A 66,136-nucleotide genomic window follows, 5' to 3' on the forward strand; every position below is an offset into this window, starting at 1 on the left:
AGGTTTTCCTGTGGTAAACTCAGCCAGGTGAGATCTCAGGAGGAACAGTAACCAGAAAGTGATTCCTGTGATGTTTAGACTTGCAGTTTGCTGTTTTGAAATGTGCCACATAAACTGACTGACAGAAATGTTCATTTTCAATTAGGTGTCACTGATGGAGCATCTGTACTTCTTTGAGAGGGTGCAGTGCACTCCAGTCCTGCATTGTTATGTTCTGCCACCGTTAATTCAGAAGTCAGTGCTGATTTCTGCTTCATTCTCCTATGGCAGCCTTAAATGTCTTTAATTTGCCATGACACAAGACAGGTATCAGTCTATTTTCTTTCCTTTCTCACTGTATCCCAACTTGAACTGAGCTTTTGGTGGGCTCACCCCATGCTTCCCTTATTATCACATTTAAGGCATCCAGGTGGGGAGACAGAATGGCATAAGACACCAGCCCTCCATCTGTTAAAAAACAAGAAAAAAAAGAGAAATTAAATAAAAGGTTTTATTGTTCTTTAAGTAAGAACAGATACAGTCCGTATGTCAAGGCCAAACTATATGCTACTAAATCTATCCTTTGAAGTCTTCCATTGGGCTGACCAAGGATAGATGGTAAACTGTTATCATTTGATATGGGATTAGGTCAAGTCAAAGTTCAAGTTTGAAGGTAACAGTGAGAGTCTCAGCTCAGCTGTCAAATGTATTAGTTTATATAATGAATAGCACATAGTCAGCATCTTTGCTACTGTTCTGCTAGTGGGGAGATTCATTTAGCCACAGATCTCCACACTCTTTAGAAGTCTAAAATGGCAACACGTATCTGTTCTAACTTAGTATCTGAATATCAATACAATCTTTATTCTTTTGGAGAAGAAAAGAATTTAGGTCTAGGATGTACTGGCCTAAAATAGAAGACAATTATTTTTTGATGCGTTTTCATCAATTGCCTCTGTGTTTCTGTTTTCTTTGCATATTTGCCAAACGCCTATCACATGAATTTATCAGGACATTTAAGCTTTTGAAGATACTTCAAGGACAAAATGCTTAAAAGTTTTTATGATGGCTGGATGAAAAGTGGGATGATGCAAAAAAGAAGGGTTCCTTTTGTCACTTTTCACTAAGCTTGTAGAATGTAAGTTATACAGAGATATTATAAAATGGCGCATATGCATAGCGTCTTAGCCATAATGGAAAATGTGTGTCAAGGTAACACAGTAGATTTGTAACACATCTGTAGCGAGAATGATGTTGCTGTCTGCTGGGAGAGGGGGGGGAAGAGAGTAAGACATTCTGCCCCTCTACCCCTTGCCCTTAACATATTCTTATCATGTCTGAGACATATATATATTTTTTTAACCTAGGAATAAGGAGATTGAGGTCAAATCTCTATTCTGTGTGCTGCTTTTTAAATCCCCAGAGAATCTGTCCTTTTTTGAGTAAAACGGTGAGTCTAGCCTATAGCAGGTCAGGGAAAGGCTGCTGAGTACTTCCTTCCCTTCAGTTTCTCCTGCCCTTTTCGACTGTGGCACTGAAGGCCGCTGCTGCTTGGGAGCCCCCATCTCTAATACAACAGCCCAACATTCTTGTTGAAGCTGAGTAAGCTTGGTTTTGGCTGGCTAACGACTATGAAGTTGTTCTCCTGAAGTAAGAAGTGGAGTCATAGTATACTACCATGTGTGGGCGAGTGTCCCGTAATCCAGGGGAAAAGTGTGTCTGAGCTCCAGCAACAGCAAACTAGTTGTCTGATATAACAGTTGAAGGGCAAGTCTCGCGTTTCCCCTGTCCAGCCCTGCAGTCCTGCTACTTCCTTTGCTATTTGGTGAGCACAAGGACCACTGAGCTGACTGGACTGACCAAATAGTGAGTCTCCCCTCGAAAAAGACCGTTACTGTAGTCATAGAGCAAACACCCTAAAAATCATTCTTCTTGTTTAAGTTTTATAAGAAATATATATATATATATAAAAAAAAATATAAAGAAATATTTAAAGAACTGTATAGATCTGTGCTAGAAAACCTAGGACATCTACTTACAGGAAGTACAGTAGAACTCTTTCTTAGTGATTCAAAACAATCCATCCAAAACACAAGTTGAGGAAAAACTTGTGTTGTTTTTGACTCAGTTACTGTACTCTGTCAGCAGCACATTGCTGGAGACAGAAGAGAAGAATTAATGTCTTCTGGAAGAATACAGTGTCCAAAAGAAACGCAAACCCAGCATCACTAAATTTGCACCCCAATCTAGAATGTTAACTGTGTCCTCAGCAGCACCAAAACAGGTTTGCAAATGCATGAAATTTATAACTATTACATGTATTGTTGCGATGACATAACAAAAATAAAAGGCATACCCGGTGACTAATGTTCATTCTGATTGAATACTTATTTCCATTGAATTTTAAACTCGCTGGGGTAAAAACTTGGGAAAACAACTTCTTTCCGGAAAGGATCCCTTTAGCAAGTGTTGTGACCACTCCTTAAATGGTTTTCAGTTCATTGGTCCCCCTAAAGAGTTCTCCAGTTAAGCTCATTCTATTATGCACGTGTGAAATAGGGTTTTTTTCTAGCCTGAAGTTTTCTTTTAACCTAAACGTAGCTAGCTTAAATTGATATCACCTAGGCTCTTTTACCTTTATGCTACTCTGTTCCAATAGCCATGATGCTTTGTTTGCCTGTCAGATGGGCGAAGTGTGTGGTTGCAGAATAGTAGTGCCTTTTTGTCTGTGGGGCACGAAAACAAGGGCGTATTGCAACCCTGCAGTTACAGGTCTGAAAGTTAAAGCTTGATCTGTTCAGGCATTCCTGCTTGGCAGCATTTAATCCTGGCACAGAAAGGCAATTCTGAAGTCCCTGCATAGGTGATAGTTCCGTTGAGTAGCTTAGCAGCAGGCTACTTCTAGATCTAACAAAAAAGAGTGAACAGAATAGTGATTTCAATTTGAAAAAAAAAGGGGCGGACACACACCAGAATACAGTAATATTATCCAGAAATCCTGTGTCTTTGCATCTCACGTACATTCTCATTGTTTCTTCACTCCTTTCCTGTTTGCATAGGTGAAATGGACCAGCACTTCATCTGGCAAGTTGTTTTTCATCCCTTCCTCCTGAAGGGGAGGCAACTCCCTGAAACTCCTGGAGAGCAGACAGAGATAAGGAGCATTAGATGCAGGAGCTGGAGCAGTATCAGAAGACTGAGGCCTATGAAGTCTTTAGCAGGAGAGCACAAGACAGACAAAAAGGCAAATCACACAGACAAGGTATTGAATGGGACAAAAAGATGGGCCTGGAACAACACAAGATTCCCAGCTGGTTGTGCAGACTGACGCTCGTTTACAGCCTTTGATGTAAAGGCTTGTTAAAACGTGGATGCTCATCTCAGGGAGCTCATCTGTGGACATGCAACAGAACATTTTTCTTCCGGCAGACCCAGGTTTCATAAACATGACATATAGCAATATACACTAGAAACAGCAATTGTCATCAGCAGCAACCAAACCCTTGTTAATTGTTCTCCATTGTTATGTTATTGCTTGTTAAAGAAAATGTGTTTTGAATTCAGAAATTTAAAGTGCTAAAGCAGCTAAGTGGCAGAACCAGGCCTCGTCCCTAGTGTAGCCCTAATCCAAGGCTGGTTTAACACCCAGTCCAGTTAATCAGTGGGAGAACAGAGAAACAACAGATGATCACCTTGTGCACACAGGTGCTCGCAGAAATGCAGGTGTTTCTAGAGAAATCAGTAGATGCGAATAGGAATTGCTTGTTCAAAGACTGAGTGTGCTTGAGGGAGTGTGTGAGTTAAAGCTGGCAGAGATCACGATCCGAGGAGAAGCCTGGAACCGAGGCAGAGACTGGAACCGAATAGATCAATCAGCTGGGACAGGGTCAGGTGATGGATTTGTAGAACTGACAAGACCAAAGGAAACTTCTAAAAACTTCATATTGACTAATGATTTGATAAGTGTATCTAAGCCGTGCTGTATCCCTTTGCTCTCTGCCACTCGCTGGGGTGGTGGCCCAGCTCTGAGTGGCGATTAAAGCAAACCAATTATAACAAAGTTGTGATTATACCAAACCAATGCTGCCAGCAACTAGGTGAGATCACCTGATGAGACTTGGACATGGGTAATTCCAGACACAGAGCTGAAAGTGCTCTTGCGTTTAAATTTAAAAAATCGCATACTGGTGAGGAAGATAATGAATTCGATAAGAATGGAAAGTACACCCAGCAGTGAAAGGGAGGCACCCCTTGCTGAGGTTTTAGAGAACTGGGAAAAGATACCCCTGGCACAGGCTTTGCTGAAATGAAAATTCATTATTTTGTGCCAGGAGGAATGGCCATTCCTGACTCGTACTAGAGGAGGACCCATGGATGTGTGGCCTCCTAGAGGAACTTCTAAGCCTCATAAACCAAAAAATTTGAGAATAATTTTAGAAGACTTTGGCAGCCAGGATATTGATTATTGGTATATAGGGTATAATTGGGCACAGCAAAGATGTAAATCACCTAGAAGAAGGGTCCTAGCTAATGCAACTGCAAATTATTTTTTTTTATTTGTTAGTTGTTTAACTTAATTCTCACCCTCACATACCCTTCCCCTGAGTTGTTTGCCTCAGTATCATGTTTGGAGAGATTCTGTGGATTAGTTAATAAATGTTAACTAGTTATTTTGCCCCTTCCAAATCTTTCATCTTTGTGCATTACGTGCCCAAAATGTGGGTGAAAGGACAGGATAGAGACTTTTCTATTCTAATGTACTTTATAGGCTTTCTTTCCAACTAATCACCACCAACAGAGAGAGGAACAAACTCCAAAGCAGGGAACATCTTGAGATTTGCCTGTGGCACACTGTGAGCTCACAGGAATAACTTAATCGCCACTCATCCTCTTGGCTTCACACTACTACTACAGCAGTCTCTGGAGAACACTGTTTTCTTATGGTACATACGCACAGCTGTTCCAGTGCTTCTCTCTCCCCAGATCAGCATGTCCCTGACATCAAGTTAGTTTCAGTTTCCCTTCTGGAATTTGACTACTATTAATTAAACAAGGACCTCACAGATGAAGACAGACTACAAGAAGGAGTGTCAAATGCATCTATCAAAAAAAAAAAAACCCCAAGCCACTTTCTTGTAGAACTTTAGTCCCGTCATGTTTTAGTCACCAGGAATCAGTGTGGGATGGCACACGACGTATAGTCTAAAGCAGTAAGCATAATGCCTTCAAAGACACCATGTACTCCCAGAGGAGTACAATGTCACTTTCCTGACTCACACGGGAGAAAATGAATTGTGGCTGCTGAACATCCAGCCTTCAGAAAAAGACGGAATGCAGCACCAGCCTGCGGACGGGGCTGGCTGACTGGAGGGACGCGTGCTGCTCTCTGTACACGAGGCCAGCCAGCTCTCCCCAGCCAGCTGCGTGCAGCTGTGCAACACAGGAGAAAACCAGAAGCACTCCAGAGATGAAAACAGCAAATGGATGAAAATTTGTGATCCTATCCCAAAAAATCTGAGTAGGTAAGGCATACTTCAAGGACAAAACTCCATGCTTTTGCTTCGTTGAGAACTCACTGTTCCTTCATCTCCCCTCCTCGGGCTTCTGCTCAGCGTTTCCAGCAGGATCAGAGGGCTCATTCTGCAGCTGCCGAACCTGGGACAGCTCCTCCGCCCAACGTGGGTTATTCACTGACTGTCAAGTTCCCCCACCGAACGAGCTCATCTGACAAAGCCCGAACAGCAAAACCCTTGAACCGTCGATGCCCTGCCTGGCAGCCACCCTGACAGCGGCAGCTGCATTTTACCCGAAAGAAGCCTCCTGCAGCATGTGCGCTCCCGTGAGGGGCCCGTTCTCTCTAATCTCCCCCGGAGCAGATTCCCCCGTGCCCGGCCGACCCCCCCCTGCCGCGGGGGCTCCGCAGGCGCCGCTCCCTGCCCGCACCGGGGCTACCGGCACCCGCGCCAAGGCAGCGCCCGGCGCACCGGGCCCGGCTGAGCCGTCACGGCAGGGCCGGGGGCGGGGGGCGCTGCGGGCCCGGCTGCGGAGGAGGGGCTGGGGCGGGGGGCGGCTGCGCGGGGCGAGCGGGGCCGCGGCAGGCTCGGGGGGGCTCTGGGGAGGCGCCAGCCGCCGCCCCCCCGGCTCTCGGGACCCCCGGGCCGCCCCCCCGGGGGCGCGGCGGAAGGAGCCCCCCCTCGGCCCGCTCGCCCCCCGCGCCGCGCCGGCAGCCCGGGCCCCGCCGCTCCGGCCCGCAGCGCCGCCAGCCCCCGGCACGGCCCGGGCAGCGCGGCCGCAGCCGAGTGCCGGCAGCCGGCACCGCCCGGCGCTCCCGGCACAGCGCGGCCGCCCCCCGGCAGCGCAGCCCCGCGCCCCCCCCGCGCGGCTCCGGCCCCCCCGGCCCAGCTCCCCGGCCCGGCCCGGGCCCCGCCGCCCCCCCGGCGCTCTCCCCCGCGCCCGCCGCTCGCCGCCCCGGCCCCCGCTCACCTGCCCCGGCGCGGCCGCTCCGCTCCCCGCCCCGGCCCCGCCGCCGGCAGCCGCCCCGCTACAGGGAGGGGCCGCCGCCGCCGGCCCCGCTGCCCGCCCCGGGGTCCCCCCGCCCCGGCCCTCAGCCGGAGCCCCGCGGGGAAAGGGGCCCTGGCCCGACCCCTCCCCCGGGCTCCTCGCAGCCCCTCGCCCGGCGCCGGGGGGGGGCGGCGGGGGGTTACTCGGCGCACGGGGAGCGAGCCCCGGGAGCGAGCCCGCTGCGGGGCTGGGGGCCCCCGCGCCCCCCCTGCCCCGGGACGCCTCGGCCGGCGTTCCCCGAGCCGCGCTCGCCGTTCCGGGGGGCTCTGCGACGCTCCGCTCCGTGCCCGCGCCGGGACGGGCTCCCCAGGGCACGGACGCCCCCGGCCCCAGACCCGCCCCCCCCCGGCATGTGGGCACATGAAGGAGACCCCAGCGGGGCGCGGAGGGGCTGGGGCGGGTGCGGGGCAGGGGGCAGCTCAGCTGAAGGGGGAACCGGGAGCCAGGTGAACTCCTGAAATCCCCGTGGGGCCGCGGGACAAGGCGGCACCGTCATCGCAATCCAGGCTCACCGACCCCAAAAGGGGGGTCCTAATACCTGCTGGTCATGCAGGAGGTATTGAGGATGCCTTTTCAGGGTGGCCCGAAGCACGCCCTTGCCGAACCAACAAAGCTAAAGAAGTAACCAAAGTACTATTACAAGAAAGAGTACAGAGATTTGGGGTTCCAGCAGTAATCTCATCAGACTGGGGGCCACACTTCATTGAAAAAGTCATTCTGCAAGTTATTAAATTTTTAGGAATAGACTGGCAGTTACACCCCCCATATAATCCACAAGCAAGTGGTCAAGTGGAAAATGAACCACCTAATTAAGCCGCAAATTGTAAAACCTGGACAGGAGGCTGGTTTATCTTGGCCTCAGTCATTGCCTCTGACGCGCCTGAGAATTAGAACCAAGCCCAGAGCTAAAGAAGGGCTAAGTCCTTTTGAGATATTGTATAGGAGACCTTATAGTATACAAACAGGAGCAGAGCGTCAGCCCGAGTTGAGAATGAAGTACTTACTGATTATGGAAGAAGCATGCAGAAACAGCTTCGAGATGTAGTTTTAGGAACTGGAGCTCCAGGTCTTGATGGACCTGCGCATAACATGGAGCCAGGAGATTATGTATGTGTCAGACCTCTTTCAGGTTCACCTCTGGAACAGAAGTGGGAAGGTCCTTTCCAAATACTGCTTACATCCCATACCACAGTCAGAGTTAAGGAGCAAGCATCCTGGATCCGCCACACCAGAGCGAAGGCAGCCCCTAAGTCACGATGGGAATCAACACCTACCAGACCTCTGCGGCTTCGGATCCAACGGAAAGACCATTGATTGTTTGTATGTTAACAATGTTCTGTACAGTAGGAACTCATTCTTGGCACCAGAATCTGTTTGTACAGTTAACCCATAATGTAACGAATGCTTTGAATCTGGCAGATTGCTGGGTATGTTCAGCGTTTTCCAGAGGTAGTACAGAACTTCCATTATACGGTGTAATGGTATCACAGGCAAATTGGAGCTGGCCATTTAATCATAAAGGATTTGGTTGTTACAAATCTCCAAATAGTACAGCAGGACCCTGATATGAAGTACAGAAATCAGGAAATTCTACGATAATTAGAGGGAATGATGGGAATGAATGCTCCACTGACAGGATGGCTCAGTTTAAACTATACTGCTCTGAATTGGAGTGTATGTGGCCCGCCAATTCTAACACCAACTAATACAAAAGGAAAATATAGTATTAACCCGAAATGTGGGAAAGTGCATCTAGATATGCTCGCTAATCAGACCTATAGTTGCTTACATCAAGGATTATGGTGGTTATGTGGAGATGGCAGGGCCAGGAAAAGACTACCTAAGTGACGGCAAGGTGAATCTGGGGTAGGATACCCAGTTCCCCAAGGCAGGATATTTAATCATTCGCATCCTCCACTGGGTGTTTTGAGATCCCCATGGAAATTGGTTAAATGAGGAACTAATAACCCCCTGATGACCCAAAAGCCCCTCAGTATTCCATAGTTTTGCGAGATGGCATCTTCTTTCATTAGGGGTGAGTTAGAAAAAGCAATAATAAATATTTCTGCCACAATAGAACAAATGGAAAAACTCACCATAGGCGCTGTACAGGGAGTCCTACAAAATTTCTTCATTAAGAAATGTAGTACTTCAAAACTGAATGGGTCTGAAGAGACTTTTAGCAAAAGAAAGAGGATTGTGTATGGTTATTAATCAAACTTGCTGTGTCTATGTTAACCAAGAAAAACGTATTGAAAAGGATTTGCAACAAATTTGGATAACCCCCAAAATACTACATCAAGTATCCCTAGATGACACTTCCTTTGGATTTTCTGACCTCTGGGAAAAGTTTACTTCTTGCCTGCCTCATTTTATGTGGCTGAAGCAGCCCTTTGTTGTAGTTATCATAATTATTTTATTAGAATTATTGATTTGTATTACGTTACGATGCTTTCTGTGCATGTGAAAAAAAAATGATAGCAGTTATGAAGAATGGAAGAAACAAGGGCTAAGACAAAGCCTAGAAGATGGGAAATATTTTACCAGAATCCATACTAAGAATGGTATTGTTTAAGCAAAAGAATTTGCTAAGGGAAAAGAAAAGGGGGGAACTCGATGCGAGTCAGCGCGGTGCCCCCCGAAAGCCGGGCTGCAGGCAGGAGCCGCCCCGGGGCCAGCAGCCGTCGGCAGGCGGGCAGGAGCCTCCCTGCCTGCAGAGAAGGGCTGGGGCTCGGCCCGCTCAGCGCCTCGGGGGGCAGCCAGGGCAGGGGGAGCTGAGCCCACCGGCGTGGGAATACGGAGCCTGCTGCAGGGGCCTGCGAGCTGCTGAAAGAAAACAGGCTGCTTAAGGGGTAAGGCTCAAGGACACCGGGGTACAATCACTGTGGTAGGGGGAGATCCCGACCTCCTACTCAAATGGGCCCCCCGAAGAGGGTGAATCCCCCGCCCGGGGAGCACAGGGAGTAAATTTTAAATGAACTCTACCTTTAAATTGAAGCGAGAATGCAACTAACCAATAATTAGCTCGTAGGTGTAGACTTTGGGCAGAACTAACCAACTTCACTGTGTAAATATGTATTGTGAGTAAAACTACGTGTGCAAGTCAGGAGGAGCGACCCCCCTTGCACCCGGCACCGCAATAAACACACCTGCTTTATAACTTACCCTGAGTTACAGAGTTTAATTCCGCACGTCAGACAGAATAAGCAGCCTTTTCACTAAGCAATTAGTTCTTCACCTACCATTTCCCCAGCCACTCTCTCACCTGAATGCACTCAAACATCGACCTGCAGTAAAACTCTTCTGCAGAGCCTTTGTGCCTGCTCTGCAGCCTCAGGATTTCAGGCAGGGAGAGCAGTTCGCTGCTGCTCCTCTCCTGCCCCTCCAGATGCCTTTGCTCCTGCTGCTCCCTGCCTGCTGCCCGGGGGGGGGGATGGGGGCGGGGGGGTGATGGCTCACTCCCACCCATTGCCCTGCAGGACAGAGAAATCCACCGCATTACAGCCCGGCGAGTCTCTGCCTCCTCTGTACATTGCTTTCCGGATCCTGCTTCCCACCTCAGCCGTAGGGCCACGAGGCACCAGCCTGGAGCAGGGGTACCCAGCCAGGCCTGGGGGAAGGGGTGCATCTCAGAGGCAGAGGGGCTCTAATTTCCCCGTTTGCAGTGAGGAAGTAGCTTGTGCAAGTGAGTCCACATCACAGAGCAAAATCCTGCCACAGGACCTGGGCTACCCAGGAGCACACAGCTAAAATGTACGGAGAGTGGGATACTGCACTGCCTGGTCCTGCTCCCACCTCACACAGTGCCCGCCTCAGGAGCCCTCAGTGGGGAATTCCCCTGTTTTCTCGCAATACCCGGTATCCCCATCATCACCTCCACTCCAGCCAGTTCACAGCCCCATGCCCCTTCGATGGGTGTGCAATTGCACCCGCAGCCCAGCAGCAGCACAGTGAAGCGGTGCAGTACCCAGGTGGGTGGATGCCCCCTCCGTGGGGCAGATCCGTCACACAGCTACAGCACGAGGTAGAGCACAGCACTCCCACTGTGCCCGGTGAACAGGCGTGTCAGTACTCATTTCTGAATTTGCTGACCTTTTTAATGCGCTCTGTAGCCCAAGGCCTTATTTATCACCCATGCTATCCTCTGCACTGACAGCAGTGTGGATCTTCCTCGCAGGCTGTTGTTTTCTCATCTCACCCCTGACATCAGAGTGCATCAGAAATAACAATTTTTGTCCTCTGTGGCCTCTTAATGTGAGGGCAGTTCCCTGGCATCCCTGTCTAACAGCTAGGCACTGAGGCACGGGGAAATTACAAACATCCCTTAGATCCTGGGCCAGGTGAGCCGTGGGTTTTGCTGGCAGACCCGAAGTGCACAGTGCAGTGAGTATCTGGCTCTGCAGCCACAGCAGCGGAGCGCTGAGCACCAAGAGGTGCTGTGCCAGTGGAAAATGAGGGACGCACCCTGGCACGGCGGTGGAGAGACTGGATGAAATGATCTTCCTATAGGCCCTGTGTAGCCTCCGCCAGTAACATTCAGTTACCCAGAGTGATTTAAAGAGTCAGTCACCAATATTCGAGTGAGCGGAGGAGGTTATCTTTATTCGCCAGCGCTGGGTGCATAGGGGATCGCTCCACCAAAGTCATGCACACCGAGGGGATTTTTCAGTCCCCTCTTTATACAAGCAACTCAGACCTATTCATTAACTTTCCAGGAAATCGTTTACATATTCATTACAATGCCAGGAACTCATTTACATATCTCACTAAACTAGTGACCATGATTTAAGTCCTTGGCTTTGCCACCTTTCATAAACAACAGGAACTTAGGACCAGACAGCCTTTTTAAAGATGACAAATCCAAGGACTTCGCAATTAGTACATCCGTCATGTTAGCAATAAGGGTCCTTGCATGTTTCCCAACTTTTAGATAAACATAAGTACATTATCCTATAGATAAGTGGTGCATCATTCATCATTCAGTACTTCGTTGTCAATGCAGTTTCATCTGCGCATCCCATAACAAGTCTGTGTCGTGGTAAAACACACAGATTTACATTGGTTGTAGAACTACTACACAGTGCGTTTTATTTCAGTTTTTATGCCAATATCCCCCACAGCCCTGCTGACCAAGGGATATTGTTTTACCTGAACTAGGCAGGCCTCCTGCTTATCATTTTTACTGTAACAGGTAAAGCATTTTTTGCCTTACCTGGAATTTACTCCCGGATATACCTGGTTAAAGATTTCTTTTGCTTTAGGGAGATCCTCTTTTCCACTTTTCTGTTGAATTAAAGATAAGCTCAAGATTTCAATTAATTGATTATTTTTAAATTTTGGTTTCATTTCTCCTTCTTTAAACATCTAGATGTTCTAATAAATCTCATCCCAACAAAGATTTTGGTGAATTTGGCATTCTTATTTGTTTTCTTAGTTTGTACTTTAAAGGTTTCAGGATGTTTTCCTGGTGGCCAGCAGCTCCCACAACTGTAACAAATTCTGTTCACTGAAGTTTAACGCCAAGTAAGTTGGTTTTGTATTCACTAAAAATTCCACCTCATTTTTCCTAGTCCCTAGTTCACCAGAACCCCTTGCTGGTTCTTTAGCTTAGGGCAATCTCGCTTCCAGTGTCCACTTTCCCTACAACATGCACAGTGATCCGATCCCATAGGAGAGGGATTCACTTTTCACTTCTGCCTGACATTCCTCCTGTCTCTGCCTCGTCTCCTCTACCAGTTCAGCACGACCCAGCTCTTCTCTTACCTTCTGTACACGTTCCCTGTTCCTTCTATCAACTTTTCTACATCACAATTACCTAATAACAATCAACTCGAACCTTTACCTAGTCCTCTTAGATCATCCTGATAAGTCTTTCACAACCAACTTTCAAACATCTAAATTTCCCCATCAAAGACTCACCTTTACTCTCCTCAGACCCGCTGCCTGCCCTAGAGGGGCCGTTACCGGTCCCGTTGTACTGCAAATGCTGCAGCAATTGGGGTGACATTGTCAGGTCCTTCTGCTCAATCATCAGCAACAGCAACCCCCTCCTCCTCACCATCAGAAGGGTTCGGGGCAGGAGATGCTCTTCCTGCTCTGCAGGTTACACAAGCCTGCCTCTGCAGCAGCACTTCTGTTTTAACTCTTTCTGACCCTGAATGCAAATCTGCTCCTTGTTGCTTTAAGTCTGCGTTCTTACATACCACGCCTTCGCAGGCAAACAGCAAACGCCCTGCCATGCGTCCAGCATGCACCTTCGAGGGGGTACAGGGGTTTGTACAAACTCACCCCAATACTTTAACACTTTCACAGGGTCTTTGACTCTCCACACCCCGCTTTAGGTCTTACACGTTAGTGCAAGTTTTTACCTTACAACGTGCTTCATTCTGGTTGCTCCACAGAAGGAACCACAACCTGAGCTCTTCTCTCTCTTTCCCCCCCCCCCTCCCCCCAAAAAATTTCAACAAGAACATCTTTCTAGTTTAGGTCTCAGTTTTTCCCTTATCCTTTTCTAGAGCCACAATCAAAGATCAGGTGGTGTTAATTCCACTTTTGTTCTCTATGAAGAAACAGCATAAGGTGTAAAATTGTGTTGTAATATAAGACTTCCTTCGAGTGGCCATCTTTCACCATCACCTAATGTATACAAAGGCCACCAATTCTGACAATACTTTAAATATGTCTTTTTGTTCAAATTTCCACTGGGAATTCTGCCAAATTCTTTCCAATGCTTCAAAATACATCCCAGGGGTGTTTTGGTATTTATTTATTGGCTCGGTCTGCCCCCCATCGTCCTAATAAGTCTGGCATTTGTCTACAATGTGTTAGTTATTACTGGAGGTACCATACTTATCTCAGAACACACACCACAGTTCCAGACCTCTATTTAGCCTTATTTCTTGGTCTCATTATTTTTCTTATTACTATTATTATTGGGGTTTTTTTGCGAGGAGATAATATATCTTAGACACTTGCAACCTTTTGCTCTAGTATACAGACAGCACCTACGACACTAAGGGCAGAGGCTAGTTCGTGCTTTTTCCAATGATGTTAGTTCTAATGTTTTGTCCACAGTCTCCCGCTCTAATTTCTAATTATGCATTCCAACACTTCATAAATTGATTTTTCAATCGCTCCGTCTGTCACTGGCCGGCCCCTCGCGGGGAACACGGACACACAGATCGGGGCTCCCCACTCGCTTCGCAGTGACACCGCGTCTCTCACACACATCACACTCTCCGGGCAGCCCTCAGTCACACAGGCAGTATGTTACACGGTACCCTGCACTTCCATACAACTCTAGGAACGCTGACAGTTCACGTTATCACACAAAGTACACATTTCAATGAACAATTGCCAAAAAACAGATTCTCATTTTTTTCTGGCCTTAAGCAGAGTGTTAAGTTTTCAGTTATTTGCCTAGAATTACCAGAATATTTTTTTTTCAACATACATTTCATAACTCCAATTTTGAACATGTAACAAGACAATACATAGAACAAACAAGACACAGAGCGCTATTTCAGTTGTTATATTCTAGGAATTCCTCAAATCTTAAGACAACCTAAAGGTAGTTTTTAGCTTCCCAAATCTTAAGATAATCAAATAGGGCTATTACCCTTTTCAGAAGGCGTCCCTTCTTCTCAACCCTGCAAGACGGCGCCCTGTCTTTTTTCTTATGGGGTAAAAACAAATCTTAAGACAATCAAATATTCAAAACAAAGAATAAATATAAATACCTTTTATGTTGTGCAGAAGTCCTTGTCCACCTGTGTGAGAAGCCGAGAGGTAGGGGAGTCTTGCCGACAGAAGATGCAGTCGGGGGCCCTGAGGGTCCCCAGGCCCCTGGATTCCAGCACTGGTGGAGAGCTCTCCTGGCTGGCTCGCCAAATCAATGCCAAAACAGCACAGAGTAACTGCTCAGAGACAAATTTTGTCTTTAAGCAGCAACTCCCACCATATACTCACTAATTCTTTACACTATATGCGCTTTAAAACATATAGAGGTTTACACTCACCCCTCGGATGTTCAAGACAATAACCACATGTCAACATTCATAATATACCTAATACAGAAATGTTCTCGCATTTCCAGCATAAAATGAGTATAACAATTATTATTAGTAACCCTATAATTATTAATCCTATATACACAGATTGACTTCAAATCATCAAACGTGTCAGTCTTCCAACCAAAACAGAATCAGAGTTCCAATATTACCTCAATATCAGAACAAATACCAGAACAGAATCAGAGTTCCGATATTACCTTAATACCGGAACGAATACCAGAACAGAACCAGGTGTATACCTGCGGTGCTAGCTAACCGGCACACGCCATCCTGCATAAGAATACAATGATCTTACACCTTACGGACAGCTTTACAGATGGAGTGTTCCCAGAACAGAAATATCCGAAACAGTACTGTTCAAAATATAATATTAATATAATATCTACAATTAATATAGTATTTGAATAAAGATAGTACCTTTGCTCCGCAAGATGGAGTCCTTGTCTGCTCCTGCGGTGATCCAGATGAGACAAGGAGCCCCTCCGGGAAAATCCCCGGGGGTACCCTAGGGAGTCCCCGCTCGCTCTCAATGGGTCCCGCAGCCGAGCAGAGGAGGTCCCGTCTGGGTCGCCAAATTGATTTAAAGAGTCAGTCACCAATATTCGAGTGAGCGGAGGAGGTTATCTTTATTCGCCAGCGCTGGGTGCATAGGGGATCGCTCCACCAAAGTCATGCACACCGAGGGGATTTTTCAGTCCCCTCTTTATACAAGCAACTCAGACCTATTCATTAACTTTCCAGGAAATCGTTTACATATTCATTACAATGCCAGGAACTCATTTACATATCTCACTAAACTAGTGACCATGATTTAAGTCCTTGGCTTTGCCACCTTTCATAAACAACAGGAACTTAGGACCAGACAGCCTTTTTAAAGATGACAAATCCAAGGACTTCGCAATTAGTACATCCGTCATGTTAGCAATAAGGGTCCTTGCATGTTTCCCAACTTTTAGATAAACATAAGTACATTATCCTATAGATAAGTGGTGCATCATTCATCATTCAAGAGCATGAGGAGGGGAAAGATATTCAGCTGCTTTAAGGTTTCTATTCTACAGCACCTTATCTTCTCACTGCCTGTCATCTAGCACCCACAGCAAATAAGCAGGGGACCCGCAGAAGGCACCTTCCTTCAGTTTACAAACCCTGACCCATTCCTTGGGCAGATCGAGCATGAATGAGTGTCCCTGAGTCCCAGAGCAGCTGCATTATAGAGCCTTCACTGCAATGCTTGCAAGGAAAGGAGCACCTCTCAATTCTTACTGCACTGTTTTACCATAACTAGTTGTCCCCAGCACCAAATCTTGTGCGTTTCTACTTGAAAAGCAGTTTAGAAAGCCCTAAATGATGACAAAGTTTCTTTCTAATTTTTTGCTCCCAAGTAAACAAAGTGTTTTGTTTGTCTTGCAATAAAATGTTTTTGATTCATATCCCAAAACTGTCAGGGCTTGGTGAATACAAAATGGATTTCTTCCAGGATACGGAATGAAAAGATTGAGTTGTTCTCACTGCTCTGGTCTCCAGGAGGAGCAAAGAAAAGACCGAACTTGCTCCGTACAGGAAATCTAGCCCAGCTGTAATAATGATGAGGGAGAAGTGAAGCGGCACTTTCCTAACAGCTATTCTTGGGCTAAATTCTAATATATTTTGCAAATACTGGGAAAGTAGTACCCCTGAAAGCCAGAAGGTCAGTCTTTCTGATGAGTGCTGGCTTCTTACCACTGTGCCACCACCAGGCACAAACAATACATATATTTCTCCTAAACTAACTCTCAGAGGCAGCTGTGGAAATAAACCATTGTCAGCCCAGCCTGAGATGAGCACTTGAAATGTTATCCCAAATTACTGTTTCGGAGGCAATGGTGGGAAGCGCCAAGTGACTTGGAACTAGTGCAACCAGTTCTGCCTCTTACACAAGAGATCATTAGCATTTGAACAAGGTAGTGACATGACACTTCACAGGCAGAAACCTTGCTTTGAAGAATACACAAAAGCACACACATCTCTCAGTTATTTGAATAGGGGAAAAGGTTTCTCTTGTCCATCCCAGATTTTCCAGGACACCGCTATGTGTGTTTACTTGTCTGGAAGATGTGCCTTGTATACCCACCCAAAAGTAACTCACACTCCAGTGTGGAGACAAAACACACACGGGTTACTGGTGACAGGTCTGGAAAGACTGGGAACAGTGTTGGTAGACACAAACTGTTGGGATGCTGTCAGGTACTGCAGTGCTGCTTGCTGCAACTGAGAGACGGGACGCAGCTTGATGCAAGCAAACGTCACTTTAATTAGCTGAATATCATGATTATATACACACAAGCAATTGTTACATCTAATTCTGATCGGTTCAAAAACTTGCTTATTCAATAACTATGTGGCAACTCCCGCGAGGACCTCACACTAGCTATTTAGCAATTCAGCAATAAAGACAACAATGTCTGCAGCTCTTGCACCACGTCTTTGAGCAAGCTGACAAACCGACCGCCTTATTCCTTGTATAGTCTCAACTTGATGATTAGTCCCTGTTTCTATACCCTTCAGTAATTTCTCATGTCCCTTTCACCAGGGCTTGTGACCCACAAGCTCGAGCACATTCCTTTCAACTAACTGATTGTTACTTGTGGTCCTGCTTCCCAGGCCCCCTCCTGCACCTGCTCTCGTCCAGCGCATCTGTGTGGTTCCTCCATTCCCAGCTGATCTGCTTGCGCCCACATGCCAGGACCTGTCCAGAGCAGTTTTTCCCCTGTGATAGAAAGTGCAGCACAAGGCTGTGCCGCAAGTCTGGAAACCCCTCCATGCCCCAGCAGAGTATGGGACAGACTACCACAGCACAGCCCCTTCCCTTACCTCCTCCCACCCTTGGGGTCTGCAGCTCGGAAACGATCCCTTCCCCTCACGTGCCCTGCAGCTCTGGAGTCCTCATTTGAAATTTCAGGGGCAGAACTTATGAGCGGGGCTCCAACAGTCCAGCTGCCTGGGCATGCGGGACTGGCAGAAAGGCATCAGTCCAGTTTCCAGGGCCTTGGTGCAGTTTGGTGCCTCACAGCACAAGGGTTGTATCGACATGATGAACATCCGACGTTAGGGGCAAACTCCATCTGCTCCTCTTCAGGAGAAGTTTAAAGTGGTTCCCAAAGTCAATAGGAGTCATGTGTGCATATCTGAGGGTCTTCACTAATCCATCTGCTAATTAAATAATAATTAAAAGCCATGCTGTCCACATGCACTGCAATCATTACTTTTCATAATTAGCTAAACGTGTAAGTCAGAGCCACTGCTTCAATTTTTTTTTTGTCCGCTGCCTCAGCCATCGCTTGCTTTGACTGCCTAGGCTCTTCACCAAGGCAGAAAATTGGTTTAGCTGCATTTAATGGGTCTGTGCTAAGTACCACTACATGCTGTGAACTCCTTGATGCCTATTTAATGACCCTTGCCTATTACAACTGAGAAAAAGAGATGATTTCAGGATGACGTTCAGCAGTGGTCTGGAACAGCAATTGAACAAATCCAACGAAACCCAAAGAAAATGGTCATGCCGCCTTAAGGTTGCTACAGCAGGTGCTTACAATTAGAAAGCACTCAAAGAAACCCTGGGTGTGGGCCAACACTGTTTACTACGTATTGACATGCTCTTTCTTCAGCTAAACACGTCTGTTGGACCACTTGCATTGATGCTTTCCCCAGCTTTGGAGAGAGAACAGAAACGGTGTGAGCAAGGCAAGAGAGCCACGGGCACAGGGAGGCTCCCACTTGTGTGCAAAACACTGGCCCTTGGGTTGCTTTTAAGACTCAGCCCAGTCCTCACTGCCTGGAGCACGTTTTCCAACAGAATTCAACTCCAGTTCAGATAAAAGCCTATGTTTTGGGCGTTATTTTGATGTGGTGTAAGGAGAGAGAGACACACACACTAAAATTAGGCTATGGCTGGTTATCAGCCCAAAGAGGCTCCCTAGCACCAAAGTAGGGTTGGGTCCTCTGCTAAGCAGAGCAGAACTGCCAGTTGGACAACTCAAGCTCAAACTTCTCTGGAATAAGGCCCCACCTTTTTCCTGAATGAGTATTATTCCCTTGCCAAACTGCAGTTCTGCTCAGACCTCAACATTCTGCCTGCAGGCTTCTCGGGAACAAACGTAAGTATTATTTTTATAATGGGGAAAGTTTCTTTTTTCATGCTGCCCTAACTCAAAGCCAGCCAATGCAATTTTGCTCAAGCATTCAAACAATAATGCCATCTCAGAAAATGTCTACAGATTGTATTTTTGAATGACTCCAAAACCTGGAAGCCTGTGTCTACGTTGCAGGAGAACAGACTGCCCAGTTACACGATTGCTTGAATACTCCCAGATCATCCCATCACATGTAGGCTCTCAGCTTCAGCATTGAATTTAAAAGTGCAGCAGCTTTAGGCATCCCTGGAGGCCACAGTACAGGCAGGTACCTCAAGCAGAAATTCAGATCTTTGGTGCTGAAAACGGTCTCCTGGAAGTGCTCACCTGCCTCCATTCCCTAAAACTGGAGCCTAAAGCAACCATACTCCTAATGCAGGTACCACACCTAAGTGGCTAATGGGTAACTGTTGGGCTCACGCTGACAGTGCAGCTCACCACCCGGGGAAGCCGGGGGTCTCTTTGCCTGGGAGGAGTCCGTGTTACATGGCTCCCAGCAGCGAGCGGCAAGATACAGGTGTCTGGCACTGCAGTGAATGATGATGTGCACATATATATCTCCAGGGCAACCAGGCAAGCCCAGAAGAAACTGACGCTCAGGCTGAACACAGGTAAATGAGCCCAGCGGTGGATCTGGAAAAAATCTACACCTAATCCTGCCCAAGCCGGAAGGTGCTTAAATTCCATAAGTATATTCTTTTTCACCTGCAAGAGCCCCGGGCATTCAGAGGAGTCTCACTGCAAACCCCCAGCCGGCCTGGTGGTGCAGGGGAGCTGGAAACACGAGGCACAGCTACGCCCGGCAGGACTTGGAGAGGACTCTGTTAAATAAAGTCCCCTGAGGTGTTCAGTTCAGTAGGCATTCTCAGGACAGATCTAACATGCGCCAACTGGATGAGAGTCATCTGAAAGCTCAGCTGCAGCAGCCGTTCTCACTGAAAACGTATCCAGAGGAGACACAGGAGGTATGCCCAAGCTTCCAGAATTCCTTCAGCAAGTTGTGAATGAGGCATGAGATGAAAAATCTCTCCCCAGCGGACAACACACAGACAAAGCTCAGCATACACTGCCCTTCCCTTTTTTGTTTCCCTCTGCTTTAATCAAGGATACTCCACAGTCAGCTCGAATGAAAAAAAAAAAGCCCTTTACAAATGCCCATCAAGCCCAAAAGTGTCAAGACTATAGAAAAATGGATGGGGAAAACCCCTTGAGAAGGTATTTAAAATATTCAGTACATATTAAAAAAATTTCCCTTTTTTTAAGTTCACTGAAGCTCCCCCTAGCAAGATCAGCTCCTGCTTAGGGAAAAGTATGAACTGTGGTTATTTGTGCAAAGGTAACCTTTCCCACTAATATAAAAAAAAAAATAACTGAACCAAGTATTTCAGAAGTTGTAAAGACTGTTTGAATCTGTGCTTCGGGTTTTGTTGGTTTCTTTCATCCTGGTTAACACTGAAAGTTTACTCTTGCCTCTTCCAGAAGTAGCCAAACAGGCAATCAGGGATATTCTCCAGACCTTGGGTCCCACTGCTGGTGACTGTCTGCCTGTTTTACAAAGTACTTGGAACACCAGGTTAACCCGGGACGGTACAAAACACATGGGCATCAGGTGAACCTGGTCTGGACCTCAGAGCCCAGCTGGATTTCCCAGATCAGTAAATGGCTTTTGAAACAAGCACTACCTACAAGTCCTTCAGGGTTGTCTTAAAATTTGCTCATTTTGTCTCAGGTTTAGTGAATAAATAAGCTTCTCTAATTAGTGGCAACATTTCCTTTAATGTTCTCTATACCTGCTGAATGTAATCTAAATGCTAAGATAATGTTATTCTAACGTCTTCAGGAACTGGCACCTCTGTAACAGGGACACTGACTGATCTGTGGTGAACAGCAGGAGTAGGTAAGCACTGTGAGAAAGCAAATCTCTTCCTTCATCCAACACCTTTGGTTGACTAAATGCATGGATTGTTTTTGCATTTGGTCACAAGTATCAAGATCTCAGCTATACTTTCCATTCCAGCTGTAGCAGTCAGGGACTTGTACTTCTAAGTTTGTGCATCTGCTTTACTCCTAAAAACATCCTGAAACCCCTCCATGAGAAATACTTCAGTCACAATTCTTCCTCTTCCAAGTTCCTGAACCTTGATTTTCAAATACATGGCATCAAATTACGATTCCCTCATCATAATAACTGTTGCAAAGAAATTACATGCTTTTCTCCCAAGAGCAAAGTTTTAACAACTGTGGAATAAATCTGGGCAAGTGGCTGGTGTAAAGGCAAAGTATCTTTCCAATGGTAGAAAATACTCATCGCACCTACCTGCCTGAAAAAGTGCTGTGTTGTTATAACAAAGACATCAAAGCCGCAGCTGGCCCTTTTAAGGTCACCTTGAATATTGCTTAATTGCTGGGACTGCTCATCACCCTCTTCCTTCAGTCTCTGAATGAACTGCTTTTCAGCATCTCGACTCTCTCCCGGTTTGGGGGAGAATACCCTCTTTGGGGTGGTTGGCCTTTGCTTGGGATGTCCTACAAAGGAGAGAAGAAAAGACCATCAGGGTCCCTTTATATGTATGGATATGACCTTCCTGTGTTTCTAAGGCCCTTGGGACTCAGCCCTATAAAAGAAAAAAAGGTCTGTAGCATTCACACAGATCTGTAATGACTTTCAAAAAAAGCAAGAGCACAGCGCAATATGTTTCTGTAGGGGCCAAAGTTCAAACCTTTGTAACCGTCATCTCACCTCAGGCTCTGAGCCTGAAGGTCTGCTATGAGCCGGGGAGAGCTCTCCCAAGAACGTCTTACTGAGAACTGAGGTTGTTAGAGGAAGGTTCCCTCTCACCTATGTTAGACATCGACAACAACAGAGGTCTGCATCTTGATGCGTGATGCTGGACCCCCTTGGATAACAGTGAGAGAAATGGGCACGTCCGGACTGAGATTCAGCTTATCCCCTTGTGGATGTGGGAAACAGTAAGATGATGTCTACATGGTACACATGATTTCTTTGGCCACCTCAACCCCAAGTCTGGTGACTTGACAGAGGTCCCAGATGGCCTTTGTAGATTTCCTTTTGCCTCCAAATAGGACAATGTGGGACTGGAGTTGTCCTTCCCTGAATGCAAACACAGCATGGGTTGCTTGCTATTGGGATTCGCCACTTCTTTTTCTCAGCAATACTGCAGTCTACCTTGCCAGTCCCCCTTGCTCTGCCCTTTGTAACACTTCTAAAGTTGCAGCACAAAACAGATCTGTACAGAAATGCCACCAGGTGCCACACGGTGCTGACTGTTACACCACTGACCCTGCATGGCTGCTCTCTCTGCACCATCGGTCACAGCAGCAGCGCTGTACGGTTTGCCCGCAGAAATGGGCCCCGACCGACTCTGGCTCCTCTGACGTGCTCCAGGTTGGCTTGAAGCAAGTCTGATCCTGTATAAAGATGTGGAACCACTGGTGTAGCTTGTGTTCAGGATATCAGCTCAAACACGGTGTCATATTCACGTGAATGGCTCAGGAGCTAAAGCTCGCTCATGATAAGCCCCTTCGGGGAAGTGAGGCCTTTATCCTAATTTAAGTTCATTTCCTGCCTGGGTCAGCTACTCCTTTCTCTGGAGATACTCGGGAGGATGAAGCAAGAAAGGGCAGTGTTCTGGTAGTGCCAGGTTGCTCAAGCCACTGCTTGGACCATCTGTTTTGTCTTTATCTTCTCAGCTTCCTGAGAACTCTCTGCAAACATCAGGCTGGGGCAACACCTTTGATTTAACGGTTCTTGTTGCTACCCTTGTGTCTCCTCAGTTGTTGCTTTCTAGCTCATTCCTGAATACTGGCCAGGAATTCCTGGTTCACTTCTTGAGCTCCTCCCACTAGTATCAAGCTTTTAGCCGAGGAGCTCGAGTCAGTAAGAAAGGGGCAGAAAACAGCCAGACACCTTGTTCCCATGCGTTACTAGAAATGGAGGACATTGGTCTGGATAGATGAAAAACGAACACTGCTGTGCTGGCAGCAAGGGTTGGGTACAGAAGAATCTGGGAAAAAAGAAAAGGAAGAAAAAAAAAAAAAAGAGTATCTTGTGGTCTTACAGTCTTGTAGCACGGATTTCCCGCAAAACAACACAGGAACAATGTCTCCAACTAGTTGTCAGCAATGAAGGTAACAGGGGACAGTCTTCCACTGTGGATGCTACCTACCCCTTTCCCAAACCCCAGAAGAATCTTTCCACAGAGATGCATCTAACGGTATGAGTTAGAACCAATTTTGTTAGATGTGCTTTAGATATTTTAGATTTTTAAGACTGTGGCCTGGGTGTGCAAACAGACCCTTAGGGCAATTTTACTACATCAGGCAGGGAAGCAGCATAGCTTTTCCAGAACAATACACCAGGAGCATATTCCTGCTTTTTTAGATCCCAGACTTGCGTGGAGCCACTGGGAGCATGTCTTCCAATTTGCTGGACTGTGTCCTGGCTCCAGGCTAAGCTTACAGGGAACTAGCTCCAGAGATGCTCCCTCATGACCCCAAGTATCTCGTGCTGCAACCGCAGAGAGCCACGAGTGCAAAACAGCCTTTGACACAATTTGTGCCCATGACTGGCATTTGTAAGGAGGAATACCAGGTTTCCCAACATGTCAAAACTAACTTTACGATGTTGCAAGTCCTAAATACTACAATGCGGGATGAGAGAGAGAGGACTTTCTGTCATCAAGAGAGTTCAACCAGCACAGCCATTGCCCTCCATCCATTTTCATGTCAGTTTAAGCCTGTACGCCTTTTTACTCAGGAATGCTATTTTCTTACAGATTCTTCCATTCATGTAAAGGGGCTCTCAGCTGGGCAGTAGGCAGTAGGTATTATCACAAAATAAGAGATTCATAGGAGCAACGGCCACAAATATCTGTCTTTCTAGTGTAAAAATCTTGGGTTGTTGAGGCAGCGTGGTGATGTTACAACAAAAGGCATAGGGAGAAGTGTAAAGGGAAGCTCTTGAAATCAGTCCAGTTTTAATGAAAACAGAAACCCATCAGGTTGCTTTGTCTTATGTCTTTCTAGCTTTCCTGTTCACTGGAACACTTGAAGCACACGTCTCTGTGTTGTCCTCGTCAGTGTTATAAGCTGTCCTTGCAAATGAAATTGTGCTATTCTCCTCAGGGGTGAATCTGAACTTCTCAGTTCATTTGGGTCTGAAAAGCAGCTTACTAAGCTTACTCTGCCATTCGTGTCTCCCTTCTGTTGCTCTGCACAAAACAGGGTATGTATTAATGATGCTGGCCCTGATCCTGAATGTCCTTTTTGCTGATGGTGGGACCAGGGGGGAGACCTCGTGTATGCTGAAATAATCACCAAACCCCTTTGATCCACTTCAAAACTCGCAGGTCTTTTTTATCTACTTGTGTTTGAACTAGGAGACATGACAAGTATATACTCACAATTAACACAGTCCCTGAGGATTTAGATGGGGAATGCAATTTATTTGCCCTTTAACCGTCCAATTTTGGACATTTTCATAAGGAAAAAGAGAAAATTACTTTCAGAGGACTGATAACAAGCAATTTGTAGAGTGACAGATGTCAGAAACAGACGGCACCATCCTAAAATGGAGTGGATGCAGAGCACCTGCATCTATGTACACCTGTTCCTATACACATATTTCAGGAACGGGATTGCATCAATAGATAAAATAGGTATCGCTATGAGACTCTGCATCTCAAACCTCCTTGCAAGTCTGCAGGAGGACTGACCAAAAGTCTAAAGATCAGATTCAAGGCTAAAAAAAATTTGCATGACAGTCAAAGACCAGCACTGATTTAAAAGAATTGTACGTGAGGAGGCCAGTAACAGAGGGAACACAACCTAAAGACACCACTCTAAAGTTTTACAGCCTGTTTCATGGCCACATGTAGGTGTGGCAGTTACCTGGAGGACACCTGCTCTCCTATCACAAAGAGTAAATGCCTCACAAGTTTGTGATCCTGATGGAGGAAAGGCTGTGCTACTGCCCCTTAGCCCCAGCTACACTCACGCCTTGTCCTGTTTAGTGGCTGCTTTGATTGTTTTTTGGAATTGTTAAATAGGTGAAAACATTGTCTGTTTGTTATTTCTGTTATTGCTGTTGTCATTGCATAGAATGCTAAAGGCTACTCTCAAAAAATAAAGATGAGGTTTACCTTCCTATTTGATCCTTACAGTGATAAACAATTTTAGGTTGTCATAATTTCAGACAACCAAGCTTAAGAAATCCTAAATCAGTCTGTGCAGTGGGAGAGAGGGCACTTACTCAACCTGTCATGACAATGAAGCAACATTTGAGGACTTACGAATTGGATATGCCAAAAATTTCAGCCTTGAAAGCCATTAAGTGACCTGTGGAAATGCAGGCCTCCTTAGGACAACAGAAATACGCAGTACAAATACGCCTATGTTTCATTTTGCTTTCCAGTTCTAGTGGAAGCAAATCAGCTGTTCTGTAACGTGCTGCTACCACCACAATCAGTTCTGGTGCTTAAACTGGAGTCCCACCGTTATAAATGCTGGTGAGCTGCTGGTCAGGCACTCTGCACAACAAATTTTTCTTTGGATCTCTCTTGGTGATCTCACCAGTTGCAAAACAGCCTAAAAATTGTATGATTCAGAAGACAGCGGTAAGTTCATGTTTTTACCCTAGTAGCTTCGTGAGGAGAATTCTGAAACCTGTTGGTGCCTGGGAAGATTAAATTTAACCTCCCATTTTCTGGATTTTTTTGGGCGTGAAGGAGGAAGAAGAGTTTGAGTTTAGTAAACATGAAGAGACCCTTGATGAATGTTCTAGAAGCCAAAGAGCTGTTCTACATTTTTTTACTTTACCATCAAATGAAGAAACATGGGGTTCTGCCCCCCATAATAGTAACAACTCAAGCATCATATAGCTGTAGAGATGACATTTGAAGTGTTTAAGTAGAGTCTAAAAAATGAGGCAACAGAACAGGAGATAAACTGCAAGCACAGAGAAATCATTGGGACCATGCCCATGCATTTCAGAAGCGTTATCAGCCAAAGGCCAGCCTTAGAAAAGCCTTTAGGTACCTTATACATCTGTTGATGTACACTTAGGAAACATAAATAGAAAGAAATTCCCTTCATTTTAGTAAATAAGCCAAGGTATTCTTCAGAAATGCTAAAACCATGTGTTTGTACGCAATGTTGAGGGCTAAGCTGACAATGCCCCAACAGCACTCCGAAGGTTATTTCTATAGATAACCCCTTTTCCAGTCATGCACGGAAACAGCCCAGGAAATTCAGCGCCTCTGCAAACAGTGAGAGTAGATCCCAGGCAATATACAGTATACTCTCATTCCAGGTAGCTGAGGTGTCTTTTATTTCACTATACCTATCTGTTCTCTTGTTAGAAAAGAAAATTGTAATGATAAACATAAACGTTCCCGTGACCTTAAAGATGTAATAGCAACAACTCTTTGTTTTGACGGAGAGATGACTTCGCGGTTGTAACAAAGAAAACAAAAGTCTGTTCAGCTCATGCGTTGGTATGATAAAGCCTGCTGTACTCAGAGTCAGCTTAATGAACCTTGGACACAATCAGTCCTCACTTAATAGCAGGTCTCCGTTTAGTGTGTTGACAAGAGATGCAGTCAACAAGTTTAAATCTTCCCTGAGCAGTGGGTTTTGGTTCATAATTACCTGGTGAATGGAGCCTGGTGGCTGTTACCGCTGACCTCTTAGGGGATGAGACAACAGGCCTGTTAGCATCCTGATCTTTTTGTACTTCTTTCTTCACACCTTTAGGGAAAAAAAAAAAAAAAAAAAAAAAAAGAAAAAGGTAGAAAGAAACCCGTTTTATAATTCTGTTTGCAACTGTGCAGAACTATGTCACTAAGATACATACCAGAATGGCAAAATACCAGTATTTAACCCATGGGCTTTGCTCAGAATGATACTACACAGTACTTCTGTGTTGGATGTCAACCTGCCCCTTCTGCAAGCATGACTGTGTGCATGTGGCTGAGCTGACACGCACAGCACTAAAGAAGGTCAGAAGGTGCCTTACACACCATCTGGGTTCTCCAGCCACCTGCACGGTGGCAAATGCCATTAAGGCACAAACAGCTACATAGGTAGCCCATCCTATCTGTTCTGAGCTCTGTGTTCTCTCTCTTTACCTTGCTGTGCATCCTCACCCTGGGCTGGAGGAGAAGCTGAGTAGGACTATGCAAAGCTGACTGAAGTTACCTGCAGGGCCCTGCTCTATCAGCTTCTTCCCCAGGTTAGGAAACGGCCTTTTCTGGTGGCCAGCTTCCCAAGAGGGTCTCACACAGGCAAGAGACGGGCTTCTGCAGAACCAGAAGCAGGCAGGCTGTGTCGGGGTTGTGCTGGATGTGGCGTGCCAGACAGGAGAGGGGGTCTCTGCCTGTGCACTAACTCAGCCAGGGCCAGAGAGGTGCAGCACAGGCAACGCACAAAACCGACAACACGCTGTGCAGGATACAACAGGGCCACATCATTTTCTTGATGTCCACAAGGCCGAACCAAAACCTGGTTCATGCTCATCTATGACCCAGGCACGTTCCAGGCTGTCTGCCCTCCCTCCTCTCCGCTCTGTGTGTGTAGCTCTCCACATTACTCTTGACCTCTGCATTTATCCTTTTTTTCTGCAGCCACTAATTCTTCCCACTGACAGCAGGATGCCCCAGAGCTCTTGGATTATGACCTCCAGAAACTTTGCGCTAGCCTTTCCTCTTCCTTTAGTTTTCCAGAGGGAGGCAACTGGGCGTCTGTTATTATCCCTCCCATGGCTGGAGCTCTCTGGTGAGGGGCTCAGGGTGGTCTGTCAGTTGTCCAGGCTCTGCAGCCGCCGACTGCCTCTTGTACCAGGGAGATCCAGCTTCATCTGGAAGCCAGAGCGGCCACCCAAGCTCAGTTCACCCCTCTCGCCCACCCACAACTCTCATCAATATAGCTTTGGGGACCATGCTGAGTGCAGGAACGCGAAAGACCGGCCCTGCTTGTTTGCCCATGGTGTGACAGTCAAGCCACGGGATTTCATGTGGAAAACACCGAGGAAGTAAGAAGAAAGAGCAAGGAAAAGCAAATCTCTGAGACAGTAAGGTATTTTTCTGTTTGCTTTCCTTTTTTATCGTTAGTGTTTGTGGGGGTTGCATTTCAGTCTGCAGGACTGTGTCACAGCCCCCGGACACACAGGAGAAACAGACACTTAAGGCAAACAATGTTTGCCTCATTAACTTGCCCTTCTCTTGAGTAAGTTCACAGACGGCTTGTAAGAAAATGTCAACGTCCCACAGAATCTGTAGTATCTGAAGCAGGAAAACAAACTCCTCTTTTCTTGCTGGTGCTTAAAGACAGTGACAGTCCAAATACTAATGCTGTCTTCCATTTGGCTTAATGCAAACCGTTCCCGTTCTGCTGAGCTCAGCAGCCACAGGGAAATCTTAGCTGCTTCCAAAGCTTTCAGTGAGCAGGAGCGTGCTGCGGCTGGACTAAAGCTTCCAAACAGAAATGACCTTACGTGTTTAAAACCTGTGTCTCAGCCTGAACTTTCTTGGCCTCAATATACAGCTGATGGGTCTTTTTGTAACTTTGCTGACTGGGATATCATCAGTTAGGCACAACATCTGCTGTCGCTTAAGAAGAGAAGCTGTTCCAAGTGTCCTGAGGGGAGCAGACCATAAGAAATGGCTGCACGGTGTCTAACCCTGTGTCCTGTTGCCAGTCGTGGCCACCAGCAGGTGCCTGGGGATGCAAAGCCTCCAGTGACACCTCCTGGTATGCACTCTTGCCACGAATGTGCAGCTTATGGACCTCCCCAGAGGGATTCAGGAAAATCTTTGCATTTAATGGCTCAACAGGATTTCCTGTCCAGGCTTTTACACAGTGTCCTCTTGAGATCGTGTAAATGGCCATCATTCATAGCATCCTACAGCAAGGCTTTCCACCAGTTTAACTACATATTGTATAAAGATTCACCCGGTTTTGTTCAGTGTGAACTTGCCTCCTGCGAGCTTCATTGGCTGAACCCTAATTGTCCCACAGGGAAAGAAAATAAACAATAAACTTCTCTGGCTATTTATGGTTTTATATGCCTCTGTCACATATTGCAGCTTTTCTGGGCTGAAGAGTCCTGGTCTGCACAGTCTTCCTTCACATGGAAGATACTCCATACCCGTGATCTTTGCTGTTCTCCTATGAGCTTATTCCCACTCTGTCTTTATGAGATGAGGCAAATAAAGCAACACATTTAATAACTGGGTGCAAAATACATCTAAACAGTTTCTCAGTTTTGTTAGCAGCTTCTGCAGTCCTTGACAGTTGCTCCATCCTGAATAACTTCATATTATTTGTAAAGATTGATACCTCATCTGTCATTGATACCTACTCCTAAGTTGCTTGTGAAGGCGAAAAACGGCCTTCTGACCATTTACTGAACATTTACCCTTATCTTCTGTTCCCTGTCTTTTACCCAGTTATTTAACCATGCAACTGCCTTCCTCCTTATAATGTCTGAATTTCCTTAAGAGCCTTTGGTGAAGGATCTTGCCAAAAGCCTTCTGGAAAACCAGCAGTCAAGCCCGTATCAATATGCTTGTCAACTCCTAGAACCTGCAGGTTGGTGAGTCAGGACTGCTCATCACAAAAGCCACACGACTCTGGCTCAGTATCTGATATAATGGTCCAAACCCGCATTAGATACAAATTAAACTTCTAATATAACACCAAAAAATCCCAGACATTTGATGTGCGGAAGGAAGAAGACAGAAACAGGGCAGTCAGTAATACTATTGGAGAAGTGCTTCAGCAGAGATGGTGAAAAATTATGGAGGATTAAGAAATATTTCAGAGGGAAATAGAAGTAGCAGTGATGAAATTTAACTTGGAGTAAGTAAACACACATTAGCCTAAAATAATCCCATACTTCAATTACTGAGCACAATTACTGTGCTCTGAGTAGGCAGAACCTCTCCGTAGGAGCAAACATAAATAGCAATATCGATTTCTGCCCAGCCTCCATCAGAAATTACAGAAAATACAGATAACACATTTTTTAAATGAGCAGAGGAAAATCAAACATATGACATCTTTATATTCTTCAATGCTACTGTTGTATTTGAAATGCTTTGCTAACGCAAAGATTTTAAGACACAGGGACTAGCTGAAATGGTAGCAGGAAAAATAAGCTTTAGAGTTCCTTTTACTGTAACATTTGGCAGTGTGAATGGAGAGAAAGAAAAGGAAAGAAGCGGCATGTTTTACAATTATTGGGAAATATATTTAACATGTGTAAGTAAACTGTGGGATTCACTGCTGCAGGAGGCAAAATGTCTGTGATGACCTTGAATGATTAAATGATACATCCCAAAATATGATGAAGGAAATCATATGGGCAAGGCCACAAACAGGAGTCAGAAAAAGATATTCCACATTAATCTGTAATATTAGAGAACTGACTAACAACAATAGGAATTATTGGTCCTTGAGGAACTTTTCACTGGATGGATCAGAACATGGGGTGTGGGGGGGTGATTTTCAGCTTGAAGATTGCAAAGTAATAAATATGAAATGTAAAAAAGTTTCTATTTTTCAAATGCTAACTTAACCCCCCCTAAATTATAGAAGCAGCTAAACCAAGCAATGTGTGATCAGCCAGCTAGCTGTCTGCAGTATTTATGGGTGTCATGGGAATAACAGTAAATGTCAGAACTGAATGTATGCTGTCATGGCCACTAATGCAAAGCCACAGCAACTTAATTCTTCCGGTCTTCTTGTTAGTGATACAAGGCTTAAAATGGTTTTAAATGCATTTAGAGAGTTCTTTGTTAAAAACCTTATGAATGTCCAAATGCTGGCATGTTTAAAAGATTTTTGGAATAACGTATTATGCTAAACTGTCTGAGAATGGCTACGCATCATTGTAAGTATCAGCCTGGCTTATTCATCTCCCAGACACTGTGAATTTGGACAATGAAGCCAAATCCAGAATTCTCGTTTTGTTGTACCTGCCCTGACTTCAGTGGAGGACCTTCCTGAGCATGATCACAGGATTAACTGAATACAGGAACTTAAGAGCACATTCTGCGCGACACACCCCCACCCCCACCCCACATCCCTCAAAATAGAAAATCAGACAAAATTCCTGACAATGTGTGCAGAAGTCCAGATTTGGTCATTCTACAACCTCGGCGAAGAGTGAGCTACCAGCTCTTCCTTGAAGATGATCATACTCTGATCTTACAGTCATTGATACATGAGAGTTCCAAAGATGTGTGAAGAGAGCAATGAATTTCACTGCAACAATGATGTAGCCAGGAGATAGCTTTTAAGGACCAGATTATGAGAGTATGTAACAAAGCCACTGACTTCCCTATTGTCATATTTTGTTTGTCATTTTACATATTGTCATATTAAAAGAATGGTAATTTTTCATTTCTGTGATTGGTTTGTGAGGAACAAAACTTTGGGTTTATCTTGCCTGAGGTAGTTCAGATATTTACCCACCTGGATCTGAAATATCTATGCTCTTACGATCCAGCCACTTGTCCTACATCTTGGGAACACCTCAAAATTTTTCCAAAATTGTCAAAATGTCAAAAAAGATGATCTGTGTGAATGAATAATTACAAGAAACAGTCATGTAAGGCTTGTCCTACCCTTAAAACTTTTTGTATCAGAAGATGCTTATCTAGCCAAATTGCTTTGCAACTCTGGCTGACCAGAACACACCTGTTGCTGCTGTAGCTCAGCTGACAGATAGTACTTTATTAAGATGCATTAGCTGGGTGGATTAGGACCACCGACTAAATTCCTGCGCTCTGCACCCCAAAACCACGATAGTAGTACGTGAATTTTTGGGAGCATGAATTTATAGAGCACTCATCTTGATAAACATCAAAGTCATCAACCCTCTTTCCTCCACAGACAATGGAGCAGAGCCCTATGCTGGGAGCCCTCACCAGCATCTTCTGGTTCTCAAATGCTGACTTAGGGGGGCTGCCTGTCCTTGGAGCGAGTGTGCCCTGGGCTTGGGGGTGTCACCTCGGTACCCTTCCTGCCCCCCACCCCCCCCCCCCCCCCCCCGCAGACTGCTCACCCATCAGACCCCAATTCACAGCACAGAAGGGTGCTGTCTGCATCCTGCTGACCCCACACCAGGGAACAGCAGGGAGTGAAGTGAAACCGGTTTTATAGAGGGTGCAATTAAAGGAAGAAAGAAGTTCATCATCCCCCTTTAACAGGTGGTGAGTTTAGGTAAGCTGCTCTGATGACAGAACTGCTGTGCAGTTGGATAGCCACAGACTTCTGAACTTTGTGGAAGATAGGTCTTTGGTTTACATTTTGGTCACAAAGGACTTTTCTTCCCACTGAAAAAACACCCCAGTAACTTATAATAGTATTTAAATGCAGTCGTTTTAGTGCTGGTGAACACTCCGCAACAGACTGACAGCATGATAGTCTTAACAGGTCTATCTTGTAGAAATCTTTCTAATTTCTCAGAATATATTTTACAGTATTTCTTAGTGTAATAATATTATCTTCAACCTCAGCTTTTAAAAAGGTTTTGGGGAAAAAAAATCCTGCAACAAAATTAGAAAATTCTAACATGTTTTATGGCAACAGTTTTAAATGAAACTGTTTCAGCATTGAAAATCCATTAGAAGTGGGACAAAACCTCCCAGCATAAAGACAGCTGTCTAGGGATTCAATTACTGAAACTCCTTGCAATCAACTTATTTCAGTGGAATATTCTTTTTTCAAGCTTACAAGAAAAAAACATTCTTGAAATGAATCAGAGAAATCAACAGCAAAGTTTCTCTACATCACAAAGCAATAAGGCAATTTAATACGGTATTAACACATGAAACAGAGGTTAGCTATGCTTCTCAAAGATCACTTAAAACAGAACTGAGAAAAATGGGCTGATGATATGTTCTTAGGCTTCTGTTCTAAAATTGTCATGTTCCATAGTTTCAGATGAGTCCCCTGAGTAGGAAAGTTGGTTGTCTTGTACTGTGCTTGTGCTTCCGGACCTAATCCCATCCGTAATTAAAAATAGAGATTATTTGCCAAAATTTGTCAGATCTGAAAACAGTTTTGAGTTTAGTCTTATCTGACTTATTAGCAAAGCATCTAGGTCCTTCTTTCCTTCCTAACTAAGATGAAATGGATAGAAATACTCAATGTCTACTTATGTTGATTCAGAACAAATTAAAATGTAGTAGTATGAGACTCTGTCTTAGCTGCGTTACAAGAGGTCTGGAGCTCAAAGATTTGTACTGCTATACATTCAATAAGAAAATAATACCCATCCTTCTGTACTAGCTAATTATTTCTTTAGCTAGAAAAAAAATGTAAGAAAAATCACTTTTCTTCCAAAATGTTAATTCTCTAGGGAATGTTTCTCAACGGTTCTTTGTTATCTTCCTAACAAAACTGAAAATAATTACAGCAACACTTCTTACCACTCACAAATCTAACATGCATATAATCATGGTAAGAACAGTTATTTTCCAGCTTTGTATTATATATGTACATTCCTCTTATGCATTTAGAGGTGGACATTTTCAGCCCAGGAAGGGTGACTGTACGTAGCGTGTCTGGCCTTCTGCAAATTACAGGCTTGATAACGTAAACTGGTCACTTCCTCAACTAACTGGTAGCTGAACAAAAGCACACATTGATTTACATTTTCCAAGTGATGAAAAATCCTCCACATAACCTTGTAAAACCTTCCAGGGATTAAGTGCTGCCTTTACTAACAGTAGTATGTCCTTGGATGGTAGTCAGGGTCAGCACACCGCATGGAAATGCAGCTGTCCTTGCCCTGACATACAGTAGACAAGCTAACAATACCATTTTTGTTCAGCTCTGCAGAATCAGTTTGCAAAATGTGTAATTTACATCGTTCAGTTGGTAGGGGTTTTTACTATATATATATGTATAAGCAAGGGAAATGTAGAAAACTAGGAGGTTACTACAAAAGGTTGGAATGGAGGTTAAGCACTGGCAGAAGAGGATTATGAATTTCTGGCAAAGGCCCACCTTCTCATCTGTACAATGGACACATCGCTGGTGTCCCGCAGCAGGGAAGGAGGAAGAAAGCTAGCTGCAGAGAAAGGCACAGCTGTGAGAGAGGCACACACCAGAGAGTAACTGCCATGGTACATGGCAAACAGGGGCGTGCGGGCTAACAGCAATTTGAGTTCACATGGGTGAAAAAGAAGGAAAGCACTGAGTTCATATGTCAATGACACAAATTAGTAATAAGCTATTTCTTCTTGCAGCTCCCATCACCTTTGGCTAATAACAATCTTTGACAGCAAAGTAACGATTAAAGTCCTCAGCACCAAATTTAACCCACTGACCAAGAAGTGGCAAATGAGCCCACTCTTGTGGCTGAAGTCAAGAATGGCCAGTGGTACGAAAGGGACCGATGTTTCTGTGTGTTAGTTTTAGGGAATCATGCTCTGCATTTCAGTTACGGACTACGTATTGCTGGCTCTGCCCTGAGTTACGGATGATACACTAAAAACCTCACCTGTCCCACCATCAGGTAGTCATGGTCTTCTGGCACTCTTGCTGCACAGGGAGAAAGAAACCCAAATTCATTTCACTGCAGTAATGCAAAAGACAACCTCAGGAATGCCGAGAAGAATTTTTTTGTGGACATTTTTCTGGATTTTTCAGATTTGCTTTACTTAAGTTTTGGCTGTTTACACTGAGCAACGTAATTCTGAATAAATTATTACAGAGGGGACAAAAAATGCAAAGCCTCTTGAGAAGATGACAGCATGAGCTTACTAGAATCGTAGGCCATTAATTCCTTGGGTAAAGCAGCATCCTTCTGTGGTGCTGGATTTCAGCTTTGATGACAACATTGACAAAATTTCTGCTTCTGGTTTAATTTGAAGTGTGAAACACTGTTAGCAACCCCGCCCAAACATCATTTTCCTCACTTCAGCTATGCAGAAGAGCAGAGGGATATTACTTTCAGTTTAAAAAGAGGAACAGTTTCCCATCAGTTTATTCAATTTTGCCCCCTTTCTGGTACTTACTGCGCTTTTACTTGCCTTGGTGGTTAGGGGCTGTGCTGTAAACCAAAGCAATAAGGACGACTTTAGTTAAGGAAGAGGTTTGGGTTTGTACCTTCTTGCTAAGAAATCTTACAACAACTCCAAGATAATGTATTTGAGGTCACGAAACACACAGGTGCTCAGTCTTCTCACTACTGCCTTGCTTTGAGGGCAGCCAAGACAGAGGAATGTCATTTTCTTCTGCCACTGCTGGTGACCTGTAGGCAAGATGCAAGCAGAGAGAGATCACCGCACTCTTCCTTCCCTGGCTCCCTGCTCTTCTTTGCCTGTTGGTTCGTAGCAGATTCCTGTTCTGCAGCGGTAAGGATGGTTCTGCTGGTTCCTGCAGTCTGCCTGCAGTCACAGCTGGCAGCACAAGGCTGAGGAGAGGGCAGATCTGCACCAGTGCAGCTCAGGCACCGCCTCAGAGCTGTGCCAGCGCACAGTGCAAGCACTCGCAGTGACAAAGGTGCCGCTTTAAGAGTTCTGGTCTTTGTGAATGTAGCTAATCTTGTTCTTTTTTCCTCTCTCTTTTCTTCACACGCACGCACCCCCCCAACACCCTCCCTTAGCCAAGTAACATTATGGAACCCAACACATCCTGTGGCAATCAGTTCCCCGGTTTCCCTGTGATTTGATTTCTCCTATTTGAAATCCTCCATTAGCACGACGCTTGCCTCCTTTACACTAACTACAACTTTACTACCTATCTTTTTATACAATAACCGCCCCTCTGAAGATTCCTTCTTCAGTATTTCGTTCCGCTGAAGCTAGTTCTTATCCTCGCTGCTGATTTTCTCTGCCCCATTTTAACTCCACCTGATCTGTTCTGGCATGGGGATCAGAGCTGCACAGGTCTGGGCTGGGTTTAGGGCAAATGTGACACAATTCCCGATTTGTTCCGCGTTCCTCTGCACTCTTTATAAATTGGCTTTTCCTTTTGTGAACTGCCAGAGGTTTTTAAGCCGACACTTTGCAACACCTGCTCTGCCGGCTGCATTCCTCCCGGCGGGGTACGCGCCAGCCGGGGGTGCCCCCGGCACACGGAGCAGCTCCCCAGCCCCCGCCGCCCGCGCCCCGCTCTGTCCCCTCCGTCCCCGCCGCCCGCACCCCGCGACAGCGCAGCGGCCCGGCCAGGTCCGGCTGCTCAGCAGAACCCGCCCCCGCCCCGCCCCGCCCCTCCCGAGATCGCCCCGCCCCTCCCGAGATCGCCCCGCCCTGGGATGCGATGTGTCACGTGGCCCTGCGGCCCCGCCCCCTTTCCCGCGCGCGGTCCCGGTGCGGCGGGCAGCCATGGCGGGGCGCGGGGCTGCGGAACGCGTGCTCCCCGCTCTGCCCCCCCTGCAGCCGCTTTCCACGGCCCGGCGCCCACCCGCGCCGTGGTTCAAGGACCTCCAGGCTGCCGCCGGGACGGCTCCGGGCTGGCGGCGGGGCCGCCCCGAGCGGCAGCTTTCGGCCCCGGGCCTCAGCCGCCCGGTCGCTCACAGAAGCTACGGGAGATGCTGGTGGGAGCGGAGCTGAGGGGCCGGCGGGGTGAGGGGACCGGCGGGGCGGAGGGGGTGGCCGAGGGGACCGGCGGGGCCGAGGGGGATGGGGAGGCTGAGGGACATGGCCCGGCTGAGGGGACTTGGGGAGCTGAATGGACGGGGGAGCTGAGGGGGGTGGCGGGGCTGAGGGGGAGCTGAGGGGGGTGGCGGGGCTGAGGGGGGTGGCGGGGCTGAGGGGGAGCTGAGGGGGGTGGCGGGGCTGAGGGGGAGCTGAGGGGGGTGGCGGGGCTGAGGGGGAGCTGAGGCGGAGCTGAGGGGTTGGCCGGGCTGAGGGGATGGCGGAGCTGAGGGGTTGGCCGGGCTGAGGGGGGTGGCGGGGCTGAGGGGGAGCTGAGGGGTTGGCCGGGCTGAGGGGGGTGGCGGGGCTGAGGGGGGTGGCGGGGCTGAGGGGGAGCTGAGGGGTTGGCCGGGCTGAGGGGATGGCGGGGCTGAGGGGGGGCCGGGCTGCGGCCGTGCCGTGCCGAGGGACCGGCGCGCTGCGCGGACCAGCGCCGCGGCGGGGCTGAGGGCCGGGGGCCGCGGGGGAAGCGGAGGCCGCGCGGGCGGCGGTTGAGCGCGGCGTTGGCGCCACCTACCGACACGGACGCGTCGCAGCAGCCCGGCCCCGTCAGTGCCGACACCTTCCCCGCCAGGCTGCGGCGGCTGGTCAACAGCCCGCGCTGCCGCTCCGTTCGCTGGGGCGCCTCCGGCCGGGGGCTGGTCATCAACCAGCCGCGCTGTGAGTGCGAGCTGCTGGGCGCCGGGCCGGCCGTCGCCGCGCAGCCGGGTGGCCGTGGGGCAGCGGCAGCCGCCGGTTTCTTCAAGACCACGAACTTCAGCAGCTTCATGCGACAGCTCAGTCTCTATGGCTTCCGCAAGGTGGGGATGTTGCCGGGGAGCAGTGTGTTGGGGCCGGGCCCAGAGGGTGGACAAGGCAACGGTGGCAACGGCACCGGGCCCCTGCATCGCTTCCGCAGCCCCCACTTTCGCCGCGACCGCCCCGACCTCCTCGTCCACCTGAAGCGCCTGACGAAAGGCAACAAGGCGAAGATGGCAGCGGGCCTGGATGTGACCAGCCGCCCACCCAACCGCTTCCAGCGCTTGCTCGGCACGCCACTGAACGGGCAGCCGCTGCCTCCGCCCTCGACGCTCAGCAGGCCTGGTGAGTCGGAGTGGGCCATGTGGGGCCTTGGTGGGTTTTTGAGAAGCGCTGGGTGGCATGGGATTTGGAAATCAGCACTCCCCTGAGGGAGAAGGGTTACCTGTCCTTGCCGGTGGCATCTCAGTTCACCTGGTGTAGGGAAGCTGTTGTTGTTTATGCAGGTAGATCTGCTGCCAGTAAGCATGAGTAGCATGGTTCACATGTATTTCAGGCTGCCTGTAGACTACAGTACAGTCTCCATTGCGTACTACACTAAGAACACCCTTGCTCGATCTCTGGAGCTGTCACAGCTCTACCAGATGAACGTTACTGCTTCTTGCCCGTCAGTAAGGATGCCCATCAGTAGGGGTGCTTAATAAGCTGTCATTAAATGTGTGTGAAACAGTGAGTCATGTGAAGTGATCACTAGAGCATCCTGTTAGTTTTGTGCAAAGGAGACAAGACCTGGTAGTAAGATTTTTGTCAGTTGTCTCCTGAAAAAGAATTCACAAGCTACATAGTTTTTAAAATGGATTGAATGAGTAGGTGAGAGCTAATTAGAAAATAATACTGCTGAAAAGCCCTAGAACGTGTTTTCTTTCTTTCTAACCCTCTTTGAGAGGATCTGAGTTTTCCCAAGACAAGTGTGAGCCCTCAGGATTATTCCACACATTTTGTATCGGCCCTAAAGCTTTGTAGTTGGTGCTGTGTAAGGCAGATGTGAATATCTTGCTTTGCAGTGCTCTTGGGCTGCTGCCAGAAGAGCACTCCGGCTTCCCATTCCCTTGGTGGCGTGTTAACTGTCATCTTCCTTGCAGCTGATACAGCAACGTGTTGGTTCAGCGCAGTGATCGGAGAAGACTTTAACAGCCTTTTTGTGGCTGGCTCTTGGACCCGGGTGATGCACCCCATGGGTGCAGAGCTGTAAGGCGCGGTGTAGGAGGAGCGGCAGGACTGTGCGACCAGGAGAAGGGGAGAAGCAGCTGATGGTACTGCTCTCTGCAGCACCGGCTGGCATTTAGAGCAGAGTAGGGTATCACCATGCTCTTGGTTACTGTGTCAGGGTAGGAACTTCATCTAATTCAAGTGGTGTTTTCCGTGATGTGTGTGGAACTGCACGTGCAATACCAAGAAGACAAAATGAAGCATCGGAGAAGGGATGGAACTTATTTCAGTAGGGAGGCCAGGAAGCATTTAAATTAATGATTTGATGTTAACCTTGTTAAGGCTAAGGTGAGTCATAGCAGACTTCAGTGACATGTGGTTTGTCTGATGTAATGCAGACCACTGGTAAAGGAAATTATGAGAAAGAGATGACCTGTTCATTTTTTGTCCGCTGTTTTGATGGCTGCAGTTTCAGAGTTTTTGCTCTAGGAGTCTCATTTTCTAGAAAGACAGAACAAGGAAAACATTGGGGTTTCTATGCAGTCAAGTTCTGACAGGCTGACAATGCACTGTGCGCTCTGTACTGACTGTTTAGGGGCACGTCTGTTCCCAGTGTCTTGCAGGGTGTAACGCTCTGTTAAACATTCAGGAGCAATTCCTGGACAGCAACTGGAGGTTGGTAACTTGGCATCCCCTGGTGTCTTGTTTACGTGTTAGAACTAGATAATCTTCACGTCCCTATCCAAAGGTAAAATATAAACAAAAGAATTTTCATACCCCTGTTCCTTCTCCGTTTATAAATGGTGAAAGTACTGAACAGGGAATAAACGGTCCTATACATTAAGTCTTAGCAAATCTTCAGGGTCAGCTGGTATTTATTTAGTGATTCTTAATGGTTAAATGTGAACTTGCAGAATAATGACTGTATGTTACTGATTTCTTGAATTAGTTTTCATCAGAGGAGTGCAAGAGGTAAATGTGAGGCTATTTTTAAAAAAAGTCCTTTTGAGTGAGAATTGGAAACTACAGGTCTGAGAAAGCCTGGCTTCTAGATCAACCCTATTGACGTGAACCATCCTGAAACTTGTAATTCTCATGGCTAAATGCAATCCTGCGGGGGAGTCACAAATGCAGTAGTTCTTGCAGAAATCAATGAGCACAGGCGTTTGCGGTGTTACTGTCAGTGTTTCCACAAAGTCACCGAAACAGAAATTGAGCTGTCATGGTATAAAAGCAAATGCCATTTCATGAAACAGTAACTGTCCGAGAGAGGAAACTATAAAATAATAGAGAAGAATAAAAGGACTCTCTAGGAAATAACAAAATGGCAAAGTCTGGGATATTTTAGTCTGCACTGAACTAGTTGAGCTGACTGAGAAAAAAATGGCTTTGAAATTTTTTTCTTGACCAAATAAATGACTTGTCATAAAGTACTTGCAAAGTCCTTTGGAGGATTTTGACATTGCGCTTCCCTTAGCTGTTTGTGAGCTGTCAGTAGTGGAGTTTGGTCAAATCTTGCTTTATGATGTCCCTTTTTAAAAATGTATTGTCTGATTTAACACACTGTACTTTCAAAATTGCTTTTGTTTGGTTTAGTAAGTTACTACACATTTTGATTTATAGCACGTTTCTAAATATGGGTAACTCGTTACTGCCAGTTGAAGGAGATTGAATGCTACGCAGACACCTCTGTGTTGGCGCTTCACTCGTGTGCCGCACAGCAGTTCCTGCATGCTCGGGTCTTAAGAGTACAGTCTCCTTTCTGGGTTAAGTACGCTGGAGCAAAGGTAGTCTTCCCAAATAACGTTGTAGAGCCTTGGCTCCTCATATTGCCTTTCTTTGCCTGTGAAAACTCCTTTCCTTAACACTTGTTTCGCTTTATTTTGTACCCACTGCAGGACTGCTGACTGGAGGACAGTTTCATCAACTTTACGGTCAAGGTGTTTTCCCTCCTTACTCCTACACGGCAACCTCGTGCCGAGCCCCCAGCACTTCACCGGCACAAAGATTAGATCCGACTCCAGTCCCTTCCACTTGGATCCAGCAGGGACCACTTGGGTTGCTGCCAGGGCAAGGGGCTTCCCCAGCTTTTCCAGATAAAGGGGCTGCCTTTCCGGTACTCCAGACGCTTCCAACGGGAGCCATGTACACACTCCAGCCTGCGGCTTCTCTTCCGCCACTTCAGCAAGGGACTCAAAGCGTTGCCGCATCCATTGCAAATTGCAGCAGCTCTGCTGCATCTTCAGTGCCGTACTCACAAGCCTGCTATCCAACAGGTATGAAAAAATTTTCTGCATTTGCTTTTCAAAAATAGATTTTAAAGTGAGACTTTCAAATATTTTTCTACAATACTCTGCCATGCGTATATCTCAAGTGAGAATTAGAAAGTGTCAACTCTAAAAGGAAGATGGACCTAAAGCAAAAGGAGTTTCTGTTTGGTATTCGTGTCCTTCCTCCAGATTTTGTGTGTCCCCTGGTGATTTTCTGGATAGCCTTTCTGTTGAGGTGAAAGGCCGAGGAGAAGAACATTTGTCCAATACTAGTCGGTGTGAGGCTAACTTTCATTTTTGTTTTTTTTTAATTAAGCAAAACTTGGACAATGATATTAAAGCACTGAGACCTTGTTAAGAAGTAGTATCCTAGGCCTTGGTCTCATGTTTTTCCAGGTTAAGGTTTTAAACTCAAAGATTAGTCAAAAGTATTGTGCAGAACAGGGGTCCTCAAACTTTCTAAACAGGGGGCCGGCGCGCAGATTAGATGGCAGGAAGTCATCTGCGTCTGCTTGGTTTCCCCCTCCAACCCCCGGCGGGGCTGGGGGTGGTGTGGGGGTTCTGTAAATACGGGGGGCGGTTTGAGGACCCTGGGGGGCCATATCCGGCCCGTGGGCCGTAGTTTGAGGACTCCTGGTGTAGAATATTTCATTCTGCTCGTACTATTTTTGTATCTGAATTTTTTTTCTTGCTTAGCTTCTTTATGTTGTATTTTTTTATGCACTGAAGACTAGAAAGTACAATAGTCTTGGCTCCTTTCTTTTTTCTAAATTATTTCTGCCACAATTGTCAGTCTCACTTAATCACTCAATTACAAAATAAATCAGTCTCACTTAAGTGTTTTTATTCCTCAGAAGAGGAGTTGAAGCAAATTACTGTTCTTTTCCTTGCCCTTACCTTGAATGGGAAAAATCACATGACAGGGTATTTTCTGGGGAGTGGTGGTGTATTTGTTGTGGGTTTGTGGTGTTTTTTTTAATTTCCCTAAAACTTCGGAAATTCAGAACAGTGACTCTTGCCTTGAACAAACTAAAGCTCAGTTATTATTCTTTCCTTCTGCCTGCTCCTCCTTTGGCAGCCGCGCCTTCACAGAGACAGCTAGCTATCCCTGTTTAGAAATCCTACACAGTGAAATCATTACATCTTTTGTGCATCTCTTCTGAGACCTCTGCTGAGAACATTTCAGACAATAATCAACAGTTCCCATAACGTCATTTTTGTCAAGGAAGGGTTCTGAGGAGCTGGGCATTTCTTGTAGACGCACTTGAATGTTTAAGAGACAGGCAACTTCTGCCACGTGCTCCTTATGCAAAGATTTCTGTGGTGGCCAGAGTGTGGAGCCTGCCTTACCAGCTGCTAACTATTAAGTCTTCTCCCAGGAGCAGGTGTCCTGAGAATCACAGAATGGTTTGGGTTGGAAGGGACCTTAAAGATCAGCAAGTTCCCACCCCCCTCCGTGGGCAGGGACACCTTCTATTAGACCAGGTAGCTCCAAGCCTCATCCAGAATACTTGCTTCATTAAGGTGGGAGGTGGTCCCCGCTTTGCGTTTCTGTTGGTTACAGAGCATAGGCTGAAACTCATCATGATGAATTGTAGTTTCTCTATCTCAGCTAAGGCCCCAGCCCTCTCCCGTAGTCAAGGGAAGGAAAGGGGCATCTCGGGTGCGATTTCACGTAGCTCAGTTTAGAGTTTGTCTTGGGTAAGATTCCTGGTGTCCTGGAAGTGCCTGTTTTGAAGTACTGCCTGTAGGGGAGCTGAGGGAGACCAGCGTAGATTTAGACATGAATATGGAGATCTCTCTCACTGGATGACGCTCCTTTTGCTTTAAGTTTAAAGGATAACTTGGCTACGTTGCTCAGGTAGAATCTTCTGGGGTGGGAGGTGGGTGTGAGAACACAGTGAAAACATATCAAATTTTGCAAGGTGTAATCAAAACTAAAATACAGAAACTTAGGGAATCTGAGGCGTTTGAAACCTCCAGGGAATTAATTAGCGTTTCTGAGAGTGTAAGTGACATTTCACTGGAGTATGATAAATCTTCTAATTTTCACTGTCACTCTAGGACTGTCTCAGCGGTTTTACTTCTGTGCCTGTGTATCTCTTAATCTCTCCGCTATCCTTTCTTCTATATATTATAACATACAGAATGCTGAAAGCGTGTTTCGTCATATGTCCACATGAAAAACTCTGGTTTCCTTCATCATGAGAGCACAGCAGCAAGATTAGTTTGTTTGGAAAGTGATAGTTAACCTTAAGATACGTATTTAGTAAGTGAGAGAACTAAAGAATGTATGTTCAATCTTATTCTTGACTCTATTCATTTCACTTTTGAAGTCCCATTAAATGAAATCAAAGTAGAACTTTGTCAAAAGATTTCATTTTGTGTGTATTCAAACTTGTTTGTTAACTTCCGTGACAAAAAGATTTCCCTCGTTTTTCATTATGATTCTTATTGAAAGGTCAGTAACATAAAATATGCTCATCTAAGTCTTTTTTTCCCCACTAGCCTTAGACCATAATTAGTTTAAGGATTTAGTTCTGTTTACTTTCAACTATCTGCCAAACCTTTGACAGCAGTAGAATCGCGTCAATGAAATGCGTTGAAGCTTTATTATCCGAGAGTGTGTAATAATGAAAAATCAGTCGTGGAGACCATGTGAGAAATATTAGTTATTGGTGCCACCTGACAGTGCAAGTCCAGTCGCGCCTTTTGAATGCATCTGTGCCTGTAGGGTTCATTTACCTATGAAGACCTTTCTGGTGAGTGGTAGTTTAGGAGTAGTCATGATATTCTTCGGAATGATACACTCTCGGTTAAGATAATTCATTTTCTTTGTAAGTCTTAAAATTCACGTGGTCACAAGTGTGTATGAACACCTAGGCTCAGCTATGTGAATACGCTTTCTGTGGTGTATTGTGACAAGAAACTCAAGCAGCCAAATCAGAGAGGTGATACTAAGACACAAAAGACTCTGATGATGAAGTTTCTGCATGTATGTGTGTGTTACCAATTTTATAATATATGTTTTTAATATATCTATACATATCTTAAATATTTTTAAGATTAAGAAATTGGTCTTAAAATGACTTGGGAGGTAACAATAAATTTCTGGAATGTCATTTACCGTGTGATTATTGAAATGTTTAATCAAAGTAAGCAATAGAACTCTGCACACCAGGCACAAGTCCCGGCAGTCTGATAGCTGTGTTTGAATTCTTGCAGCCACACCACAGAGCTGTTCAGCAGCAGCCCACACAGATCCTCTGGCTGGCTGTGCTGGTCCTGCTGCTTCAGCGTGCACCCACGACAGCTTTGTCCAGGTGAGCGTAGCCTACTGAAAGGAGGTGAAAGCGAAGGAGACCGTATGAATGAACTGCAGGTTTATACATTTGTGAAATTAAGGATATAAATTTGAAAATTGATCTGCTTGATAAAGTGAAAGTGATGTGGTTTACGAATGCCTATTTCAAAGAACCACTGAATGTTAAACGGGTAGTTTTGTAATTCAGGTTAGGTTTCAGGGTAGCAGCATAGTGGGTGTCCTCATCAGTGGAGTGTTTTTGCTTGACTTCACCAGAATCACTTTTAGTTAATGAGCCTGCATTTGTATTGGAAGAATGCTCTTGCCTGGACAAAAAGAGATTCTTTAATATTATGAAAATACTGAGAAGCAGCTCCACTTCTTTGTCCCGGGCAGCTTCCTGCAGTCCTGAGTTTGATTTGATGAACGAGGAAAACTAAGGTGACTTTTCGGAATGGGCCCCACCTCAGAGATCTCTTATTAAAGATAACTCCAGTACTTCCTGTAAACGCTTTATGTAATTTTAGTGGAAACTGCACCTTATTTGGAGGGCCTGGCTTATCAGATATCGGAAGATCTGAAGTAAAAATGCAAGAGCTTCCTTTTTTATTACAGCATAACGCATATACTTTTTTCCCCTCACAGAGGACAAGCGAAGCAAGTTATGCTTATGTATGTTGAAAAAGGGTTGACCTACCCAAGCTTGATCATCCAGTTTCCTGTCTTGCAAATATCAACCTTTGTCTTTTATTCGTGACTTCTTTCAAAAAATAAGCTTATCCAAGATGGGCAGGTTATGGCCAGGATAACACGTTGGTGTAAGGCTATAAATAGCCAACAGCCAGTCATGCCGTCGATATTGTAGTATTTATTTTTCGCACAGTGCATCTTTGTCCTCTCACTTTAATTGTGAGCTGCTTTTTTCATCCAGGACATGAGGATCCGTCTGAGCGATGGGCAGTCACAATTAAATAGCTTATCTCGGAAGGCCGAGATCCATGGGATAGTAAATCATTCCAAAGGAGTTGTCAAAGGTGGCGTTGTGGCTAGATTGAAGGATAATATACAGTGTCCAAAGGGTCTAGTAAAAATCAGTTGTTTGGAGAAGCAAGTCCATGGGCAGTGTGTGGAGTCAGAAGAGCTTTAGGCCACTTGCTAGTGGTTGCTTTGTTTCCTGGAAACCCCCAGCAAAAAGCTGCCGAGCATCTGGGCGGACTGCGGGAAGGCGATCCTCTGCGTGAGAAGGCCAAAGGCGAGCAGTGCCCTGTATCAGTTCCACCAGGTCAGTAACCGGCTGTCTCTGAGCAGGGTAACACAACTATCGTACCGCGTGGATCAACGGGACTTCTTGAGATTTCTGAGTCTTAGCATAGCCTAGGTCATTTCTCCTGGAACGTGGTGACAGGCTGTGCAGGTGGTACAGAAGACAGCAGTTTGCCTGCGGTTCTTGCTGAGCTGTGGGGAATAATCAGTTTGCCTTTTGTGTGTTCTGGGGCATATACTTCCCCAAACGTCTGCTGGGAGATGTGGCAAGCTGCAGTATTGAGCATCCTGCCCTGCTGGTGTATTGATCATCCATCAGTAACCACTTGCACAAATCCTCAAAAGCGGTAAAATTCATCAGCCCTGGCTGACTAAGCATTTTTATTGTTCTTCACAAAAAATTGACCTATTGCATGGTATATTTCCTATCGTTCCACTCAATACCTTCCACCAGTTGCAGGAATTCAGTGCGATGCTGTTGAAGCGTGGTTTGCGGGGCGTTTTAGGCTGTTTGGTCCCGCTGTGCGCTGCTAGATAGGAGTGGCACAGCCTATACGAAACTGCTGGACCAGTCCCGAAGACAGCGAACCGTATCGGCGCACTAGCAGTCAGCAAGCTGGTTACCAGCCCCGTTTCTGTTGGATCCAGACGGTGCTTTGTGGTCTCAGAAGGAAAAGCGGGCACTCTTGGACAAGGAAGCCTAAACCTTGTGCTGTTCCTTACTGGGTCTTGCAGAGAGCATCGCTTTTAAGTTTAGGAGAGATTAAGACAGGTGGAGTTTCTGGGTCTTGGAGGCCAGCTGCTGGGCTTGTACAGTACGCACCTGAGCTGCTGAAAGTGTTAGGTGACCCTGCCTGGAACACGGGCAGACCAGGCCGGTAACTGACTGGTTGGTTGGCTGCAGTTTGCTCTCCAGGAAAAGCTACAGAGAATTACTGCGTGGAATGGCAAGGGGACATAGGTGGTTATACCCAGACACGGTGGCTGATGATGGTGTATCTCACCAGGTTTCTGAAATTGGGGTTTCAGAGGTTTGTATTACACTCTCATCACGGTTGGTTACAAAACAGGGAGCTCAGGTACAACTTCTTACCCATTTTTCATTTGGGTTCTCTTAAGTGGGGTTTGGATTAGTGTGGTGAATCAGTATCCTTGGGTAGGAATGAGTCTTTTGAGAGACCTCCTGCTATCTTCTGCAGCAGCAGTGCTGGCAGCTCACAACCATTAGCTCAATACTTCCCCGCTGCTTTATCATAGATGTGAACTGAGGCTACATATTGGATTTTTAATTTTTTTTTTCCTGCCCCCACCTCGTTTTGTCTTTTCTTAATAGCAGCCCTGCTGTTTGATTATTGCCATTACCATGGTTATTAAGCTGTCGGTATTTCCTTGTGGATCTGAAGCAAGAGGTAACGGGAAATGGAAGAAATAAACGTGCAAGAAAAAAGAACAACAACTTTCTGACCTTAAAAGCAGTCCTAAGTAGTTTGCTTTTATTTGTAATAAGGAATGATAATCAGCCATGTTATTTCAAAAAGAAATCAAGTCTGAACTAATTCCGATTGCCCAAGCACTCAAGCCAGATTTGTGTAGTGCTAGCAGTCCCTGAAAAGGTGTGGTTGTGCTTTAATTCCTGCACACGCTACGCTAATCTTATAAGTGAAATGCCCATCTTCTCTTTCACCACTTCTGCTAAGTTAGACCATTTTTCCTCTTGAGCTTGAATGACCAGCAAGCTATTAGTCTTCCAGGCCCTGACTTCTCAATCTTTTATCGGTTTTCCTTGTTTTGTTGCTGTCTCCCCCCATCCTTCTCCAGGTGAACTAAAAGGATTTAAATTGTACCTTTGCGTGGCCCCTTTCTCCTGTTGGAAATACACACGAGATCCTGTAGTGCATCCAAGAGGACAATATGTGCTGTAACAGCTTCAAGCTGAGGTCCCTTAAGAAGAGGCAGAAAAAGATTCAGTATGGGTAGGTTGGTTCATTGGTTTTTGGCAGGGATGATCTTATTCCTGGACGGTTTGGTAACCCAGATCTTACTTAAAATCCTGACTACTTATGACAGTAAACAAGCAATGCAACAGAAATGAAACACCTTGTTAACATTTTAAAAAAATAGAACTGAAAAAAAAAAATCAAATGAGAGGAATAATGTTTGAACCTATCTCATAAAAACATAAAGGTGGCTTAGCCTTTACTTAGCTTAACTTAACTTAAATTTCTCAAATTCCAGGTTTTATTTCCCCCTCCATTTCCCCCCACCCTCCACAGTTTGTGGCTATCTACAAACTGGCACATCTACACGAATCCACACCAGGACTTGCCTTCACACACCCAGGAGACAGGATCTCATCTCTTTGTGGTATCTCCATCAGGGAGAGACCAAGTCCTTCACTGGCATTTGATCTGATACGGCTTTCCTAGTAGGTGATCCTGCAGCTTCCTGTTTCTAATTTACTCGTCTCTGGAAGTAGCTTTTCATTAACCATGACCTCAGCTAGAAGGTCTAAGGATAGTCAGGCACTAAGGACTACTCCTTCATACTGGATCTCTTCCAAAAGAAGGCTGTATTTTAAATAGACCTGAGTTTCTGTTCAACATCATTGTATGACTTGTATTTGTCAGAAGAAATGACCCTTCTAGTGTCCTTTGACTGAGTCACCTCCAGAAGAAGTAGCAGTACAGACACTGGCTGTTAAAATGTCATCTATCATTTCACTTGGGTAGGACTTGCTGCTTTGGAAAAACTCTTTAATTGTCTTCATTCTGTTTTAAAGGTTACTCGATATATATGAATGCTACTAAAAAAATCATCACTGGATTGCTGATTGTGTCCTGTCATCCTGTGATGTCATTACAGTGAAAAATTTTAGTAGTGTTCAGACCTGATCTGTGATGGCAAAGGCAGTCTCTGTAGGTTCTACAAGAAGTGTTTCTGACCTGAAATTCTGTCGGGTTTTTATGCAGATCGATGCAGACTTTGAGTTGTGCCTCTGTGGGACACTGTCATGACCGGAGAGTCCAGATGTGAGGCTGTGACAGGCAGGGCAGTTTTGCAGTATTTGCTGTCATCGGTATTTGAACTCCCACTCCTCCTGGGACTGGGGCGTCCCTGGGGGGCACCCCTTGTGTAGATGTGCCTATGGACAATCACTTGAGGAGGAAAATGGTATTATTGGTTAAGAAGCGGTGAGTTCCTCAAGTTGTGTTGTCCATATGCACATTTACAGCATATGGACCTTTTTCTTTTGCTTAAAAATGTTGTGGTTTATACTGATTTTTTTATACAACAGCAACAGGAATGCTTGAGTTTTAGAAGGAACTGAAGGCGGGTGGATTTTCTCTCTCATTTTCTATTATGTATGTGGCACGTGAAGAGGGTGGTTCTGATGTACCCCCACAGGTTCTACTAAGACCAGAAGTCTCTGATTTGAATGCTTGGGTATATTTAACACCTGCGGTGCAAAGGGTGTGCAGACAATGCATCTGCAGGCATACACCAGCTCCTGGTAAGTAACCTTCTCTCCAGGATAGACCATGAACAGTAGAAAGGAAGCGTGCCAAGAGTAAGGTGGTTAATGAAAACCAAGACAAAGCAGTAGCTTTTTTTCTTTTTTCTTCTGGTTAAACTTGCTATTTAACTGAGAATAACGGACAATCTTTCAAGCTTTTGGATAAATGGATAAACAGAATCAATACACATCCTGTCATGGTAATTTTTTATACAAAAGTTCACTGTATTTTGTTTTTTCCAGAATCCTCCAATGCAGTCATCTTACGAAGCTGAACTGATGCCATCTGACTGGCTATGTAATATATCTGAAGAAAACAAGAAGGCAGAAGTCGGTCTTGAAGCCATGTTTCAGGTTGCCGCTGAGGTGCATTCATCATGCAAAGCTGAAAAGGCGGGAGTGGCACCTGTAGAGAGCCAGAATTCAATCCTGGAGCTTAATGGAAATCAGGCACTGCCTGTTAATAGTTACACACCTTCTTCAACTGAGGAAAGCCAGCTGGAATGTCTCACTCCTGTAACTTCAGACACGTCGTTTCTGGTGGCAGCAGATGGAGCACTGGATTTGTCTCCATTGCAGCCTTCTGACATTCTTTGTGCTGCCGATCCCACTCTGTCTATAGAAACTGCTGCTGCTGCTAAAATACTACAAGAACTTCTGACCACACAGGAAGCAGGTGAAAAACGGAGCAAAGAACCAGATCACCGCCCAGCTGAGTTCTCCCTCATGTTTTTTCAGGAAGAATTGTTCAGTCCAGAGCAGGTAAGGGGTAAGGGGAGGTAAACCAACATCTTTCTTGAGCTAACTATATTTGATAGTAATGCTAGGGCCTGGACTGATAGCTTTTCAATATTCTTGCCTGCTTAAGAACTGAAGGCTTCTTTAATTAAGCTTTTAATGGACAGTGAAGGGTTTGGTTGGTAAAGCAAGATATAAAAAAGAAGACGGAATGAAAAAGTATCCCCTGTTTCCCATGTTAATGAGCATGACGTGTCAGCCTGTTGGCCAAGTTAGGGTGCTCATTTGCATGGGAAACATGTGTAGTGCAGGTGTATTCGTGGTGATGAAGTAGATGCTTTTTTAGGTTGTAACATACCATCTTTAATCTCCAACAAAGAAGAATATTTTGAGAATTGCCACTGGAGGCAGATTTTTGCTTAAATTTAGATAAACGGTTAGATTGTTTCTGGTAAATAGTTGTTAAGTTCTGTTTTCTGTGGAAAGTATAGTTTATTGACATTTGACTGGTATAAAGCATCTTCATTGGTTTATACTTTGTGGTGTACAACAAGTTGTAATTGTACTGCAGTCTGCCTGTACCTGGTCTTCCTGGTATGTAAAATTGTAAGTCTCATGAGGAGTGAGGGGCATTCTAGGTGTTACTCTGTTAAGGCAGCAAATGCGTGCTCTGCTTTTTTTTGTTTTGTTTTGTTTTGAAAACAAGGTAAGCTCAGGAGATTGACTGCATCTGTTTCTGCTGCATGAGACCTACCTTGCATGTAGGCACTCAATCTCATTTTTGTGTGTGCATTGAAGCTACTGTTTTATTGTTCTGTCGGTAGCTTGATGCCTTCACTGAAGTTTCTAGATCGGGAATCATCAGCTGGCGCAAACCTCCCATTGTTGCTTTCAGCGTTATAAAGATTAGTCATCTTCCTCTTGGGTATCTTTCTAGAAAGGGCTGTGTATTCTGATCAAGCCTCTGCATAGCTCAAGCCTAGACTAGACTGTTCTCAGTACCGTGTAGGGAAGAGCACATCCCTGTGCTAGTGCATGGAGTTGGCAGCACTCCTTAATTGGTGCCCACTCATTATATTAAGTGTTGACCGCACTTTAAATGTTGTCAGTTTTGAGAATTTTGGAACTGCATTTTTAGAATGGTAGGTTGTCCCTTGTTGAAGGCCTTTGGAGTCCGTGACCTGAACTTCCTTGTCAAGAACTGGGGGAATTAAGCACACGAACCACGTAGTTGTTTGGGAGGGAGGTTTTGTATATTTGTGAGAATCCTGATGTTGGTCCTGGACTGTAACTGGTTAAATAACTGGCCTCATTTTTTGAGCAATTGAAAAGCAATTCAGGGACTGTTCAGCGTTTTGTTTGACAGATTCCCTCTTTCTGTTAGAACTCCTCTTCAACTAGTCTCCTCCTCCCAAACTCGGGAGAGGGAAGGGTAACTTAACACCCTACTTGTCCAGAGCCTGGGGTCATGGCAGGTGCAGAACTCTCCAGAGGAGGCTTCGGTGCCTGTACTCCTCACATCAGGCTCCAGCACAGTTTTCTTCCTCATCCCTGAATCTGGAAGCACTCAGGCTTTCAGCGGCTGTTGGTACCATGTGTTTTAGAGCAAGCTTGTGACAGAATAGTGGGCGTGCACAGAAGACCGCTCTGTTCCTCTCTATACGAGCAGAGGGGGAGCAAATTCCTCCAGTGTTCGTACAAGAGCATCAAAACAGCTCTGCTGGGTCAGATCAAAGGTTTGTCTTGCCCAGCGTCAAGTCTCAAAACAACAGCTGTAACCTGATGTGTAGGGAAGAGCAAGAACAAGGCCCGCAAACAGAGCAGGGCATTCCTGCTTATACTTTCCAGCTACTTTCAGCCCGAGGACTTGCGATGATGCTGTGTACTTCATCCTGGGTTTCTGCTCTGTGGACTGAAGTCAGCCCTTGAAACTGTCGGTTTTAGCATACGGGACCTTTTGACCAAGCTGGTACTGTTTTGTTTTCTGTTTCGTTCACAGTATTTCCCAGCATTTAATTACTCTTGTGACCAGCACTGCGCCTTGAACTGTCTTCCTCATAGAAGTAACAGTTTAGTAGAAACCTGCTTTATTCTGCTTTCCCGATTTCCTAAAAGACAGCAAATTAAAGAGCAGCTCTTTACATGAAAAGAGTTGGTACATTCAACAGTTCAGATCCAGCGTTGTCCTCTTAGCCTCAGTGAATTTCTGTCCTAGACTTTTAGAGGCTTTGGCCTTCAATGGACATCTCTTATTCCACTCCTACTCCTAAGAAATGTTTTATTTTCTTCTTAAAGTGGAAATAGAACATTTCTGTAATGCTTGATCAAGAGGAATTTGCCCCCGATTTCATTACAGTCTCCTTGGCTGCATACCTCTGTGAAGGCTGAAACGCTTGCTTTCTTTGGGGAAGGTGAATCCAGCAAACCCCGTTCATGCGAGTTGCTAATTTTAGTACCTCAGCTTCCCATCATGGTTCCAGCTGGGTATGGGTATAGTCCAGTCAGTGTCTCGTAAGTCGTGTAAGTAGTGAGATGCAGCAGTTTTGGCGTTTTTCAGTAACTGAAGTGAAAAGGCAAAACTTTCACGTCTGTCAGCTTTGGTAGCTTTGCTTGATTCTCCGCCAAACAATGTTTCGGACTCTGAAGTTGCAGAAGTATTAGACCTGAGTGGAGGGCCTGTCCACAGGTGCGGTGAATCCACGGTCAGAAACATGTTCGCTTAAAAGACCAAACAAAAAAAAAGGGATAGCTTGGGAACCAGACTTGTGTGGGCTAGGCTGATGCTGTTAGGCTGAAAATGGTATTACTACCTATTACATTAGATTACTGAAGAGTTGGTGTGTAAGAGTCTATAAACACAGTGATAAAAAGAAATCTGAAAGGGGTGCTGTGCAGTATGACTGCTCTTCAGTTTCCACACACGCAGCTGTAAGGGTTAAAATTGGACACAGCGTTGGAAGTACAGGTTCACCAGTGAGGGGGAATGAAATTTCCTCAGTTTGCTGGCCACGCTCGTCCCGGTGTAGCCCAAGGTGTCGTTAGCCTTACTGGGCACTGCAGCATCCCCACGTCCTTTGCAGAACTGCTAGTTAGAGTGTCTAGACTACTTTCACCACGTAGGCTAGTAACAGTTTCTTAATAACGGTGATCCCAATATGCATGTTATTTGTTTTTTCTTTATCAAACACTGCAATTTGGTTTCTACATCCCCTGCCTGGTATTGCTTTTCATTAGTCCCTTCTTTTTAAATAATGAAGTTTGCAGAACTGTTTCTAGAGCAGTTGTCCGGTGGAATATCCGGTTTAGAATGCTTACCTGAGAAATCTTCCCTTCTCTCACTACTTGATGAAGGCTGCTCACTGATTTTTCTAGAACTTGCTATTATGTAAATGTCACCAGGAATAGAGAAGTCATCATCACTCGTGAGACTTGGATTCTAGCTGGTGAAGGTAGTGACCTACAGCCTGCCTGCCTTCTTTGTTTTTGTGCCTGGGAAGGAGTTGTGGTTCAGACATCAGACAAAAGGCACTGCTAGCCACGTGTTTTTCACATGGCCTTGTTAACAGTACTAAAGCAATACATCCAGACAGCACATTTCAAAGAGGAAAAAACAAGTCAAATGGGTATCCAGCAAGTGCAGGAGGTGTGTGGGAGGGAACTAGTTCTCCCTGGAGTACTCCATTATTGTATTTGCACAGGCCTTTTTGAATGTAATTATGTATGTGTGTTTCTATTGATACATATACACATAGCCTGTTATATACTCAACATTGAGTAATGACAGACTCAAGGTGGTGAGCGTGATTTTTGGAAAGCCTATCTTATTACCAAGTGTGACCTCTTGTCTTCTGTAAACTCACACATAATGGTTTTCAAAAGCTTTTTTTCCCCTTAATATAAGGAAACATTGCAGGCTCTGAGCAGTCATTCATCTTTAGGTTATTGATGGATAAGGTATTTGCAGAAGAGATGACTATTCTAGAACAGGTGATACTGTGAAAATTTTTCTGTCTAAAGGTAGATTCCAGGTGCTTAACTTTGGGCCTGTACTGCCTCAGTGAAATAGAAACAGAACTTGGTTGCCTTTTTTTTTTTTTTTTTTTAGCTACAGGTTTTTGCCACATGATCATGGAAATGTACCAGTTTGCCAAATGGTTGCCTGCAAAATACATGTAGAGCAGCAGCAGAGGGCTCTAAAAAGCAAGCAACACGTTATAACTTAATGTCTTAACGACTGGATGGGGTGGGGTGAGATTCCCAACCAGAAATGTGTGGTTCACGTGTGGTTCTGCATCACACAGCTCTGTCAAGTTGTTTGAGCTAGATCTGTCGTTACTATTACACGTGCTGGTAAGAATGAGTGCACCTGTATTTCTTCTGGCTTATTTCTTCTAGCTAGTTTAATAACTGAGGGAAAAGTTCAGACTGTGGGGACATGTACCCTAACTTTGTGTATTCTAGTTTTCTGATCTCATATTTTGCTTAATATGATGTTTTGTAAGAGGTTGTTTCAATTTAGCAACCTTAATTCTGAGTTAAAAACACTTACTGTGTCAACTGTCTAGGCAGTGTTCACCACCTGTTAGATGCCCTTTTGGAGTGGAGAAGAATAGCTTTTATTTTGTTTTATTGGTTATATATTAGTTTTATTATAAGATAACATTGAGTGATCTTTGGTTTTATTTCTTTTGTTGTTGTGTTGTGTTTTTTTAAGGAGAATAGTAGTGTTAAAAGTGAATCCAGGACATCGGAGACAGAAGAGAGACAATTCACTTCAGGAGCTGAGCCTGTGAACGAATCTGTAGAACAGACAGATTCATCTGTAAAATCTTTCTCCCGGAAAAGACGCAGTTCAGACACAGGCAACTCTCTCGGTAAGAAAGATTCTATGTTTTCTCAGAGATTACGGTGACAGCTACTCTGAAACTAACTATTACAGAAAGGGGAGAGTAGGAGAATTTACTTGTTGTCTGCCGTGTAAGTACCTCATTGTTCCTTCAGTTAAAATATTAAACTGTACAACCTCTTAGTGTACTTACCAACACACTTCAATAGAGACACTTATGCTAATTACTCTGATGTGGGAAAGGGTATAAATTATGTAAGTAAATAAAACTTGGAGTTCTGGGAGTTGTGCCAGAAACCTGGATGTCACAATATTGAGATTAAGTCCATAGACGTGTTCGCTGGAGGGCGACAGTGCTGTGAAGGAGACACTGAGTAATGAGGTAACTATGGAAGTTCCAGGGGCAAAACCCACCAAACTGATGAAGCTAGTGTAGAAGTCTGAACGCTTTGTCTCAGATCACTGAACACATTGTACCAGTCTGGTAGTGTCCTGAAGCACATGAGAAAAACAAGCCGCAGAGTATCTGAGGCTAAAAACTTCACAAATCTAGTAACTGAAGGGAAAACAGAAATGTCCACAGATTAGAGAGACCTAAGAGGACACAAAAAGTACTTGGGATCCATTCTAGAGGGGAGTTTGGTTCAGCCTGCAAGTCTCTAAGAAGCTGTTTCCCTCACAGCTGTTCATCAAAGAGCCGATGGTGGGGTTTGAAGAGCCGTTGCTCACTTCAAAGGGTAGTTTCTAGATTCCAGATCATGATGCTGGTTAATAGTTCAGCTCATAATGCCCATCAGTTTCAAACATTTAAGTAAGGAATAAAGTCTTTCTGTCAGGAAGCTGAGAAAAAAGGTGGGATGCCACCTTGAAAAAAGACAAGCTTTTGTTTAAAACACAGAATCGAGAGCTCTTGTTCAATTACTTCCTGGTATCACAGATAACTAGCAAACTTCTCAGCTTTCATATCTGAAGGAAAACATTTGCTTAACGTGCCAGTTGTAAAGTTATGTACAGGAACATGTTGGAAAGCGTTCCCATGGGATTGTTCCACAGGGATGAAACACTGTTACGCTAACGCTAATTAGCAACGATTGGCATAGTCTGCTCTCTGGGAAATGTGACGGTCATCCAGGCCTGCATCTCCACTGTTGTACCTTTGGGGCTTGGTGTGCGTGTTAAGGGTAGAGATAGACAGCACACCTGAGCCCAACGTGATCAGGCTCAAGCTAGCCCGAAGTCAGTTGGGTGCGTGATAGAAGCCTCCAAGCTGGCATAGCCTGTCGGCTGCATGTCAGCTGTAAGCCTGAAGCAGGCAGGCTCAAGTGCGAGCTGACTTCTGCTGCTCTGACTACACCTTTGTCTGTCAGCACCTCCTGTCCTCTGTGAGACTTTGGAAACAACTTCTTTTTTAATCTCTCTGTGCTAAAATGCATCACGATGATTTCCAGGTGTTTCTTGGCAACTTGCCCTCTGAGTGTGATGGAGTCCTCTCTGTTTCCCTGTTTTCCTTTGGGCACTCCTTTGCAAGTTTTCTGAGCCTGCACTTTGATACACGCACCCTGCTGTGAAAAAGGCTCTTCTTCCATCTATTTCAGTAGGCTGTTTTTTTTTTTATGTTAACTTTCTTTGTTAATGTCACATTTCTTTAACATCACTTTTCTTTGTTACGCGGTGACACCAAGTTGTAGATACCACACAGCGAGAGCCAATATAATGTGGTACATTTCAGTGACTGGGAGCAGCTCTGAGCCCAACCCAAGGTGTTAATCTGTAAAAACGCACCAAGAATCAAACCCGCCTTTGTGGAGAAGGCATTGCTTCCCTCCAAAGAGCTGGACTGGACTTCTTTGCATTTCACAGCTGTTCTGTAGCAAGAAAAGACGAGTGTCCTTTCCCTAAAACACCGTCCCCAGGGTTTCCCTCCATAGCTGCCAGCCCATCTCTGCAGCACCATAAATCACTGAGATAGGTTATCTGCTTCCTTCAAATGGAAAACCAATGTATTTAACCAGCCTTCTCAGCTAAATTCTAGTTTACCAGTTTTAAGAACATTCTGCCCAGACGAATCAAGATGAAAGGTGTCTCTAGTTCATTGTCCTGTCTCCAACAGTGTCTTCGGCATTTCTGTACCATTAAGCAGAAAAGGCCTCAGTAACCTTCAGTTGATTTTTAGAGTCCCTTTTTGAAGCTGTGCAAACATTTAGCACCCACTGTGGTTTTTGTAAGTTAACGTCATTAATGCAGATTAACTACGCAGCGGGTGAAGAACCCTCCTCTTCAACTACTTCTGAGTCCTCCCGGGAGCCAGAGTCTGCTACAAAGGGTGCAGAACTTAACTCGGCGCTAAGATACATCATTGCAAATGATTACGGGCCGTGTCGTCTGTTCCCTTCCCACTCTTTTTCTTGAGAGGCGATGGGTATGGTGCTCTAGCTCCTGCCGTGTTTATCACACAGAAGTGCAAGGAATAGTTCACCTTCCAGGGACTGCTTTTTTTCAGCCCCAAGCTCGCTCTTAGGACATAGATTTGAAGGTGCTGATGATGCATCTGCCTTTCCCACTACTTTCTAGCTGAGCTCGTCTGTTAAAATGTTTTTGAAATAAAGTTTTTTGAAATAAATCTGTCCGCTTTTGTTGGCAGCATACACACTTGCAACAGGAGTCCTTTTGGACTTCACAAAGGATTGAGAGGAACTCTGTAAATACTTTGAGTCTCCTTCCCCATCTCCTCTGCATTGTGCTGCACAGGCACACTCAGCTAGTGAGCACAGCTGTACTGGACCTAATATCTGTGGCTTGTGCTTCCTCTTCTAAAAGAGCACGGGAGAAGGACCAGATTCTGATGGGAGGAATTTTTGTTTTCAGCCCGTCTTTCTGGAAATAGGCATCTCGGAATGGAGCAGGGGGAATTTGTTACTTCTGGACTGAAGCATTTAAGCTGATGCTGAGACATTAAGGAAAAAAACTTTCTTTCTCGATGGCTGACCATATCTTTTCTGTGAGTCGTCTAGTCCTGCAAATAATCTGATGACTGTCTCTGACTTTTTTTCTTTTTTATGCTGCAAGGTGCCCTAGACATTTACCACCCACTCCCATGCCGCTGCAGTTGTGTCACTGTGTGTTCTCTCTCATTCCCTCCAAGGTAAATAGATTTCTGGGTGCAATTGCTAAGGGCAAATCTTCATTCAGGCAAGCTCTCCCATGCTGTCATCTGTTCCCTTGAACTGTTTCCTGCACCTTCCAGCCAAAAATATTGTTAATGTTCATTTAGTTTTCCTATCCGGTCACAGTGAGATCTCTTCCTACAAAGGTGTTAAGAGTTAATGTGGGGACAGGCCTGGCCCTGAGCTCTTGAACATCTGTGTGAAGCCCAAAGCGAAGTTGCTCTCGGGGGTCCAAGCGGCAGCTGCTTGCTCCAGCTCAGTTGCCATTACCTTGCCATCATTATATATTCATTGAAGGCATTTCAAATTGCCTGTCCTGGCAGTCTGCTCTTTGGGATGAGTGGGTGTCATACCCTGTGTCTTAACTTGCCATAATTTAGAGGTGCATTGTTACAAGCCCCCTCATTTCTCCATCCCTATGCGTTTTCAAGATGTGTTCCCAACAGTCTGCTTTGGCAGGAGGCAGGTGTCAGAAAGTGCAAAAGTGGTGCCTATTGCAGGAACTTCGTAGTACAGAGAACGAACAGAGGCTGGAAGATGTGAATGTGTTTGTTTAGAGGTTAAATTTCTTGTGGGTGATGTTTGCAGTGGTAGCGCTGTTGTGACTTTATCGGGGTACTTGTTCGCTTTCTTGACCTGCAAGATCTGGCCATACGTGGGAAGTATCTCTGTGTTGCTGTGGATCGAGGTAATTGTCAAAAAAGGAGCCTCTTGTCTGTCCTCTCTGTGACGCCATGGGATCCTGGCGCTGGCTGTGGTGTGTTTTGAGGCAATTGTGCCTTTTCTGGGTAAACAAAGGGATATGGCACAGGCAGGTCAGGCCTTTCTGTAGATAGGGCTTATAGTAATTAATGTTTGGCTTTTGGTATCCATGGTGGCAAAGGCATTTCTAAATAATACATACTGAAGAATGGGAGCACTTTTCTTATAATCTGCTTTGGGGTTTTATATTTAAATTTTTGAAAAATTGGAAGAATACCTGTTTCTTTAAACAGTAGGCCTCAGGTGATCAGGTTATAGTCTGACATTGAAAGCATATTTTATAGTACCTGATAGAAATGCAATTGCTCTGTATGCTGCCAAGGGAAACATATCCAAGCACTGATACGTACTCGGTGTTCCCTTTTCTTCCTAGATCTCCGTCTGCCGGTGGATGTACCTCGGAAGCGGGGGTGCTTTCTGGAGGACGAAATAAGAGAGTGAGAAGTGGGTGACAAATGTGCAGCAGCTGCCAGCTGGATTCCCCTGTCAGACTCCAGCAGCAGTGGAGCTTTGCCCACAACAGCCACTTTGGATCATTTCAGCTGTGTTTAAAAAAAAAAAAAAAAATCAAACCAAAAAACCTCCAACAAAACACCAAAGACTACACACAAAAAAGCCCAAAACAAAACAACAAAAAACCAACAACAAAACCAGCCCCACACCACACTTATTTTTTGCTTTCTTTTTAACTTGGTAGGGTGTTGTTTAGTAGGCCTCTTTCATTACATTTTCTACCTGTCAAGTTATAAAGCACCGAGTGGTCAGAGTAATTAATATGAAGTAATTCCTTAGCTGTTTGTATTCTTTAGATTTGGAAAGTCTGAACTTTACAGGAACCCTTAAACACTTTCTTGAGACACCCTTACTGGGAAGCAGATGGGTTTTAGTGCTCTGTTAGGAATCTGTTTCACTTATTTATTTATCTATTTAACGTTGTTGGGAGCTGCAGTATGCTCGGCATAGGTGGTGGTTGGTGCTCTCGCTGTCTTTGCTTGCAGTCGTACCGTGGCCCTTTACTGGGGATCGTGTATGAAACAAAAGCATTGGAAAGTCGCAAGATTCTGGGTCTGAATGGGTCAGAGATTTCAGGAGAGCAGCTAAAGGAAAGATGAGCTAATTTTCTAAGTGATTAACCAGGAAACCTTCTTCCTTCCTGAACCAGCTCTCTGTTCCACCAGCAAGTGTATGTATGTCACAGCTGCTGATCTTTTACGTTCCTGGGGAATTCTTCTGGTTTAATAATTTCCTTTTGATGCTAATGGTATCTGTAATGATAAGTTATTTATTATTCTAGTACTCTGTTCTAATTATGTCTTGAAAATATTTTTTAAACTTTTAGAGGAAGATTGTACTTATGTTGACAGCAGATCTTAAGTTTTTAATAGCTATACATTTGTGTTCATGTTAAAATACTGTTTGAAGGATAAAGGGGGCACATCCTCTACTTGTGGTGTTCAGGAGATCCATGTGGAAGAGCACCTAAACCATCCATGTAATGGCTTCATGCGTGTTCATACGAGCCAGCCCTGAGCCAAACGCACGAGAAGGGAGCAGAGAAGCTGTCAGGACCGCCTCGGCTTGTGTGGCTCCCAGCTGGGGCCGGGATGTGCTAAGGGAGCACCGGGCAGTAAGATGAACTGAGGCGAAACCTTTCCTTACAGCTTCTGTAATAAGATCTTTCTTAACCAGTAGTAACTTCTGTAATAAGGTGGTTTGTAACAAGATACTGCTTTTTTAAAATTAACTTTTGTAATAAGATGTTTTGTAATAAGGTATTTTAAATAAGTAGCACCTTCTGTAATAAAGATGTTTTTACCGATAGTCTTGTTACCGGGAGCAGGGTGGGATGTGGTTTCCCGTGTGTGCCCTGTTGTACCCCTGCCCAGGCAGGGTCGGCCTCAGGTGATCAGGTTCTAGTCTGCCGTTGGAAGCGTATTTTGTAGTGCCCGACAGAAATGCGGTTGCTCTGTACGCTGCCGAGGGAAACATACCCGGGCCCTGCTGTGTACTCAGCGTTCCCTTTTCTTCCTAGATCTCCGTCTGCTGGTGGACGCCCCTTGGAAGCGGGGGTGCTTTCTGGCGGTGACAGATGTGCAGCAGCTGCCAGCTGGCTTCCCTTGTCAGACGTGTAGCGGTGTTGCAAGAAATGGAGCTTTGGCACGGCAACGGGTGTCGCATCGGTGTTCTCTCCGTGTTCTCGATGACCAGGGGTGAGCGTGTCACAGCTGGAAGAAACAGCTGCTTCCTGTTCCAGCGGTTCTCGCTGACACGTGTATCACCCAGCAGCCGCTGCCTGGCGGAGCAGTTCCCAAGCTGGCGGCCCGCTCTTCCTTTGTGCCATGTCCCAGTTCCTGCGGGGCGGCTGCAGGGGCGAGCCTGGCTGCGCGGCAACAAGCCGCCCCGGCCCCTGGCCCTTCTCCGGGAGCCGCGGCAGTGGCGGTGGCTCCCAGCGCCGCGCCGGCCCGTGCGTGCCTGCAGCGGTGCTGCCCTTGATGCTGCTGGGGGCTCTGGGCTCTGCTCCCACCTGCCTGCTGCCTGCGCGCTGCGGGGACTGCCTGCTGGCTTTTAACCCTTTGTTATTAGAAATACCGACTCGGGGGTGTGTGTGTGTGTTTTAAAGACAGCGACCAGACATCACCAGACCCACGCAGTTTTCTTAAGCTGCAGGAAATAACTCTGGCCCAGGATTTACAGCCCAGTTTCCACCCGCCCCGGCCCTGGGCTTCCCGGGCTGCAAGCACATGTTGCTGGGCCAAGTTGAGCTTCTCATCCACCAACACCCCACAGTCCTTCTCCTCAGGGCTGCTCTCCGTCCGTTCTCTGCCCAGCCTGTGCTTGTGCTTGGTGTTGCCCCAGCCCACATGCAGAACCTTGCACTTGGTGCTTCTTTCCTACTTTCCGTTAGATCTAAAGATGTGGGTGACCTCCCTTCTACGGAACATGCAGCAAGAGCACTATGTCAAATCAAGGTTCTCTCTCTTTGAGTTTCAGACTTTTTTCACAGATTGGTACTTGCATAACGGCTGCTTAGAAAAGAAATCTTTGCCCAGAGGAGCGTGCTGTGTGGCCCAGCTCTCAACGAGGTGTTCAGGCCTGGACATAACTTTTAATACCAAAGTGCAAAGCAGTTCTGTTTTGATGGAGTTCTGAGAGTGCTGACACCGTTTAGGTAACAGCGTGAAATGTTGGCATGTGGCTGAACTTTGTTGATTCAATAGCTGGTAAATATTCCCTGGTCAGCCTTATCTGCCCAGGAGGATGCAGGAGGCTTGGCAGCAAGTAAAGCAGGGCTTTGCAGGGTAGGGGGGTGGTTTCTCATTAAACGTGTCCTCAGGGAGACTGACATGTTTGAAGCAAATGGGAGGCTGGTGGAATAGGTGCACGCAGCCAGTGTGCGTGTTGTAAATAGATGTTACGATTGCTAGCCTTAGGCTCTGTGTTAGCAATTACTATATCCAAATATAAAAAAATTGGAAAATGCCAGAGCTGCACAACAAAGGACAGCCCTGGGAAGCACAAAAGCCGGGAAACAAACCCAGTGCATTTACAGGTACCTTAACTCTGCATCTTCGTGTTACATGGTTTGCTGTTAGATGCTGGCAAAACAGAGTGTATTACTTCTGGAAGAACTAAATTCTGCAGCAGAGTAATAATGGGTGCTGCTTATCGTATGGAGCCTTTCCCTCTTTGTAGACAAGTCAGCTAAGAAGTTAACTGTATTTGTGATTGCTTTTGCTAAAAATGGTCTGGCGCTGGAGGCTGTCCCAGTGTGCCTCCCCAGCCCAGGGCAGAGCCGTGTCTTTGTGCTACTCTAACGCTGTTCCTTGCTTGATAATACCGCTGTAAGGGTACCCAGTAATTCACAAGTGGAGCTGCGACCCTTTGCAGCCTGGGATCAGATGAGAGGATGCCAACAAGTGATGTTGCAAGGTGGGACAAGTGCTTGCCCCTGTGTCTCTCTCACTTTCATGCACTCTTCAGCCTTTGCCCTCAAGATCGAAGTCTTTTGGCCAGGAGGCTCGGTGAGGCCGTGGCTGCTTCTGGAGTGCCTTGTGCTGCATGAAAGGGGAAGAGATGAGAAGCCCTACGCTCAGTTCCTCCTCCTCCTTGCTCATAGTTCAGGAGAGAGCGCAGAACCCAGCTGGGGTGTGTGCATCCCTGTAGGGACTCTGTAACCGTAAGGCTGGTAGACTTCAGAGCTTTGGGAGAGCAGCTCTGAATTCATTGGGTCACAGATCTATACAACATGACACCAAAGGTGATCAGTTTTCTATACAAAGTGTAATTTAGCTGTTAGGCAAAGCAGAAGTTCAGGCCTCCATCTCTGGGTCCTCAGTGGAGATGTACAGCAGAGATGCAGGAGCCTCCAGGCACAACAGTGAGTTGTGTAAAACGCCAAGGATGCAGTTAACTATTCAGCTGACTGCAGAGGCAGACGGGCACTGTATGCCAGCCGCTCCTCGTTACTACTCTCTGTCTGCACAGCCACCTTGAGAAGACCTTGGGACTATGTTAGCGAGAGAGCTCCTCACAGACGCTCAGCATCACCTTGCCTTGTTCATGCTGCAGCGGCTGTCGGGGCAGCAGCGGGAAACCAGCGGGCGTTGCTCCAGCACCGTGGCTGAGCGCTCAGTCTCGGGCTCTTCAGATCACGCCAGAGTGAGCCAGGAGTTTAGCTGAGACTTGAGAAACGAAAGCACCTGTAGACGTGCCTCTCAGCTGGGAACCTTTAGGTGACAGCTGTGTAAACCCTCTCTCGGCTTTTTCTTGTTTCAGGCTAAGCTGTTTGGCTTTGCGTTGTGGATGAACACTTTTACGGCCAGAAAGTAACAGAGAGGTTACTTGATGCTTTCTGGATGATTGCTGTGGGCTAAATGGCATGTACTGATGGTATCAGATGCACTTCAGCCTTGTGCTCCAAACAAATCTGGGAGTAAAAACTCAACTGATAAACTACAAATGCACCGCATACTCTGGCTTTGGGTTCTTGAGTCATTAAAAGTAAACTGAAGCTCTCTAAAGAATAATTTTGTCCACATATGTTAAAACACGATGGCACCTTCTGCCATTCCACTTTCAAGAAAGGAGCTTTTTCCTTTCCCCCCCCTCCTCCCCCTCCTCCTCCTCCTCCTCTGCGGTGCGCGGCGGGCGAGAGGCGCGGGCATCTCCTCTGCCGGGCAAGCTCAGCCGGCAGCCTCTGCACTGCGAGGCCCAGCCAACTCGGGCGAGTCGCCAGAGCCCCGGCGCGGCAAAGTCCCTTCAGTCCCTTCTGGCCACCCTGTCCGGACTGCGCGGCCGGGCTGAGGAGGGGGGCGGCTCCCCCGTCTCTCCCTCCCTCCCTCCCTCCAGCTCCCGAGCAGGACAAGCAAGCCAGCACCAGTGGGAAGCGTGCACACCATCATGTCAAAAAAAAAGAAAAATTGACTCCAAGTGCGGGGTATTCCAAGAAAAGTGGACTTCTGATTATTTTTTCACGGAGTACAAAGAAAGAGCTGTTTGTCTGATATGCCAGAATTCAGTGTCTGCGTTCAAGGAATACAATTTGCGTCAACACTACGAAACTCAGCATAAAGACAAATATGATTCTTTGGTCGGACAAGTGAGAAAAGTTAAAATACTAAGACTGAAACATGGGTTGAAAACTCAGCAAAATACTTTTGTGAAGCAAAAGCAGCTCAATATATCATCACTTTGAGCAAGCGATCAAGTTGCCAAGCTTATAGCATGCGCTGGCAGAGCATTCATAGAGGGAGAATTTGTTACGTGTTTTGGTAAAGCATTTAGAAGAAGAATTAAATTATTTAAACTAACCCTGGTACTGAATTGGAAATTATAATTAAAAAACATACCTGCATTGTGGCAAAATACGTAGATACACTGTTCATGGTGGGTGGGGGTTTTTTGTTTTGAATGATCTACGCAAGTGAGTAAAGTGCTTCATATGTGAAACTGTATTAGGAGTCACCTGAAAATACTGAGGAAAAATAAAATATTGTGGAGGCAATATTGAGGCAAACCTCATCACTCGGATGCCTGGAAAAGGCAAGAGCACGCCTGCGGTCCCGGCAGTGAGGCTGTGAAGAGGCTGTGTAAGGACACTGGTGATGACTGATACGTTGTCCTCTCTAGATGCAGACTTGTGTGGTTTGCAGCAAAACAAAACGGCACGTCAGCACAGGATACGGATGCATTTCCACAAGTCATGATAAAACGAGCTGGTTTGCCTTTACAATTCATTTATCAAAGCCGCGGGGGTCCTGGTCCCTGTCCCAAGCCGCGGTGGTCCCGGTGGTCCTGGTTTCGGAACCAGCCTGAGCTGCAGGGGTGCCGGTCCCAGACCCGGTCCCGAGCCACGTGGGTCATGGTTCCAGCGGTCCCAGTCCAGGTCACAAGCCGCAGGGGTCCCGGCCACGGGGGTTTCAGTCCCGGTTCGAGCCGTCAGCCACAGGGGTCACGGTCCCAGGGCTCCAGGTCTTGGTCTCGCTGCGAGACGCAGAGGGTCCTGAGCCGCAGGGGGTCCCAGTCCTGGTCCCTGATCCAAGCCGCAGGGGTCCCGGCCCAGGGATTCCGGTCCCGGTCCCAAGCTGCGGGGGTCCCGGCCCCGGAGGTCACAGACCTGGTCCCGGTCCGAGCTGCGGGGGTCCCGATCCCGAGGGTGCCGGTCTCTAGCCACGAGGGTCAAGGTCCCGGGGGTGCCGGTCCCGGTCTCGAACCGCTAGGGTCCGTGTCCCCGGGGTCCCGGTCCCGAGCCGCGGGGGTCACGGGTCCCAGCGGTCCAGGACCCGGTCCTGAGCTGCGAGAATCCCAGTCCCGGTCAGATCCGCGGGGGTCCCGGTCCCCGGGGTCCGGAGGTCCCGGTTCCGAGCCGTGGGGGTCCCGTTCCCGGTCCCTTGTCCGAGGCGCGGGGGTCCGGTCCCGGGGTCTTGGCCCCAGACCCGGTCCGAGCCGCGGGGGTCCCAGTCCCGGTTCAAGCCGCGGGGGTCCCAGTCCCGAGCCGCGGGGGTCCCGGTCCCCGGGGTCTCGTTCGCCATCCCGAGCCACGAGGGTCCCAGTCCCCAGGGTCCCGATCCCAGTCGCGAGCCGCGGAGGTCCCGGTCGCGAGCCGCGGAGGTCCCCGTCCCGAGCCGCGGGGGTCCCGGTCCCAGGGGTCTAGGTCCGGGCGGGTGCAGTACCCACTCTTGGTCGCCAGGTGGCAGCAGGTCCCCACCAGCCCTGCGCTGAGCACTGGCCGGGCGAGCACTGGGCCGGGTCTCAGCCCAGTTTACACCACCGGGCCCCGGGAGAGCTCGCTGCGGCTGCGGGGTGCCCTGCGCTCTGCCCTCTGCCCACTCGCAGCCCGGGCACTCATACTTATTGCCTCCGTATGCAAAAGCATCTACGTGCCTCAAGCATTTCAGTCCTTTGCGTATGATGCGCTCTGTTTCGCTGTGGGGAACGGGTGCATTTGCTCTGTTTGCATTTGGAAGCAGCTGTTAGTAACAGCACCTTTAAATTATTTTTTTACAAAAGAGAAGAGACTTTGCAAGACTGCCCTTTTTGAGTAGGGAAAAACGAGCGGTGTAAATATGTGGCTTAGGAGAAGCTCCCACTAGGTTTCCCCTTGCACCACTAAGCCATTACGAGCTCTTGTGTTCATAGCCGCTCCCTGCGACGGGAAAGTGAGCCGTTACCGGAGTGAAGGGGTGCAGAGCACGCGGCAGGGCTGAAAGGTGGGACAAGGGAGCGGGGTCTTTCCTCCTCCTGCCTCCTACTTTTCCCAAGTAAAAACTTGGGAAAACAACTTCTTTCTGGAAAGGATCCCTTTAGCAAGTGTTGTGACCACTCCTTAAATGGTTTTCAGTTCATTGGTCCCCCCAAAGGGTTCTCCAGTTG

At 46.3% G+C, this 66,136-nt stretch overlaps 1 protein-coding gene across 1 annotated transcript; it reads left to right on the forward strand.

The window, feature by feature from the left end:
* The first annotated feature begins 34,186 nt into the window (after positions 1 to 34,186).
* LOC129735099 (heat shock factor protein 5-like) lies at positions 34,187 to 60,578 on the forward strand. The gene is made up of 8 exons (XM_055700479.1): positions 34,187 to 34,196; positions 36,199 to 36,356; positions 36,864 to 37,539; positions 40,302 to 40,679; positions 43,899 to 43,996; positions 48,998 to 49,516; positions 54,207 to 54,366; positions 60,297 to 60,578. Exons 1-8 carry the CDS (start codon positions 34,187 to 34,189, stop codon positions 60,476 to 60,478), a joined length of 2,181 nt encoding a protein of 726 aa, XP_055556454.1. The 3' UTR covers positions 60,479 to 60,578.
* The last annotated feature ends 5,558 nt before the right edge of the window (positions 60,579 to 66,136 follow it).

This window comes from Falco cherrug, unplaced genomic scaffold (assembly GCF_023634085.1).
Source record: "Falco cherrug isolate bFalChe1 unplaced genomic scaffold, bFalChe1.pri scaffold_35, whole genome shotgun sequence".
Taxonomy (NCBI): Eukaryota; Metazoa; Chordata; class Aves; order Falconiformes; family Falconidae; genus Falco; species Falco cherrug.

Bases quoted from the DNA above. Each gene is read 5' to 3' on its own strand.
- LOC129735099 (XM_055700479.1), top strand. The intron at 49,517-54,206 runs GTAAGGGGTAAG...TGTTTTTTTAAG, and splicing joins AATTGTTCAGTCCAGAGCAG to GAGAATAGTAGTGTTAAAAG. The intron at 54,367-60,296 runs GTAAGAAAGATT...TTTTCTTCCTAG, and splicing joins AGACACAGGCAACTCTCTCG to ATCTCCGTCTGCTGGTGGAC.